This window comes from Gossypium arboreum, chromosome 1 (genome assembly GCF_025698485.1).
Source record: "Gossypium arboreum isolate Shixiya-1 chromosome 1, ASM2569848v2, whole genome shotgun sequence".
In the NCBI taxonomy this organism is placed as follows: Eukaryota; Viridiplantae; Streptophyta; class Magnoliopsida; order Malvales; family Malvaceae; genus Gossypium; species Gossypium arboreum.
Window position 1 is genome coordinate 12887115 of NC_069070.1, and position 72089 is coordinate 12959203.

Genomic DNA, 72089 nt, shown 5'->3' on the forward strand with positions numbered 1-72089 from the left:
TGGTCTTGGTATATTGGAGCATTTTCTTAGATAATCCCCAAACCATTCATCCATCATATCAAATAAGGCAGCTCGGGCCTCTTCTCGGCCTTCTGACATCAGCCTTCTACTACTACAAGATACAACTCGCTGTACGAAAGCTGGAGCATGGCTCTCGGCTCCCTCGGACTCATCTTGTGCTTGATTGGAAGACATTTACTATATTCAAAACAATTTAAACAATTAGGAGACGTCACACTATCAACATTCAAATAATGGCATGTATAGTGAACTTTAACATCCTCTATGGTAGTCCTAGAACCGACTAAACCAGAGTTTTGATACCAATAAATGTAACATCCCTCACCCGTATCCGGGGCCGGGATAGGGTTTGAGGCATTACCGAAACTTTTCATTTAAAACATGCTGACTCGACTCACCAGTTTAGCTCAGAACTGAAACTTACAAGCATCTCGCCCTTTAAATGGGCCTCCAAGGCCTTAAATATACATAGAGATGATTCGAGATAGGACCGGGAATGTTCCATAACTTTAGAAAATTTCCTTATTTAGAAGTGTCACACGCCCGTGTATGAGCAACCGTGTGATCACCCACGTCGGTGTGGTCTAGAGCATGTCTATGCCTTTAACCCGTGGGCAACACTGACTTTTAGACACGGCCAAGGCACACGCCCGTGGGCTCACCCCGTGTCCAAAACTTGAGTATTCTGTTAAATTAACACGGCCCAGACACACGTCTGTGTGTCCTACCCGTGTACTAATTTGACTTAAAGTTTTACGTGCAGGGGACACACGACCATACCACACGCCCATGGGGATGGGCCGTGTGTCACACATGGCCTAGACACATGCTCGTATGTCTAACCATGTGGACTTTAATAAGCTATTTTCCAAGCCTTTAGTCACCTATTTTACTTCTTTTTCTTAAAAGATACCAAATTCAAAGTAAAACATGATTATACACTTGTAAATGATCTTGATGAAAATAGTTGTATGGAAACCTCATATCATTGGTTTCATAAAAAAGGTTATTTCTCATCTAGTATTTATGGGTTCTTATGTTATTGTAGCACATTTAAAATTTGGCTCTTTTTTGAACTCATTGGCACTTGTAGCAACCCATCATAATGGAGCATAAATATGCATATAAAGGCAGATCATAACCTACTTTCAAATATGCCAATTTCCATGGCCTTATACAAAAAGATGAATGCATCTTTACATGCCTTTATTTGGCAATTCAAATGACACATATGACAAAATACTCAAAGCCCTATACATGCCATTAACAAAATAGAAGTGTCTTTATACTAAAGCTTGACTAGTTGATAGTGTGTTGCTTCTCCAACCGTTTTCCAATCCTTATGAGTCCTCGAGCTTTGTAAAACAGGGAAAAGAGAGGAGGTAAGAATTTTCATGCTTAGTAAGCTGGAATAACCGGAAAGTAAACTTATCGAGTAATTAGCATACATCCATACTTAATTCATGAAATCATCCATTATGAAACGATTTCCTATCACATGTATTCAATCACTGAGTTAGTCACGTAATCGTGTATCATGTAATTTAATTAGATGAGCTCATCATTCAATATTTCATTCATATATGTATATCTCATGTTAATGTCGTTGAGTTTCTAGGAAATCTCGATGGAATACCCATTATCTGTCAATTCATACGAATGATCATTCCATATATGCACTTCTGTAAACTTCACATCATATGGCGGGATTACCAGTCCAGGCTAAATCTCTAATTATATGAACTTGTAAGGTGATGTCGGGATTACCAGTCCAGGCTAAATCCTTTATAGTGACAAAAAACCTTAATGAGCTCGGATCTGAATTACCAGTCCAGGCTAAATTTCAGACCCAATTCAGATTACCCGTCCGGGCTAAATCTGTAATGCACATATATTCTTCGAGAGGCTCGATCATTTAAGGAACACTCGTCCGGGCTAAATTTCTTTCCAAACTTGAGATCATGGATTACCCGTCTGGGCTAAATCCTTACTACAACACATGCAGGATCTCAATTCATATGTAAAGCATGGTTTATCCATCGAATCCCCTTTTTAACCTCAACCGAGATAGTTATCAACAAGTCATTACCAAAGGTGCATTTCATGCATTTTCATACCATCAATAAATGCAAATATCATGCATTCATAAATCATACAATTATGCATATTAGGAGTTTACTTTATGTTATCCGAACTTACCTGGAATTCTTTTCGGGATTGTGTTTCTGTTATTCCGAAACCTTACGTTTACCACGATCGACCTCCGGAATTTGTTCCTTAGGGCCTATAACAGTAAAATCAATTCATTAATACCCCACATTATATATTTTAAGCTTAATATCTACCCCCAGTTCAAATGACCGTTTTGCCCCTTACCTTCGACCTTTTTTTACAATTTAGTCCCTAGGCTCGTATAATGAAACACATGCAATTTCTATCTTACCCAAGCCTAACTGAACATTTTTCTCTCTTATGGCAACCCACATTTTTCATTATTTTCCTCATTTCTACCACACATTTACATCTTTTGCAAAATAGTCCCTATAAGGGTTTCTCATGAAAACCAACTTGGAAAAGATGTTTAACACACATTTATCTTTCATATTCCTCCATAATCCATCAAAATACCAATAACTCATGCATGGGTAAATTTTTGAACATAAACCCTAGCATGAAATATGGGTAGAAATGGAAAGAGCAAGTTACTGGGATTTCAAAAATACAGAGAACATGAAAAACGGGCTTAAGAGCACTTACTATTGAGCTTGAAAATTGAAGAAACCCTAGCTATGGTGTCCTCCAAATTTCGGCAGCTATGGGAAGAAGGTGAGCATATTGTTGCTCCATTTTTCCCTTTTTATTTAATTAAAATGCCTAATGACCAAAATGCCCTCATGCCATTTCTTTAAAATTTCATCCATGCAAGCCCATTTTTGTCCAAAAATTTAGAATTTGGGAAAATTACTCTCTAAGACCTTCTAATTCATAATCTAAAGCAATTTCATACAAATTGCTTCTAGAATCCAAGTTTTGCAATTTATTCAATTTAGTCCTTAATTTCCAATTGGAAACCTTATTCTTAGAATTTCTTCGTAAAACTTTAACACATGTATATATTCATATTCTAGGCCTCATAATAATTATAAAATAAATATTTTGATGTCGGATTTGTTGTCCCAAAACTACTATTTCGACTAGGCCCTATTTTGGGATGTTACAGCTGAGATGGGTAGGGATTTATCGTTATGATCCCAATCTAGAAGAGCTATGGCAATAAATAACGTATGGCTTAGAGAGGAATAAACAAGGGAGAAAAGAGGTGATTATTTTAGGAGGCATAATTCTAGAAGGTGGAATTGGGGTGAAGGAGATGAGGGAATTTCTACCACTAGTATTGATCCTATATTGGGTTTGAATTTGGAAGGCAATCTATGTTCTGTAATGGTTTCTATAAGGGAATACATAAAATCTCAGGGTTAAATAGCCATAGATCATGACTTAGAGGAATTTACTATTGAAGGGGGTGAGGGAAAGAAAAGGGCTAGAAGAGAAAGTGATGTTTGTAAAAATGAGATGATTGTAGGGTCATTAGTGGTTAGGAAATAGAGGGGGACGAGGTAAAACTACCTTTTATCAGCTGCTGCCAAGGGGTAAGCTGACCGATCACAATGAAAACTTTAAGTTGGAACGTTCGTGATTTGGGGAGTCCATGAGTCATTAGAAGACTTCAACATGTGTTGAAGATGTATAGTCCGCAAGCAGTCTTCTTTATGGAAACTAAACTGAGTACGATACAAATGGAGAAGGTTTGGAGGAGGTGTGGCTTTTTGAATGGTATTGAGGTGTCAACAGTGGGTTCGAGAGGAGGGCTTTGTTTAGCATGAAGCTATTCTAGTAATCATATTGATGTTATGGAAGAGAAGTATGGCAAAAGCTTAAGGTGGAGGTTAACCGGGTTTTATGGGTCACCATACGTGCGAAACAGAGGAGTCGTAGAGTTTGTTGCGTAGCCTAAGGCACATTCAAGAACTTCCCTGGTTGGTGTGTGGGGATTTTAATGAGGTTTCTTATGCTTTTGAAGTATTGAAGGACTGTCAGTTGATGGATGTTGGATATTCTGGGGTGTGGTTCACATGGGAAAGGGGAAATTTACCTGAGAGTAACATTAGAGAGAGAATGGATAGAGGTGTGACAAATGCTAAATGGATGGAGATGTTTCTTACCACAATGATACAACATCTTCCACATTATTTCTTTGACCATTGTCCACTCCTTATTCACATTGAATAGGAAACAAACAGACTGGTTAGAAGAAAGTTTCTGTTTAAAGCTTGGTGTGTTATGGAGGATTCTTTTGAAGAAGAAGTGAAAGTCCTATGGGATTCTACACCCGATGAGCTATTAAGTAGGCTTGAAAAATTGAAAATTAGGTTGATCAAATGGGCTGGTTTGATAAAATCTAAAAGGAACGGTCTCAAAAAAGAGTTGATGAAAAAACTTAAAGAGCTGGTTCAAGAGAAGTTAGATGATGAGAATCTCACTCAAATTATTGATGCAAAGATCCAGTTAAATTTGGAGATTGACAAAGACAAAATGTATTAAGAATAAAAAGCAAGGACAAATTGGTTAAAAGTAGGGGACAAAAACACAACTTTCTTTCACAATTATGCTTCTTATCGTAAGTGAGAATGAAAATGGGAGGGAAACAAAAGATAAGGGTGAAATGGAGGAAATTGCTCGAAGGTATTTTCAAAAAAAATTTTCTCGGGTGGTGTTAGAAATTTTACTCATATTCTTTCAAGGGTTAAGCCATCGATCTCAAATGACTTGAATCAAAGGTCATTATCTTGTTACTCGGTGATGAGGTTCTTATGACTTTAAAGGAAATGGGGCTATCTAAGGCTTCTGGGAACGATGAGTTTTCAACTTTGTTCTTTCAAAGGTTTTGGCATATTCTGGGAAGTAATGTCTTACACTTTTGTTTAGAAATCCTAAATGAAGGTATGAGTCTTGAACCACTGAAAGTAACTAATATTGTGTTGATCCTTAAATGTCCTAATCCAACAAATCGAGGAAACTTTAGGCCTATTAGCTTATGTAATGTTTTATACAAGTTTGTAATAAAGATGATTGTGAATCGGTTCAATGATGTGTTAGAGTTGTGTATAGATAATGCTCAAAGTGCTTTTTTTCCTGGGAGGTTAATTTTAGATAATGTGCTTTTAGCCTATGAGATCTTATATACTCTTTGTCAAAAGAGAGTGGGGAAAAAGAGTTTAAGACTTTTAAATTAGATATGAGTAAAGCTTGTGACAGAGTTGAATGACAATTTTTGAGGAAGATAATGACACATATGGGTTTTGATGTGAGACGGATTGATACTATTATGAGGTTTATATCTTTGGTTTCATACTCGGTCGTTGTGAATGGAAAACCTGGTCAAAGATTTAGACCTAGTCGAGGGTTTCGGTAGGGAGATCCTTTAAGCCCTTTCCTCTTCTTGATTTCTAGTGAGGGTCTATCAATTCTTATGAGGTTAGCTTTGGTTGATGGGTTGCTAAGAGGTGCTAAGGCAAGTAAGAGTGGACCTTAAATTTTGTATTTTCTATTTGCAAATGATTGTATTCTTTCTGGAGAAGCTACTGCTAAGGGAGCACATACATTAAAGGGCGTGCTAAAGGAGTAGTAAATATGCTCAAGACAATGTGTAAATTTTGATAAATCTACCATCTTTTACAATTTAAATACGACTGAGGGTAATAAATGAATTGTGTCTGGTATTCTAGGTATGAGATAATCTAACAACCCTGAAAGATATTTAGGGTTGCCAAATATGGTATTAGATGCAAAAAGGCCTCTTTTTAGTTTCTTAAATATCAATTTAAGTAGAGGATAGAAAATTGGAGTACTAGATTTCTATCCCAAGGAGGTAAGTTTTCATAAAATCAGTTTAAATTATTCGATGGCATTATTATTATTATTATTATTATTATTATTATTATTATTATTATTATTATTATTATTTTACTTCTTAAGTCGTTTTCTGGTGAGTTGGAGAATATCATGGCAAAATATTGGTGGCAACAAGATGATAGTACTGATTTCTACAAGAAATTATGGAAATTATAGATCGCATCTAAAATTAAAATTATGCTATGGAAAACTTCTTGGTACTTTCTTCCTACTTTAGCTAATTTATTTTCCAGAAGGTTGGTGGTGAATGCGTTTTGTCCCAGATGTAAGGGTGTAATGGAATACCTTGTCCAAATTTTTTGAGACTTCCTATAACAATGGAGGTATGGGTTCATTTAAATCTTACTTGGAATTTATCAAATTGAGTTACAAATTATTGGAAGTGGATTACCTGGATTTTTAGAAGAGGTACGAAAAAGCAGTGTAGGACGTTCTGATGCTCCATACGGGCTATCTGGACAAACATGAATCAATTAGTGCATGAAAGGAAACAGTCTACTGGGAAGGAAATAGGCGACCGGGTAGTTCGTTATATCTGAGAACTAGAAGGGATTGAAGAAAGAAAGTGTAACACCCCCTAACCTATATCCGTCGCCGGAATAACGTTACAGAGCATTACCGGATATTTCAGATCAAATATGAACATTACGTAATTATCTAACAAACATATTATTTCTCATATAATATCCCAATCAATTCAATTACTTCATTCAAATCAAATCTAGTTTTCATACCAAAACATACTATTTATAATCATAATATAGTACATAAAATTATATATATGTATTCAATAACATTTTATAACAAATCTTGCAACACTTTTCAAAATGACAAATACAAATGTCCTAGGTACATGCCATTACCAAAAAGATATGTACTTCACCACAATGAGTTCAGGATTGGCCTTGGATGCTAATTCAGCAATTAGACTTTAACCTAACCTGCGCACGGAAACAAACCGTACGCTGAGTATAAAACTCAGAGATATTTCTATAATCTGAATACTTTAGAGAAAATAATATTATAAAGCATACACATTTTATCATACGGTAGACATAGTTTTACAAATAAACATTTCATAGATAAAGCATTTGTACTCATTCTATTCAATCAATTTGATATCCCAAATAGCTTTCACTATATGACACAATCATGTGTCTCAAATCACATTTCAATTCATTCTTCGTTTTCAATCATAACACTGTCTCATTCAATAACCATTCCATGAACACATGGTTCATACATTTCATTTTCATGTTTCAATTCAATTCATTTATTTACCCCTATTAACATGACTCGGACTTGGACGGATACACGGATCCAACCAAAACACACTAATATGGCACCCAGTGCCTTATCGGATAATTCAAAGTAATAGAGTGACACCTAGTGTCTCATCGGCCATGCCGAAGTAAGTTGGTACTCAGTACCTCATCGAATTTATCTGAAGTAATAATATGACACCTACTGTCTCATCGACTCGTGGTCGAAGTATCCCTGAACTCTTCCAATCCTATGGCATGCCAACTATATCCGACTTAGCCCAATACAGTTAATAGGATTTTCAATTCACTTTTCAATTTCCAATCAATACAAATAAACTCATAGTTCAACTCGATTAAACTTTCATATTTCAATATAATCAACATCCAATATCCACATTCACATTAATCACAAATTCACTTTCATTCAATTCAATATCAACAATACCAATACTCACCTTAGTTTCACTTATTATGCATATTAAATAATAAATATTACAAATAATTATTAGATTCAGATTATAGAAATACAAACCAGAAATTTCGAGCTATTATTCGTCAACTTTATCTTTCCCCTTTTTAGTCAAGGACTCCAGTAAGACGTTAGCTACGAAACTAAAACAATTAAAATTTATCAATTCAACATAATTTAATTTCATATTGAAAATTTCAATTTTTACTCAATATTTGCCTAAGTTTTAATTTAGTCCCTAAACCGAGATTAACTTTTCTCACATTTAATTCTTTATTTTCATGAAAATTCCACTTTAGACTAAATTCAACTCCCTATTTTCACATAAATTCCTAAATTTTGAATTTTTCACAATTTAGTCCCTATTACACAAAATTTACAATTTATTCTACAAGTCAATCCTTTTTCATTTCTAACTTGAAAATTTATCAATTTAATCCCTAATACTCTAATTATTCAACATTAACAACATTTAAAAACTTAATAATTTCTAAAATTTTGACATGGGTTGAGAAGTATTTAATACCGGGATTCCAAAAATATAAAAATTACAATAAAAGAGACCAAATTAACTTAGCAGTTGAGCTTGGAACCCTTGAAAGTCCTAGCTTTTTCTCCTTTCTTTCTCTTTTCTTTTCTTCTCTGTTTTGTTTCGCTTTGGCTTTCTTTTTCTTTTTCTATTTATTTATTCTTTCTTTATTTGTTTTATTATATATAATATAATATAATATATATTTATACTTATATGTTAAGTAAAAGATATTTTAATATAATATATATTAAATTCAAAAAAAATCTTCCTTATGTCGCCTCATTTATGAGCAATGGTATAATTACTTATTTAGCCCCTTTAATTTTTCTTTAATCTATAATTCAGCTTTCACCCTATATGCAATTTAGTCCTTATACCTAATTACTTTTAATTCAAGCAAATTCACTTAACTGAAACCTAATTAACTACACAACTAGCTTCGTAAATATTTTTAATAAATATTTATGAATCTGATTTACGAGAACTGAGTCTTGGGAATGTATTTTTTAATTTGATCCCTTTTAATTAATTAACTCTCAAAACGTTAAAATTTCCTAACAAAACTTTAATACTAACTCAATGACACTCTGTAAATATTTATAAAATATTTATGGCTCGGTTTATGAAATCGAGGTCTCGATACCTCAGTTTCAAAACTAATTAATTTGATAAATATTTCTAAAGCACAAATCACTAATTCATAAGCCTTCCTAAATTCACGATTGGATCATAAATACTAAATAACAATTTATAAGCTCACTTGTCAGATTTTAGTGGTCTCGAACCACTTTTTCTGACATCACTGAAAATTAGGCTGTTATAACTCTCCTCCCTTAAAAATTTTCGTCCTCGAAAATTATAGCAGTAAATAGGTAGCTTTTTTTATATCATATCATTGTCAGAAAACTTTTATTAAAGCTACCTTTTATTTCTCAATTCTTTTACTTCACGTGCCAGAATTCTGATCTATTCTTCACTATAACTCATGTCAAGTTGGATTTCGATATCCATCGAAGGAATAACTGATAATGTATCTGATTAATACCATCATATCATAATCACAAGAAAACTTTATGAATTCAGTTAAACTCTAGCAGTAACACCATCCGATAAGTAGCACTTCCAACTCTTTCAACAAATTTCATGTAATTCAATAGATTAAGAACTTAATTTGCCTTTACAGTCAAACCGAAAAACTTTCTCCCATGGCAAAATTTTCAGAAACACTTTGTCGCCATCTTGAAACTCTATTTTTTTTCATTTAAAACTCATATATAATCTCTGATAATCAGAAGGTGCTTTAAACCTATTTCAGATCTCATCCATATTTTCTTCTGTGTCACGGATCATATCAACTCTACGTATCTTTTCTTACTAAGCTCAGTCCAATAATTTGCTACTACACAGAGTCTTGTATAGTGTAGTTTCAATACTTGACTAAAAACTGTTATGATTTTTAATTTAACTAACATCAATTACTTCTTTTTCGTTTGCCTTTGAATTCTAAAATATAGCACCAAAGCATTCCTTTAAAAATTTGAATAACACATTCGGACTGACCATTAATCTGAAAACAAAATACAGTATCAAAAATTTGTAACTGCTTACCCAAAGCTTCTTATAATTTATTCCATAATCAGGAAGTGAACTGTGGAACCCTATCAAACATATTGGAGACTGACACTCTATAAAATCTGACAATCTTAGAAACATATATCTTATTCAATCTATCAAGTGAGCCATCCACTTATGCTAGGGTAAAATGTATAGAACTTGTCAAATAATTAGTGATTACCCAAATAACATTTTTCTTTTTCTAAGATAGAGGTATTCCCAATATAAAATTTATAATAATTTTATCTTATTCCCGTTCCAATATCATCACTAGCTGTAACAATTCTGAAAGTATCAGTACCTGATATTCGACTTTAACTTGCTAACATATCAACATTTAAATATAATTTTAGAAACATCACATCTCATTCTGGTTTACCAATATACCTTTTTCAAATTAGTATACTTCCCAGATGATAGACATATTACCATTGTAAGCTCCATATAAAGTTTTTTGTACAGGCTCTGAATTCTTCAGTACACAGACTCTATTTCGAAATACCAGACAATCATCAGATCCCATCTGGTATCCTGAATTAGAATTTGTTTTACTCTGTACGCATTTAACTTATAACTCTTTATCACTTTTTTGGGCTTCACTGATTTGTTGTAGGAACATCAGTTTAGCTTTTCTCAACTAAAATTAATCTTTCATCAAATAATAACAATCGGATATTTATTGCTTATAAAACAAGCAGAGATTTTCTATTCAGAATATCATCAACTATATATTCTTTTCCCAAATAATACTCAGTTACCAAATCAGAGTCTTTTAATAGTTCAAGCCATCTATGCTATATCAGATTCAAATCTTTCTATACCATCAGATACTGTAAAGTTTTATATATATATATATATATATATATATATATAGTATTTTCACCATACAGATATTATTGCCAAATTCTCAGTACAAACACAATAATTGCCAATTCAAGGTCATATATCGAGTAATTCTTTTCTATAGTTTTAACTGTCTAAAAGTATAGCCCATTACTTTTCCTTCCTCCATCAAAATACAATCTAACTCATTTAATGATGTATCACTGTAATAATGAATTTCTTACCTGATTCAAGCTGAACCAAAACTGATGCTTTGGTCAACAGAGCTTCCAACTAATCAAAACCTTGCTATCATTTGTCAGTCCATTCAAACCTCAAATCTTTATATAATAGCCATGTCCTTAATACAACTGTCATAGAAAACCCTTTCACGATAACTAGAAAAGAATCACATAATAAATCTATTTCCATTATCAACACTGAAGTTTTGAATTATTTCGAAGTCACAATCATCAGATAAATCTTAAACCATGGTGCTATAATAAATCTGATGCTTCAACAATATATATATAGAGCAATACCTTAACTTCAATAATGTTTCCCAAATAGAAGAAGAAAACCGAAAGTAGTCCCAATAACAACCAGTGCAGTAATACAACTTCTGTAATCTAAGATCCATATCACGGAGCTCCCATGATCAAACCAGGATTTATAATAGTAATAGATATAATTACCTCTGGCCAATGAATACCTTTTATAGATGAACCATGTTTGATAAATTAAATAATAAGAATGATAAGAAAATCGAGATAAAGAAAACTGAGATAATGAAATCCAAGATGCGAAGCTATATTGAATTTTCGAGAGCAAAAATCACATTGAATGATAATGAGTTTGATATTATCCTAAAGAAAATTCCAGAAGAAAAATATCACTCATACGCACTAGAAACAGTTGTGATAAAGACATTGTAAATTGCATATATGTAACTTAGAACATCAACCAGTAGAAGTAGAAAATAGCTTCTATCTAACATAATATAAATCTAATTATCAAGTCTTCTATCTAACATAATAGATTAGAAAACCAAAGAAAGATAGAGCAATGCCGATCATGAATCAACCAAACTAACAATACTTCTATCTAACATTTTGATTAACCAAACTTTCTATATGATAAGAATCACATTTGAAAATGAACAGTTGCATATACCTCTGAGGATAAAGAACATATAGAATACCCAGAATAGATCGCTGTAAGATAGTCGACTATAACGGCTGCATTCAGATTTTTTGCAATTTCAACACTATCTCACTGACTACTAAAATCATCAATAATCTCACATTATCCCAATCATTAAAGAAATCAACTCAGAAGAAATTCCGATTAACCCATTCTTTAAATACCATACTTGAATAAATAGATTACTCGTGAATAACTTCTTCCTTAATAGCAACATTGCGTATCCTGAATAATCTTCAGAATAATCTGATATCTCTTTTAGAACTTTCTTTAATTGTTAACCCATTCTCAGTTCTAACCACACTATTAATTACATAGCCACTGAACTCTTCAATTTCCCACTTGTGAATTTAATCAATATAAATCTTGTAAATTCTATTGTATAAGACATACAGGTGAGGGGGTAGAGGTCGTAAAGCCTCAAAACTTGATTCTCCTATATTCAAACGTATAATATAAAATTTATCATCAACATAATCATCATAATCATTTGAAATTTTCAACCATAAAACAAAAACAAATATATCAGCATCCAAATCCCGACTCAATTTACCTCAATTACGGCATGTACCTCCAGACTCAATTCCGAGCTCGATTTAGTCCGAGAATCGTCTAAACCTGAATAGCTCTGATACCACTAATTGTAACACCCCTTAACCCATATCCTTCGTCGAAACAGGGTTATGGAGCATTACTGAATATTTAAGATCAAATATGAACATTACATAATTATCTAACAAACATATTATTTCTCATATAATATCCCAATCAATTCAATTACTTCATTCAAATCAAATCTAATTTTCATACCAAAACATACTATTTATAATCTTAATATAGTACAAAAAATTATATATATATATATGTATTCAATAACATTTTATAACATATTTTGCAACACTTTTCAAAGTGACAAATACAAATGTCCTAGGTACATGCCATTCCTAAAAAGATATGTACTTCACCACAATGAGTTCGGGATTAGCCTTGGATGCTAATTAAGCAATTGGACTTTAAACTAACCTGCGCACGGAAACAAACCGTATGCTAGGGGTGTGCAAAATTCGGGTAAAACCGAAAAAATTCAGTTAACCGACTGAATTCGGTTAATCGATCGGTTAACTGAATTAATTCGGTTGGAGATCGGTTAAATTTTTTTTAAGTTTTCGGTTAACAGTTCATTACGTTCGAAACCGGTCGGTTAAACGAAAAAATTAATAAAAAAATTATAATATATAAATAACCCACTATTCACTCAAACCCAATCCAACATAAACCCAAATACCCAATCTAATATATATTAACTCAAGTACCCAACCCAACCCAACCCAATTACCCAACCCAACCCAATTACCCAACCCAATCATAAAAATTACAAATAATTTAATAAATAAAAATAAAAATTTAAAACTGAAAATAAAAATAAAAAACATATAATTTTATACAAATAATTCGATTTATTTGGTTAATTCGGTTAATTTAGGTAATTCGGGTAATTCGGGTAATTCGGTTAATTCGGTTAATTTTATACTTATTTTAACCAAAAATTAAAAAACATATAATTTTCGGTTAATTCGGTTAACTGACCGAATTAACCGAAAAATTTTCAGTTCGGTTAATTTTTTTGAAAAAAATTCAGTTCGGTTAACAGTTAAAAACTTTGAAAGGTCGGTTAATTCGGTTAATGTTATTTCGGGTCGGTTAACCGATCGATTAACCGATTGAACACCCCTACCGTACGCTGAGCATAAAACTCAGAGATATTTCTATAATCTGAATACTTTAGAGAAAATAATATTATAAAGCATATACATTTTATCATTCGGTAGACATAGTTTTACAAATAATCATTTCATAGATAAAGCATTTGTATTCATTTTATTCAATCAATTTGATATCCCATGTAGCTTTCACTATATGGCACAATCACGTGTCTCAAATCACATTTCAATTCATTCTTCAATTTCAATCATAACACTGTCTCATTCAATAACCTTTCCATGAACACATGGTTCATACATTTCATTTTCATGTCTCAATTCAATTCATTTATTTACCCCTATTAACATGATTCAGACTCGGACGGATACATGGATCCAACTAAAATACACTAGTATGACACCCAGTGCCTCATCGGATAATTCGAAGTAATAGAGTGACACCCAATGTCTCATTGGCCATGCCGAAGTAAGTTGGTACCTAGTACCTCATCGAATTTATCCGAAGTAATAATATGACACCCAGTGTCTCATTGACTCGTGGTCGAAGTATCCCTGAACTCTTCTAATCCTATGGCACGCCAACTATATCTGACTTAGCCCAATACAATTAATAGGATTTTCAATTCACTTTTCAATTTCCAATCAATACACATAAACTCATAATTCAACTCGATTAATTTTTCATATTTCAATACAATCAACATCCAATATCCAGATTCACATTAATCACAAATTCACTTTCATTCAATTCAATATCAACAATACCAATACTCACCTTAGTTTTACTTATTATGCATATTAAATAATAAATATAACAAATAATTATTAGATTCGGATTATAGAAATACAAACCAGAAATTTCGAGCTATTCTATGTCGACTTTATCTTTCCCCTTTTTAGTTAAGGACTCCAATACGACGTTAGCTACGAACTAAAACAATTAAAATTCATCAATTCAACACAATTTAATTTCATATTGAAAATTTCAATTTTTACTCAATATTTGCCTAAATTTCAATTTAGTCTCTAAATCGAGACTAACTTTATTTCTCACATTTAATTCTTTATTTTCATGCAAATTCCACTTAGACTAAATTCAACCCCTATTTTCACATAAATTCCTAAATTTTGAATTTTTCACAATTTATTCCTATTACACAAAATTTACAATTTATTCTATAATTCAATCCTTTTTATTTCTACCTTGAAAATCTATCAATTTAATCCCTAATACTCTAATTATTCAACATTAACAACATTTAAAAACTCAATAATTTCTAAATTTTGACATGGGTCGGGTAGTATTTAATACCGAAATTCTAAAAACATAAAAATTACAAGAAAATGAACTAAATTAACTTACCAATTGAGCTTATAACCCTTGAAAATCCTAGCTTTTTCTCCTTTCTTTCTTTCTTTTTTTCTTTTCTTTCTTTCCTTCTCTGTTTCGTTTCTGCTTTGGCTTTCTTTTCTATTTCTATTTATTTATTATTTCTTTATTTGTTTTATTATATATAATATAATATAATATAATATAATATAATATAATATAATATAATATATATTTATACTTATATGTTAAGTAAAAGTTATTTTAATATAATATATATTAAATTCAAAAAAAATCTTTATACCGCCTCATTTATAATCAATGGCATAATTGCTTATTTAGCCCTTTTAATTTTTCTTTAATCTATAATTCAACTTTCACCCTATATACAATTTAGTCCTTATACCTAATTACTTTTAGTTCAAGCAAATTCACTTAACCGAAACCTAATTAACTTCACAACTATCTTCGTAAATATTTTTAATAAATATTTACGAATCCGATTTACGAGAACTGAGTCTTGGGAATGCATTTTTTTTTAATTTGATCCTTTTTAATTAATTAACTCTCAAAACGTTAAAATTTTCTAACAAAATTTTAATACTAACTCAATGACACTCCGTAAATATTTATAAAAATATTTATGGCTCGGTTTATGAAATCGAGGTCTCGATACCTCAGTTTTAAAACTAATTAATTTGATAAATATTTCTAAAGCACAAATCACTAATTCATAAGCTTTCTTAAATTCATGATTGGCTCATAAATACTAAATAACAATTTATAAGCTCACTTGTCAAATTTTAGTGGTCTCAAACCACTTTTTCTGACATCATTGAAAATTGGGCTGTTATAGAAAGATAACTAGATTGGAAGGAAATGAGGAATGGAACCCCCCAACAGATTCGTTGATCAAAATCAACTTTGATGTAACAACCCGTTTTTAGTGAAATTGGAACAGTGGTTTCAGGACCACAAATCCGATATTGTAAAAATTATTTTAATATTATTTTGTGGTCTACAGTATGATAGTATTGTGGTATAAAAATTTTGTTAAGAAAATTTACCGTTTGTGTGCTCAATTTGTGAATAAGGACTAAATCGCATAAAGTGTAAAAATTGTGTTCTATTAGCTAAAAGTATTAAATAGCTATATAACTTTAAAGTGGAGGTCCTTATGTGGTAATTAGACCACTAATAAAGTTAGTGGATGTGCATGGCTGGTATTTATGAAAATTTTAAAGTTAGGTAAGGGTAGTTAAGTAATTAGACAATTAAAGGTTAAAATTTAATAAAATAAAAGTGTCATCTTTTTCCCCATTCATGCAATTGAAAATTTCAGCAATGTTTTGGCTATTTGAGAGCTTAAAATTTCAGCAACTTAAACCCCTTGCATGTAAGTGAATTCTTGTCCTGTTTTTGTTGATTTTTATGTTTTCAGGACCGTTGTTGCTTAACATAGCTAACTAGGGGACCAATTGGCAAAATGTTTGAAATTATAGGGTTTTAACATGAGATCATGCTAGTTATTTTTGAAGTTTAATGGAAGAAAATGAATCCTTGTTGTTAAATAAATAACTTTTGTTAAAGGATTTTTAATGAAATTGTCAAATAGGGGCTAAATTGAGAAATGTAAAAACTGTGTGTTAAATGTGTGAATTTTTGGAATGTATGGGCTGCTATGAGCACCTATAAAATTCAGCTAAGCTTGGGTGTAGAGAAAATTTCATGAATTTTATTTTATGAGCCTAGGGACTAAATTGTAAAGAAGTCAAATGTTTAAGGGCAAAATGTTAATTTTGCCATAACATGAAATTAGATTGAATTGAATAGAATAATTATTAAATTATTTAAATTTGATTATGTAGATCAAGAAAAGCCACGTTCGGAATTAGATAGAGGCAAGGATAAAATAGTGGATTGATCGGTCGATTATCTCCGTATAAATAGGAGGTAAGTTCATATGTTGATAAGCATTAAATTAAATGTGTTTTAAATGCTTTATTATTGTAATTGTGATGATACAACTCCACGAAAATATTCGAAGAAGTTTCGACGATGTATGGATCCCGGTTGAACCTTAGGAATAGATAGGATACAAATGACATGTCATTAGGGGTTACTGTGCTTTGGGTGCTGGTCTCGTACGTCCTACCTGTGGCTGATTTTTCAACATGTGTTGTGGTTACTTTAAAAGTTGTGTGAGCAGCACCGTGTAGCTACGTCTTGACTGACAGCTTGTGTGAGTAGACTCAGTGATAGCTTGAGAGTGAGCATCTATATGAGATATGAGATAGATGTGGTTTTCACCACGTAAAATATTTTTCGGAAAATGATTTCTGGATAATGATTTACTTTTCTGGTGTTTGGATGAAACTGTGTAAAATATCTTCTGTTGTTTGGCAGATTTCCTGAAAATATTTTTCGGAAAAGCTGTTTTAAGAAATTTAATCTTTTCATTGCTTAATTGAGTTTATTATGTATATTAATAAATTTATATTTTAAAATATTTTTACATATATTGCAATGATTTATTTATAAATAAATAAATCATTTTAAATATATAATAATGCTCAATTATTAAACTAGAATATTAACCGTCATAAATTGAAAACAACCAAAGTCAAATAAATTATTTGTAATTGTGTTATAAAAATAAAAACAAGGATTGAATAATTATAAATTAACTTTCAAACCATAATTAATACTAGAAATTAATAATATTATCCAAATGCATAATTAGTAGTACACCACATGATAACAACAACATTGTCCAAGTGCATAACTAATATTACACCACATTAAAAGTATTAATATCTTCAACCTTGAGAAAATTTTTGAAGCCAAAATTTTTTATGCTTCTTACTTTTAAATAAAAAAGCTTTTGCCTCAGATTAATGACTCACTAGATAATCAAACACAGAACACGGGAAGTCATCATCAAATCCTTCTACCTCTATCGACACCACTTCTTCGTAAAGATGAGGTGTCTTATTCGCAGTAAATTGTTCCAAAGCATTAGCAATTTTTCCAAGTTGTTCACCCACAAATTTAATTTTTTCATCAACAACACTTTCTTGAGCATTTTTTCTTTTACGTTTGGATGTGCCAGATGAAGATGCTTTTGTTCTTACCTCTTCAGTCTCTTCATTGTCTCAATAGTCTATAGGTATTGAATCTTGGTTATTGATGTGGGTGATAACTTTTACATTTATGATTGATCGTACTTGGAAACTAACTATTATCACGATAAAGGCAAGCGCACGTATCAAACAATAGTATAGCTTATAGCAGGACCAGAATGTCAAACCCACAGGAACTAAAAGTACTAGTATTAACCTTCTTTTCATTATCTAGCTTAAAAATAAGGGGATTTGCTTTATCTAAACTAATTAATTAAGCTAAGAATGCACAGAAAGTAAATTGGGGAAATACTTTTGGGAAAACTGATTGATTTAGACAATACCCAAGGAAGAATCCACCTAGACTTCACTTGTTATTTGACTCTGAACTAGACGATTTATTCACTTGACTCGATCCATAGAAATCCCTAATTTATATTATTATCTCTCTCAATACTAACAACGTCTAACCCTAGGTTGATTAATTGAAATCTCTTTCTAATTAAAACCCTTAGTGTTGCATTAACTCGATCTATGGATTCCCTTATTAGGTTTGACCCTAATTCGGCATATTTATGTTGCCCTATGTCTAGAAGTGCAATCAACTCCGCTTAATTATGCTAGATCCACTCTTAGACAGGGACTTTTGCTCCTCTGAATAAGCACATCAATACTTGAATCAATATCCTGAAATATTAAAGCAAGAATTAAGAACACATAATTAAGAACAAATCAAGTGTTTATCATATAATTCAGAAAATAGTAACAAGATCTGTCTTAGGTTTCATCCCCCTTAGTTATTTAGGGGATTTAGTTCATATGTGTAAAGGACAACATCACAGAAGAATAATAATAACAAAACATAAAGAAACCTAAAAACCCCTGAAGGAAATTAAAGGGAGATCTTCAGTCTTGAAGGAGAATCCAGCTTCTGAGATGGATCAATCGGCTTTCTTCGAGTAATTCCTTGCCTTCCACTCCATGTCTTTCTCTAGGTGACTCCTCGGGTGTTTATATAGGCTTTGGGATGCTTCCAAACCCTTAAAAGTAGTCTTTTTCGAAGTAGAACTAGATTTGGGCTCGACAGGGACACATCCGTGTGCCACGCTCATGTAGAGTGGTTTAGGTCATGCTAAAGTCTGCTAAATAGACATGGGCGTGTGGTCTACCCGTGTGAGGAAGTTCAGGCCGTGTTGATTTCCCATGTTGACCCATTTTCTCCGTTTTTGGCCCGTTTCTCGCTCTTTTTACTCTCCTATTCTCACCTAAGTATAAAACACAAAATTAAAGGAATAGAAGCATCAAATTCGATAAATCTAATGATAATTTATCCAAAAATGTGCTAAGCATGGGATAAAACTATGTATAAATTACGACTTATCAAATACCCCCACACTTAAGCATTTGTTTGTCCTCAAGCAAAATCCTCAATTCACAATTAAGAATTCATTTTTTTCTCAACTTATAATTCCTATAAAAAATATCTCAAAATAATCCATAAGTAATCATACATTGAGAATTTAACTAGAAGAACATCAAAGTTTCAAACATTCCAAGTTGAGCATTTTATCACGAAAACATAGGTGTCTCTCCTTATTTAAGTAATCACCTTTAATTCAAAATATTACAGGGTTTAACATCCTCACTAAAGATTCACTCAAATCACTCGAGGTGTTTAAGGACAAATTTAGCACTCAACAGTCAATATGAAAAGTTATTACCATAGGCTTGCGTGAAAATAAAATCTCCACCACTATATATTGAGATGATATATCAATCAAAAGGTAATTAAAGGGTTGTAACGTGGCTTTGGTTAGGGGGTGTGGTCACAAGCTGAAAGAGAAGGTTAGAGTCGAGATTGAATTGAAAAATTACTTAACTAGAAAAATACTAAAACTGAAAAATTACATTCCTAATTAGATGATCCTAGAATTGAGCTTTTCTTCATGGATAACATCGTTTTAATCTAAGCATTACATAATTTCGTAATATGCTAGATGACAAATCTCAATTGTAGCAACTTCGTTTTTTTTTAAGAATAAATCAAGTAATATAGAACTTTGCTAACTATCAAAAATAAAACATAGCTAAGCAGTTTATTCAAATAAAATCTCGACAAAAATAGGGATCAAATTAATTGAGGGAATTCTAACAAAAATTGGTTATGGGTTAATATTGAGGGTAAATCAATGAATGGCTTGTTAGGCTCAAGAGGGTTCACTAAGGGTTAATTATGAAGGTAGACTTTTATCGAGCGAGTGGGTTAAACCTAAGTGCCTTTATCGTCTCGACATATCAAATCAATGGTGTGGTCTTGACATGCATAACCGAAGCAAGTTCTAGAATAACAAATCAATATTGACGCACTCATAGTGATAAATGCCAAATTATACATATTTTTACCCCAAATACTTAGCATATTTATGGATGTTTATCACTAGATTTGTGGATTTTGGTGCTCTTAATCCGGTTATTTCATTTTTTGTACTCAGGAGAGCACCAAGAGTCAAAAGGAGCCAAAAAAGACAAAACAGACCAAATCGAGAAGATGACACGGCCTAAGCCTTGCCACTCGGGCTGCTCACATGCCCGTGTCTTTCGAGGGTGTCGACCAAGGCTTTCACGATTCACACGGCCTGGCCATTGACCCATACGGCCGTGTGCAATTTAACGGATCGAACACGGCCTGGCAAACACGTTACACGGTCGTGGCACACGGGCGTGTCCTTTTTTCAAAGAGTTTTATTTTACACAGAAAATGATACTTAGGGAAGAAGAAAGCCAATCCAATGCCTATATAAACACCCTAAGTATGACTTAGAAAGCCCCCTCTTCCCTCTAGAACTTTTTTGGATTACAGAACCACACGCCGAAAATTACTTGAAGGAAGCCAGACGATCCATCCCAAAAGTCGGAGCTGCTCCAAGACTGAAGATCTCTCTCAGAATTCCTTTAGTGGTTTTAGAGTCTTCTTTATGTTTTGTTATTTTCATACTTTTGAGATGTACACTTATTTTATTATGAGCTAAACCCCTTAGATACGTAAGGGGGTTGAAACCTATGATGGATCTTGTTATTATTATCTGAATTGTATGATAAATACTTGATTTGTTCTTAATTATGTGTTCTTAATGCTTGAGTTAATATTCCGGGTATTAATTCATGATTTGATGTGCTTATGCAGAGGAGCAAAAGTCCATGTCTAAGAATAGATTTGGCATAATTAAGCGGAGTTGATCGAATGCCTAGAAATAGGGTTACAAAATTTTTCCAGATTAGGGTGAAACCTAATATGGGAGTCCATAGATCGATTTACTGCTTCCCTAGGGGTTTTAAATAAGAAAGAGATTTCGATTAATTCAACTGAGGGTTAGACGTTATTAATCTCGAAAGAGATAATAATATAGGTTAGGGAGTCTCATGAATCAAGTCAAGTGAATAAATCGTTTGGTTCAAAGTCAGATAACAAGTGAAATATAGGTGGATTCCTCATTGGGTGTCGTCTTTATCAATTACTTTTCTTCAAGTCTTTTTCCAAATTTTCTCTTTGCTTTAGTTTAATTAGTTAATTAGTTTAATAAACAACCCCTCTTTATTTCTAGGTTAAATAATAAAAAGATAGTTATTACTAGTACTTTTGGTTCCCTTGGGTACGATATCCCGGTCTTGCCATTACTATACTATTGTTTGATAGGTGCACTTGCCTTTTCGTCGTGATAATAGTTAGTCTAGGTTTGATCTTCATTATAAATATTTATTACTTGTTACGAATCACGCGATCAAGTTTTTGGCGCCATTGCCGGGGAACTAAGATATTAAGAACGCTCAATTTTTATTACTTTAGCCATTTATTTTTCTTGCAATTTAATTTAATTTAATTTTTATTATTTATTAATTTACTTATTCTTTCTCTTGGTAAGTTTTTATAGTTTATGACTAGAAGAAACCCGTCGGGACCATTACTTTTTGACGAAGAATCGATCGTACAGTTCGTAGAAATCAAAGAGAGATAAGGCGTAGCTTACGATACACAGAGAACGAGCAAGAAGACAATATTCAACCCCCAACCGAAGAGATGGCTGAAAACCAAGGCAATCAGCTACCTCCTACAATTGCGGCTAATCAAAATCCTGCTCCACATACTATGTATGACTATACTAAACCTTCTCTAACAGGAATTGAATCTAGCATAGTTAGACCGGCTGTAGTTGCAAATACTTTTGAACTGAAACCTAACACAATTCAAATGATACAATAGTTTGTTCAGTTTGATGGTTTGCAGGATGAAGATCCCAATGCTCACTTAGCAAACTTCCTGGAATTTTGCGATACATTTAAAATCAATGGTGTTTTTTATGATGCCATTCGTCTTCGGTTATTTCCTTTTTCATTGAGGAAAAAAGCTAAACAGTGGTTGAACTCGTTGCCACGAGGGTCAATTATTACTTAGGAACAAATGACCGAAAAATTTTTACTAAAATACTTTTCGCTGGCTAAAATGGCTAAATTACGTAATGATATCTCTTCTTTTGTGCAGATGGATTTAGAAACACTTTACGATACATGGGAGAGATACAAAGACTTACTGAGAAGGTGCCCTCACCATGGGTTACCACTTTGGCTGCAAGTACAAACATTCTACAATGGTTTGAATCCCTCGACTCGGCAAATGGTTGACGCAGCTACTGGCGGAACCATCAACAACAAAACACCTGAAGAGGCTTATGAATTTATTGAAGACATGTCACTGAATAGCTATCAGTGACAAGTCATGAGGACTAAGCCAACAAAAATAGCCGGCGTTTATAACGTCGACTCAGTTACTATGTTGTCAAATCAGGTAGAACTTCTCAATAAAAAGATTGATGGTTTTCTTCGTTCTACGCAGGTACATCCAGTAATGAGGTGTGACTCAAGTAGAGGAGGTGTGCATACAGAATATCAATCCTTCAATCCTACAACCGAAGAGGAACAAGTCAACTATATGGGTAACAATAACTTTAGATCTCAAAATAACCCATACAGTAATACTTATAATACAGATTGGAGGAACCACCCAAATTTCTCCTAGAGTGGTTAAGGAAATCAAAAGCCACAAAATCCTCAGGGTTTTCAACAGCCACCTTATCAACAAGAGAAGAAATCGAACCTTGAGGAGATGCTCTCAAAATTCATATTAATGTTAGAAACCCATTTCCAAAATACAGAGACAGCGCTTAAAAATCAACAAGCATCGATCCAAGGACTCGAAACTCAGATAGGTCAGCTATCCAAACTAATCTCTGAACGACCACAAGGTAGTTTACTAAGTAATACTGAACCTAACCCAAGGGAACACCTCAACGCAATTAGTACTCAAGATAAGGAAGGATTCATTGCGCCTGAGCCAGAATTGATGCAAGAAACTGTGGTGAGCAAAGGTAAAAGTGAGGTAAGTCATAACAAAACGGTGAATGAAGAATATAGACCTCATGTCCCATACCCTAACGCGACAAGGAAAGACCGCTTAGACAAAAAATTTGGTAAATTCCTCAAACTTTTAAAAATATTACATATTAACCTACCGTTTATTGAAGCTTTGTCCCAGATGTCAAATGCAATGAAATTTTTAAAAGGCCTTTTAGTAAATAAGCGGAAGTTGGACGAAGTGTCGTATGTGAGCTAAACACAGTCTGTTCAGCTATTCTACGAATAAGCTACCCACAAATTAAAAGATCCAGGGAGTTTTACAATTCCTTGTTTAATTGGTAGTTTAGATATAAGTCATGCATTAGCTGATTTAGGGGCTAGTATTAACGTAATGCCTTACAAAATGTTTAAGCAACTAGGTCTTGGGAAACCTAAACAAACTGGGATGAGCATTCAATTGGCAGATAAAACTATAAGATTCCCTAAGGGTATTATTGAAGATGTACTCGTGAAAGTAGATAAGTTCATATTTCCCGCTGATTTCGTTGTTCTAGACATAGAGGAGGATAATAACACCCCTTTGATTTTAGGAAGGCCCTTTTTAGCAACTGCTAAAACAATTATTGATGTTGGCACAGGTGAGCTTACACTTCGTATGCGAGACGAAACGATCACCCTTCAAGCTCGTAATTCTGGCATCACATCGAACATTGAAGGTAATAGTCAACACCAATCTACTAAAACTGACAATATGATTTTGCAGAAATTAAGCTTTAAAGAAGTTCACGAGCCATGTTCCAAGAATGATAGAGGACACATTCATGAAGAACGAAGGCTACGGATAGAGGAGCTAGACGAATGGCGAGTACACAAACTGAGAACACATGATAAACCGAAACTACGTCAAAACAAGGTCGATACCTCTCCGAATCAACTTAAGGTTGGCGATAAAGTTTTACTAGATGTCGCAGATCCTCACATTGTCACAACCACACCAAATGAGGAAATCCCTCTTATGGTACTCAGTATTTTTCCATTCGGTACGATGGAGGTGAGTCACCCCAAGTTTGACACTTTTAAGGTAAACAACACCCGATTAAAACCCTATTTTGATGAGATTGATAGCAGGAATGAGGAGTATAAACTCCTCAAACCACCCTGACCATTCACTAGAGAGGTAAGTCGAGCTTAGACTATAAATAAGCGCTTCTTGGGAGGCAACCCGAGCACTAACATATTTTTATTTCTTTATTTTTAATTTCTAACACTTTGAATCATTAACTTTATCTTTGAATTGCAAAGTTTTTCAACACACACGGCCAGACACACGGGTGTGCCTAATGCAATGGCCAAACAGGGGAAGAGAAATGGCCGTGCGATACGATCGTGTGGAACCAAGACATGATTTCCCCAAAACACTGGATGCGATAAATCCCCATGGCCGTGCAACATAGCCGTAGGGGAACTTGATAGGTTAACACGGGCATGGGAATGGAAAAATACGGGCGTGCCAGAGGTAAGGCTCGATTCTGTTTGTTTGACACTGGTGTAAGATACGCCCGTGCCGTTAAGCCGTGGACAACAATACACGGGCATGGGAGAAGCGAACAAAGTTGGGTACGACCTAAATTGCAAAATTTGAAAAACATGGGCTCACCTTCAAAGTACACGGGCATGGCCCGAGGCTGTGTGCACCTCCCCTACATAAGCAAATCACTGTTCATTTTCTTTTTCCTTTCAAAACCCTAGCCGAAATCTCCCCTTCTCCACTCCTTAATCCCTATTCCGGCCACCATTCCCCAGATTCTCACTTCCCCAACCCCCAAACCACCCTCAAATCCACTCCCCCTGCATCAATCCTCACTTTCCCCTCTCTTTTCCCTCCATTTTTCCTTCACACGGTTGTACACTCACACCCCACGCCCGTGCTCTCCACCAACACGCCCGTGCGCCACCCTACAACAGCTTTTGGTTCACTTTCTCAACCTTGTTTTTCCAATTTGCATTACTACATTAGTATTTTATATGCCTTAAAAAGATATTGTTACTGTTACCAATTTGTTCTGAATAAGTTAGGAATTTGCTATAGTATTTTCTATATTTGAATTGTTTAATCTACTAAATAGCATATACTAGTTTTAGGATTCTTGCTTAACTGATGATGCATCTTTGATTCCAGTAAATGTTTCTGAATAATCATATAAATTTTTCACCTTTCGCTTGATATCGTTAAATGTTAACACATCTTGGACCTATTATATCAATGCTCATACATTTTCAGGTACATTATGTTATCATCGAGAGGCAAGAAGGCCGTGGTCCCATCCTTAAAGAGACGTAGGGGACTGGGTTCTTCCTCGGTACGTGCTACAGCTGAAGTTTGACACCCATTCCTTGAGTTTCCACAAGCTTCGCAGAAGGAGCTATTTCAGATACTACGGGCGTGACCCCTCACTACAAGTCACTGCATCGACTGGGCTGCAGTAGAGCAAGTCCACCTAGCTGATGCCATCCGCGCTCTCCTGTCCACAGACCCATGGGAATGGTTCTTCGCTATTACCGAACCCACTTATTTAGAGCTAACTTTAGAATTATGCTTTACTTTTCATTTACAGGTGGTGATGACGAACAATGACGACCCAGGCACCATTCACTTTCGGTTAGGCGGTCTAGTTAGCGTGATGAGTGTCCCAGAGTTTGAAGTCGCTCTGGGACTTTACACCGATGAGTTTATGAAGGAGGAGGACATGAATGCACTACCACACAATATCTACATTTCTCCCTCCTTGTACTAGAAGGCTTTGGCACCACTCTCTTCCACCTATGACCCCAGCCACTCGAATGCCTCAGCTCTCGCCCCTTCCCTACGATATCTCCATGCCATATTAGCACATACCTTGACCGGAAGGAGAGAGAGCACGGGTGTCGTCAACACCTACGACGCCTACTATTTATGGTACATGGTGAATGCACACGTGACTGACTTGGCATATTTCATCACTTTTTCCATTCGCCATTAGACCGAGCAGCATCGGAAGGGAGTAATCTCTATCGGCCCCTATGTGTCGCATCTTGCCAGACACTTCAGCCTCCTCAACAGCATGGCCCAGTCATCAGTGCTTACACTGATAGGTTAAATGTCCTCACAAGGCATCATGAATATGTTACACATGAGGATGATCGAGCACCGATATGGGATCGATCCTCCTCAGTACCGTCTCACTCATGCCATTGACGAGGAGGATCTTGAGGACATTCTTGATGATGTTCCCCTACAGTACGAGGAGCCTTCTACCACGCCACCTAGGGAACGACCAGTTCATGCGGCTGCTTCATTGGCACACCTTTTCGACCGACTCGCTCACTTCGAGCAGTATTGCACTACACAGTTTGAGATGATTCACGAGCAAGATCGGCGACATGATGACGGATGGATCGACATGCGGTAGTGATGCAAAGAGACTATACCAAAGACTTTCACATCGCCACTCCAGCGCCACCACCTGAGGGCCCCACTGACGAGGATCATTGAATCCTCCTATCTTTTTATTTTTATTTTTATTTTTATTTTCATTTCAATTGTATTATTTTCTTTTGAAAGACATATCTATATTAGTAAATTTTACTTTCTTCATTTTTTTGGTATTTCTAACAAGTAATCCCACTACGCTCTCTTCTACACCAACTCTTAATGAGCTCTTCATGATTCTACAGACTTCCAAGCAAAGCAGCTAGGAATATTTTACGAAATGAGGAAACAAGTAGGGAACAATACCCAATAAGTGCCATGTTCAACGACCCAATTTCTTCATCTAGCCAAGAACAGTGGCAGCTACCACTTTCCCCAAACACTCCAGCCTCAGAATCAAGCTTTGCATCCATATAATAGGGAGTTTCACCTCCTTCCCTCTTATGATTTTCTTTATTTTGAATAGTCTATCTTTGTACATTGAGGGCAATGTACATCTTAAGCGTGGGGAGGGTGAACATGAACATGAAACCTAACTTTTTGCATTATTCTCAAATATCTGAATTTGGTCTTGTGCTTAAGTGATTTTCTCATAATCTTGATCGAATGAATTCTGATTGATCTATTATTATTGTTGATATGTCATAAATTAGACCATGGGAATTATGCATGATTATTTGGTTATAGGACATTAGAGAATCGAGCATGATAAGTTGATATTTTGAGAACTAACATTCTTTAGATTATTTTCCTAAATTGAGGTATTATCTTGAAATCTTAAGTATACAGGAATGACATAAAAAACCCAAATTTTTGGTGAGATTTTTGAGCCTTTTGAGCATATAGCTTTCTTTCTTGCTCACTTCTTTTGTGGTTTAAGTGTGTCAACATTGAACTGTTATTCTAGAACTTGCTTCGATTATACATGTCGAGATCACACGTATGATTTGATATACTGAGATGATAAAGGCACTTAGGATATAACCCACTTACTCTATAAAAAGCCTTCCCACATAATTAAACCCTTAGTGAACCCCCTTTGAGCCTACTAACCTTTTTTATTGATTAACCCTCATCATTAACCCATTAACCCATTATTGTTGAAATCCTCTTACTTAATTTACCCTTTTTTATCGAGATTAAATTCAATATTGTTACCTCATTATGTTCACCATTTTTTGTTACTGAATCATGAAGTATGATTTCTATATTGTATTGACTTGATTTGTTCTTAAAAAAAAAAACTCAATATTATTATTGTAATCCTCAACAAACTAAAGTTTTCATGAGCTTATGTAATATAGTTCTAAATATTTGTTTGTGATTCAGTAATTAAGTTTTTGATAGTGGGGGTAATATATTGAAATTATCTTGATTCTAAATTGAAATTATCTTGATTCTAACCTTTGTCTCTTCAGCTTGTATCCATACCCGTAACCTAAACCTCGTTACAACCATGCAAAGGCCTTTTGATTTGTGTATCATATCATTTACAAGTGGTGGAGATTTTATTTTCATGCAAGCCTATAGTAATAACTTCTCATGTTAGACAATCGAGTGCTTAATCTTGAACCTTAAGCACTTTGAGTGATTTGAGTGAATCCTTAGTGAGGATGTCATCTCTTGTATATTTAGGACTAAAGTTAATTACTTAGAGGAAAGAGATTACCTATAATTTTATTATCAAAATATTCGATTTAGATTGTTTGATGCTTTTAATGCCCCTATAGTTGAATTCTCACTGTATGATTTTCCGTGGAATAGTTTGTAACATTATCAGTAATGATTATATGATTGAAAGGAATGAATTCTAGTAGTAAATGAGAGTTTTTCTTGAGGACAAGCAAATGCTTAAGTGTGGGGGTATTTGATAAATGCCAAATAATACATATTTTTACCCCAAATACTTAGCATATTTATGGATGTTTATCACTAGATTTGTGGATTTTGGTGCTCTTAATCTGGTTATTTCATGTTTTGTACTCAGGAGAGCACCAAGAGTCAAAAGGAGCCAAAAACGAGCCAAAAAGGGATAAAACAGACCAAATCGAGAAGATGACATGGCCTAAGCCTTGCCACACGGGCTGCTCAAACGCCCGTGTCTTTCGAGGGTGTTGACCAAGGCTTTCACGATTCACACGGCCTAGCTATTGACCCACACAGTAGTGTGTAATTTAACGGATCGAACACGGCCTTGCAAACACGTTACACGGCCGTGGCATACAGCCATGTCCCTTTTTCAAAGAGTTGTATTTTACACGGAAAAGGATATTTAGGGAAGAAGAATACCAATCCAAAGCCTATATATACACCCTAAGTATGACTTAGAAAGCCCCTTATTCCCTCCATAACTTTTTTGGAGTACAAAACCACACACCGAGAATTACTTGAAGGAAGCCAGACGATCCATCCCAAAAGTTGGAGCTATTCCAAGACTGAAGATCTCTCTCAGAATTCCTTCAGGGGCTTTAGAGTTTTCTTTATGTTTTGTTATTTTCATACTTTTGAGATGTACTCTTATTTTATTATGAGCTAAACCCCTTAGATACCTAAGGGGGTTGAAACCTATGATGGATCTTGTTATTATTATCTGAACTGCATGATAAATACTTGATTTGTTCTTAATTATGTGTTCTTAATGCTTGAGTTAATATTCCGGGTATTAATTCATGATTTGATGTACTTATGCAGAGGAGAAAAAGTCCCTGTCTAAGAATAGATTTGGCATAATTAAGCGGGGTTGATCGAACGCCTAGAAATAGGGTTACGAGATTTTGCCAGATTAGGGTGAAACCTAATATGAGAGTCCATAGATCGATTTACTGCTTCCCTAGGGGTTTTAATTAAGAAAGAGATTTTGATTAATTCAACTGAGGGTTAGACGTTATTATTCTCGAAAGAGAAAATAATATAGGTTAGGGAGTCTCACGAATCAAGTCAAGTGAATAAATCGTCTAGTTCAGAGTCAGATAACAAGTGAAATCTTGGTGGATTCCTCCTTGGGTGTCGTCTTTATCAATTACTTTTCTTCAAGTCTTTTTCCAAATTTACTTTTTTCTTTAGTTTAGTTAGTTAATTAGTTTAGTTAATTAGTTTAATAAATAACCCCTCTTTATGTCTAGGTTAAATAATAAAAAGATAGTTATTACTAGTACTTTTGGTTCCCTTGGGTACGATATCCCGGTTTTTCCATTACTATACTATTGTTCAATAGGTGTGCTTGCCTTTTCATCGTGATAATAGTTAGTCTAGGTTTGATCTTCATTATAAATATTTATTACTTGTTACGAATCACGCGATCACATAGCAACAATAAAAGTAAGCATGAAAGAAATAATATATGCTCTAAAGGCTCAAGATATCACAAAAATTATGGCTTTTTGATATTAATCCTATAACTTTCAACTTCAAGATAATACCTAAACTTGGGGAAATAACCTAAAGATTTTTAATTCTCAGAAATCAACTTGTTATGCTTGATTCTCTAATGCCTTACAGTTTAAACAATCAATGCATAAATGCCTATGTTTTAATTCAAGACATATCAATAAAAATCATAAATTAATCAAAATTCATTCTAATAGTGATATGAGTGAGTCACGTGAGAATAAGACAAAATTCAGGGATTTTTCTGATAATGATATAAATAACCCCCCACACTTAAGATGTACATTGTCCTCAATGTACAAAGATAGATTTAGTGAAAAATATAGATATAAGATCATAAGATAGGGAGAGAAGTGAAACTTTCTGAATTTTAAATGGAATCCTTGAATTGGAGTCATGAAAAGTAATTGGCTAAGACAAGGGTGAGATTGGAGGAGGATACTCCGGTAGTGGTAAAGGTTGTTAGTCCACAAGTCCAGCGCCAAAAGAATATTATAACAGTATCCTCCACAAGGTCCTCCACAAGTCCACTACCGGAGTATCCTCCACAAGATGAAATAGTATTAAATTATATAATATAAATTGTAAAACCTAAAGATGAAATAAAAATAGTATTAAAGAGAAATAAAATGAAAAGTAATTTAAAAAGATAAATAAAGATAAAAGTAAAAATAATAAATAATAAAAAAAAGTCTTCAAAAATCCTCATTGCCAGATGGTTCGCGAGGTGGGGGTGGCAATGAGATGTGAAGGTGCTGACAAATCTGATGTAAGGTTGTATCAATGTAATCGAAGCGCTGAAAACATTACTGCTTGAATCGAGTGAGACGCTCAGAGATGTCAGAGAGTGAAGCAGCCACATGAATTGGATGATGAACAGGTGGTGGCTAAGATGGTGGATCCTCGTGAGGTGGAGGGACATCATCAGTAATGTCCTCTGGGTCTTCCTGCTCGGCTAACTGGACGAGGCGGTACTGAGGAGGATCAAATCCACGTCGTCGCTCCATCATCCTCATATGAAGCATACTCGAGATGCCCTGTGAGGACATTTGACTGATGAGAGTGAGAGAGGATGTTTGCACCACTGTGTTGAGAAGACCGAAGTATCGCACCAGGTGAGTCACATAAGGGCCGATGGAAAGGACTCCCTTCCTATGCCGCTCTGTCTGATGGCGAATGGCGGGGGCAATGAAATAAGTGAGGTCGAATATGTGCCCATGCATCATGTTCCATAAAAAATAGGCGTCATTAGTGTTGATGACGCTGGTACTTTCTCGCCATCCTGTCAGGGTGTGGGCTAGGATGGCGTGTAAGTATCTCAGAGATTGGGCGAGAGCCGATGCCTTGGAGCGACTACGGTCATAAGTGGCCGAAGTAAGGACTAGGGCCTTCCAGCAATTTGAAAGAGAATAATGGATGTGGCGATGGAGACTATCGAAGTCTTGGCCGTCCATGAACTCCTCCGTATATAGTCCTAATGAGACACCGAACTTAGGCATGCTCAACTGGCAGACTAAATCGCCGAGACGGAACTGGACCATTTCGGGAACATCGAACTCTGTCGTAACGATTTGAAAGTGAAAGGTCGAACAGAGTTCTAGTGTGAACTCGAGGTATGTCGGCTCGACGATCTCGAAGAAGAGCCTCCATGGGTCAGTAGTCAGGAGAGCCCGGACGGCGTCAACAAGTTGAATCTGCTCTAGAGCGATCCAATTAATACATCATCCTGCGCTAATGGATCTCACATGGAGTATCAGAAAAAGTTCTCCTGGGGTCCCAAGGAAAACTGTAGGAAGGGATGGCGCACTTCGGTAGATGCGCTTGCTGATATGGCTCCGGGTCCCTTCTGCTTTTTTTGAAGCGGGGACTGTTATTTTCTTACCATGTGGATTTGACATGGTATACTTAGAAGAAGAACGAGTATTATGTCTTAATGAACAAAGAAGATAACATATGCTAACAATTTCAAAAAGGAATTAACCATGAATATAATTAAACTAACAAATTCAACCAAAAACTAGTGACACTAACAAGACTCAACCAAAAGCAATCGAACTTGACGATAGAAATTTTATGGCAAATGGCTTAGTAATAGCATGACTAAATTCAACACGAAATAGATAAAAGTAGCTAATAATGGTAAGAAAATGGTACAAAATATGTGAAATAGATCCTAAGAATGAGGATGATATGGTAAGCAATTAATAGAAAAATGTAAGTAATAGGGTAAAATTAAGATCATCATGATAGTAAGCATAAAAAATAAACTAAAAGAGAAGAGAAGACCATTACTGGAGGACCGGTGGTTGGAGGAGCGACGGCGCAATGGTGGGGGTTTGTAGTGTAGAGAAAGAGAGAAAAATAAAGGAATGTCTAGGGAAGGGAGGATAAGAGAGAAGATTTGGATGCATTATGGAAGGAAATGGAAGAGAAAGGATGGATTTTGGGTGCTGGTCGGGGCTTAAGAGGCGACGATAGTGGTGGGAGCGGCGGCTAGGGTTAGGGTATTGGGGAAGGGGATGATGAATAGTGTGGGTTTATATAGATATTGGGGCACACAGTTGTGCTTCAACTTGTGCGTTTCGTGGTTTTCAAATTTGGGCGCCTCTAAAATTCGGCCCACGCCTGTGTTTTTTGGGCGTGTTGGTCCACTCGGTCGTGTTACACGGTCGTGTCCTGCTTCGTTCACTTCTCCTACGCCCGTGTATATATACGCACACCCTTGTTATCTTGACAGTTTCGACCACAGGTGGTAGGCATGGGCGTGTCGCACGCCCGTGTTAATTTCTCTGTTTCTACCACGGCTTATAGACATAGGCGTGTTGCATGCCCATGTTGATTTGGCAGGATTGCCCACGGCCATGTGACATGGTCGTGGCACTGTATCGAATTTCATGTTTTAGGAAAGGTTTTGCTCTGTTTTCACCATGAGTTGAAGAACAGTTTTTAGAGTCACAAGCATCATGTCCACGATGACAATAACTTAGGGCTTTAAGACAAATTGGCTTTAAATTATTATTATTATTATTATTATTATTATTATTATTATTATTATTTTGGCATTGAAATTTTTTTATTTACACTTTAGTATCTGAATTATTATTTTTATCCCAATTTACTTTGGAATAAAAATGCACCAACAAGAACATGACACGCAACATATTCTTATTGGACACTGATAAAATTTGAGGTAAACTAAGACGAAAATAATAGTAATGAAATAAAAAAAAATTAAGCACTAAAGTAGGAAAACAAGTATAGTTCAAAGTATAATTTAAGCCTAATTTCAGAAACAAGCCTGGTATAAGACCAAAACATTTTACCATTTTTATGCAGCTAACTGCTGAAAATATTTTATACATAATAAGACCAAACAAAAATATCTAAAGCACAACAAAAAGGACTTAATCTAACTAATAATGCATTAGTACAATGGCTTTTGCAGCAAATATAAAACCACAAAAGGGAAAAGTGTCTCAGGTTTATGATTTACCCCAAAAAGGAAAAAAAATTGAAGGCATTATTACCACAAAACTCCATTGAATTCCACTATATAATTTCAAGAGGAGTGTCTTATAATCTGATTCAGTACAATATATACATATTAGTATTACAACCAAGTCAGTGCAGTTAAATTGACATTTTTTTATATGAGAAAATGAAAAACTGAAAAAATCGTTTAAATATGAAAGGGATTTTAAGCAATTTAACCTTATAGCGAACTATAAGCAGTAACAGAAGATTCATTCTAAATCAGCTGGCCATGATGTTAACAATAAGCAGTAGACAACCAAAAACCAGGAAAAAATAGCCAAAGCTTTTCGACAAAATACTTTTTGAACCAAACCAAGAAGATGCACTTTGATGGTTTTGCCGTTTGAAAATATGATTTTGAAAAAGAAAAATGCAAAAAAACCTCATTTGTCTCGTCTTTCTTCTAACATCATGTTTTTAAAATTGACATTTTAACTTCTCATAGCAGTAGTTAACAGCAATGCTAAAAGATTAAAATTCCCAAACCATAATTTTTCAAAGCAACATTTTCCAAATGCACTTTTCTTTCAGACCAAACTTTTTATAACTGCAGCCATAATGCTAAACTAAGCAACAATAAAGGTTGGACTAAAATGATAGATATATTACGCAATATTTGATTTTGCAATGACGAAAGTCAAAACTTAAAAAATCAACTAGAATGTTTACAGGTTTAATTTAATTCACTTACTAGTTACTTTTTTTTTCTTATTTTAATAAAACAACACTTTCAAATTCACGAACAAGTCGTTAGACCTGCTTATTTGTAGTTGAAGAACAACCATGAGAAGCAAAATATTCTTTTGGAAGCCTATCAAGCTTGAACCTTTCAAAAAAAGAACAAAAACCATCAGTTTCCTTTATTTTCTTTCACTTTTTCAACAACCAAATAAAAAAACTACTATTTTAAATCAAAAACCAAGAGAAAAGACAATTATAAAATAGATCACAAGCATTCATAACTGAAACAAGCACATTCATCCACAAAAATATCCAGTAATTAAAATCTAGGTTACTTACTTCACTACTCCCTCTCTCTAAATTTCCTCAAAAACTTTGATCTAGGTTTCTTGACGACCATTTCAAGATCCTTTGAGTCCTCTCAAGCCCACCACACTAACTACTCATAATTGACGCGGCTCAGCTATGGCCTCTCAAACCAACATATCTCTCGATTTCAAGATTGGTGTTATTGGTTGGGGCTTCCAAGTATCAAACCAAACCCCTAGAATTTTATTTTTATCATTTTTTTATCAACAACAAAAAGAACAAAGATTAGAGATTTTTGAAACCGATCAGTTTCAATTTCAAGCTTGTTTTCGGTATTTCTCTTTTCTAAAAATTTGAGTTTGGAAATCCCTAAATCATTCAGGTTTCTTCCCTAGCTAAAGAAACAAAGGAAAGCATAAAATTTCAGGCATAAAATCTATGGAGAAGTAAGGAACAAGAAGAAAAAAAAATAGCTTTATGCCATACCTTAAGTCAAGACCCAGAGAAGAGGAATGGTATAATCCCGAAAAAGAGAGAAACAGAGGAAATGAAACAGCAGCCTGAGAAAATGATATATGCTACGGACTAGAAAATGAAGAATAGAAGAAGTAAAAGAAATGAATAAAGGAAGAAGGAGAGACTTTTACCTAGATGGAGGGACTGGAAAATGTCTTACAAAAATGAAATCCGTAAGACAATTTCCCTAAAACGTAAGACATTTTACCCGTGTCTTGGAAATAATTTTCCAAGTGGAAAATGTTTTCAGGAAAACAAACACTGGAAAACAAGGAAAATATTTTTCGTAAAATATTTTCCTGGCAAACAAACGCAACCTTAGTGTGCGAGATACCCGAGTATTCGACAATATTCCAAATGGTTCAATAGGCACAGATGATGATAGAAGGTTATACGAGTTGGTATGAATCAACACAAGTATTCATGTAAAATATGAGAAGTAATTCATAGTTGATGTATACATAACTAACATAATTGTGATTAGGTGTTAGGCTTTGGGCCAAATGGGAATTTACCTATGTTTTAATTATGCTTAACTAAATTGTGGATGATTTGGTAAGTTGTATTTATTAGCTATACGAACTTACTAAGCTTAATTGCTTACTCAGTTTTAATTTCTGTGTTTATAGTGATTCGGAAGCTCGCTCGGTTTGGAAGTCATCGGAGATTTGCTTCACATTATCAAACTCTATTTTGGTACTTTGGACTTTACATTTTGGGTTAAATGGAATATATAGGTATTTTGGATAATGTGGCCTATATGTCTCATGTTGTTTTGGTTATGTATTTAGCCATGTGATTTGACTTATTTTTGTATACTTGGTTATGTAAATATGCATAAATAATTTTTCGGTATGTGTTGTATAGTTGCTTGATGAATGCCTTGGTTGTGTATTGGTAGTTTGAGTACTAAATGATTGAGTTTGAGATGTGGTATGCATGTTGAATTAGGCACAAAGTCTAATAAGTGAGTTTGAACAGTTCTTTGGAGGTATATTTGGTATGTTGTAAAGTGATCATTGGTATGTGCTTATGTATATCAAGTTGTATGTGTCGATAGTACATGATATAGGCTTGATATTGGTTGGTTTTAAGTGCCTATTTATGCTATGGTTGTATGTTCATTATTGAGCTTAGATTGGCATCATTTTGGGTGAGAAAAATAGCTTGAAAAATAGTCTATTTTTGTCCACACGGGCAAAGCGTGTGTGACACATGGTCAGGTGACACAGCCGTGTGTCCCCTGACACTTATTTAGAAACCAAGTCAGTAGCTTCACACAGCCTAGCACACGGGCATGCGGCTTGGGCGTGTAGCACAAGTTAGTATACCCTCCAGTTTTCACACGGCCTAGCACACGGCTTGGCACACGAGTGTGTGAGGCCATTTCAAAGGGTACACAGCCTGGCACACGGGCGTATGGTTTGGTTGTGTGACCCAAGTCAGTGAGTTACACGGGGTCAGATGTGGGCTGGTGTAACACCCCTAACCCGTATCCATCGCCAGATTAGGGTCCGGAGGCATTACTGGACAAAAGCACAACTCTGAATATTCACACAAGTCATATTCATATGTATATATGAATGTCCAAATAAATATTAATCGAAATTTTATCATTACATAATATACAAATACAAGTCAAATTCGGATATCTAATAAACATCAAACATTTTAAGACATATTTCGAAACATGTACAAATTAAATCAAATAAAAGTCTAACACATAACAATTTAATCATCAGCATACACGGCATTCATATCTTCACAAATAGTCAAATATGTTTCATTAAACAAATAAACCTTATATACATTTTAACCATATTAAACATGAACTATAGTTGAACATTAATAACGAAACTTATCAAGTTTAATTCACAAACTAAAATTATACTCAACCATTTATTTATAGTTAACCATTTTATAACACAAGTAACGATTTGAAATGTACTCATTTCACATGCCAAAAATGTAGATACACAACTAACCTATTTATCATCAATTTGGTCATCTAAACTTTTCCTAAGAAGCAAATAATTTTACATATAACCTACCTATTACGTAGTATACCTTTAGATGAGATGCATATCAAGTCAATTCATCATATGCATAAATATTTATAATAGAAAATGCCGAACCACAAGTTAGTCATAACCATCTCATATACCTTTATCTTATATCCGAATTCACAATACATTATTGTATAATTTTCAAACCAACTCATATTACAATTTATACCTCTCAAGAGTAAGCCATTAACTACAAATAGATATATTTATATATACAAAACATGAATCTTCCATACCATATAATGAACATATCAAGACAAACTTATATCATGCTCGGACATAGCCAAACAACCTCCAATGCCAAATCACATATAACACTTTGAACAAATACAACAACCAAAATTTTAAATAGTCTTTTTTCTATGCATACCATAACCGAATCAATCCAATGCACACATCCAAATTTACCAAGCAACTTCAACGCTCAAATAGATATCACAAGTATTATTCATCCTTGACACATTGCATAATAACCAAAATGGACTCAAACCATCATCATCCAAAACCAAATTCAAGCATTTAAATAAGCCATTTTCGCATGGCTTTTATACAAAACCAAGGTTCATCATGTCGAAACACCATTCAGCCTATACATGCCATAAGTTTGAATTTAAAACTTTCAAAAGTACCGAGAATAAATGATAGTGCGATTGACTTTACTAATGATCGCCGAGCATGTAATGATCTCAAAAATCTATAAAACAAAGACAAATATATACACACAAAGTAAGCTAACTTAGCTTAGTAAGCCTTAAGCAAATAAAACAAGTAATGCATAATAACATTTCAATTACTAATCATTTCAATTAAATAAATCAACTTATGCATTTTTTAATCACCTTTATTTTCAAGCTTTTAATTCCACACATATATAACTTATACTTTCATAAGGCAATTTCTCTTTGGCCGAATATACAAGTGTAAATCACCAATATGTTCTCAAATTTTGAAACCACATTGACTTATATAATCGAATATATATATATATATATTAAGACATATATTCATCTCTCAAAGCTTAACATTACATTCATGTATAATTATAAGATGAAATTTATTTCTCATATTAGCACATATACTACATCAAATTCATGTATTCCTTTTCATCACATATCAAGAAATCAATTCATCCTGTTTTCAAATAGGTAGTCCAACTATCACGCTCCTGATCGTTTTAGCTCGTTTAACGTATTCATTTATCACATCAACATAAAGTCTTTTAGGCGTAGACTTATAATATTTCACTGGCATAACACCTGCTAGGCCTAAGCCTGTATCACACATCGGCACAAGGCCTGCTAGACTCAAAGTCTGATTTTATACACCGGCAATAAGCCTGCTAGGCATCAAGCTCGATTAAATTCACCAGCACAAGGCTTTCTAGGCTCAAAGGTCGGATATCATTATTATAAAGCTGTCTTATAAACAATTCATATATCGAACATTTCAGATATTCCATATAGTTCATACTGTAACGCCTCAAATTTCTGTAATTTCAGCTTTTGTGGTTGTTGAGCATGGAAGTATCGAAAATTTTGTTTTGATTTTTTTTTGTATATATATATGTCGTTTAAGAGGTTATATGCTTTGGGGTGTGCTTGGGAGGTCCCAAGTTCGAGCCTTAACTTGGGCTAAAATTTTGGTTTTTATAAGAATTAAGCCTGGGTTTTGGTTAACGGGTTTATAAGGAATTGATGGTGAAAACCTAATAGAATAGGCCTGTTGGTCTAGTGGTTAAGATGTGTGTTGGTGTGATGGAGGTCTGGAGTTTGATTCCCTACGGTAGCGATAGGATTATTTTTGCTGCAAGTTTCAGTAAAGTGTTGGGTTTTATTAAAATTATGAGTTGAGGGTTTTAGGAAAAATTAGGGGTTTTCTTATTTCTTTCTTTTTGGCAAAATATTTTCTCTGTCGTTCTTTCTCTTCCAAACCCTAGCTGCTGAGCTTCTTTTCTTCTTTTTCCCTTCTTCTCCATTTTTCTTCTCCTTTGTTTTTTTCTTTTTTGATTAGTTGTGGCGTGTTGCTAGTGATTTTTTCGATTCAGTAAGTTTGGTTTTTAATAAAAGTTAAGGGATTTCCTTGGAGATTGTTTAAGAGGGACTTTGGTTGCTTTTTAAGGAATATTCTAGAGTCTTTGGATCATTAATCGAGCTCTTAATAGCAAGGAATCATCGTTATTCGGTGAAAATAAGTAGATCTCTCATTTCGGGATTTGCCTATTCTTAATAATTTGACTTAAGAGACTGATTTTAGGCTTGGTATTGTCGATTTTAGGCTTTAGAGTGCTCGTGGTTGGATTAGCAGTAAAAACGAACCAAGTGTGTACCTGATTACCCAGAAAATAAGTTTTGACGAAAGCCAAAAAGTGGCCTGTCGACGCCACACAGGCGTGTGGTCTGCCTGTGTAGTCGCCTGCGTCACGAGACATGGGCATGTCACTGACAAGCCAAGCCGTGCGCACACCACACTGACACGACGGACACGGACATGTGATGGCTTCTAGGTCATGTGTGAGGCATGGGCTCAGGAAAATAGGCTGTGTAGACCACACGGGCGTGTGGGCCCACACGAGTGTGTGAAAATCTGGGCCAGGTCGTGTGATCCACATGTGCAAGGCAATTTGGGCCGTGTGGGCCACACGGGCCTGTGAGCCCCTTTAATCTGAAATGTTCTGTAAGGTTGCACGGGTCGCCCAAGTCGACTGTAACCTGTAGTAGGGTCGATAAGCCTTATCTGAACTCTTAATTCTGTGATGTATGGGTATGCATGATATACTTAGCATAATTATCTGATCTGTGTTGTTCTGTAAATAAAGGTATGATATGTTTGTCTGCGTTATAGCATGCTATGCTTGTATGATGCATTGCATCGGGGTGGGTTTGACAAAATGAAGGAAGTACCTGAAGGGCTTCATAAGCCCGTTATCTGGAAGCTAAGTTGCATACTTATGATATGTGCTACGATGCAGTATTTGATGGTGTGTAGGCTTGGATGGGTCGATTATATCCCCATATACGGTGTGCAGGGATGGGTGGGTCGATTTTATCCCCACATGGTGTGTTGGGTTGGACGGAGATGGTGTGCAGGGTTGGTGGGCATGATATTTCTAATATCTGATCTGTTATGCATGCGATATCTGTATGGCTGAGGCCGAATAACAGTATTCTGTTATCTGTTTGTATGCATGTTGTTTGTGGGGATGTACACACTGAGTTGCGAAAACTCACTCCTTTATTTATTTATTTGTTCAGGTAATCCCCAGCAGTAGATGGATTTGTGTGACGGAGGGCTCGATGGTGACCACTGATAGACATTTACGGATTTTTGAGTAACACTTTATTTTTTTTGCTTTATTTAAATATTTATTTTGGGTTTATTTTGGGAATTATTAAATTATTGATTTATGAATTAATGATGTTTTAGCTTCCGCGTTAATGAAATGTTTTCACTTAATATTTGGAATAGAGATTTCACGACTTAAGTAAAGCTAACAAATTGGACGACTTTTAACTTGCTAAGGTTTTTCTAAAAAGCACTCACATGTGACGCCGCCAGATTCGGCCATGGCATCTAGGCCGAGTTTGGGGGTATTACACATACGGACTTTCAAATGTTATAACTTAATCGAGTTAAACTCAAATACGCTATTTCTATGCTTTATCACATTCGGCTAACTCTACTATAAATCCATGAATTCCAAATCAGCATATTAAACTAAGTTACATTCAAAATTAACGATGTTTAATTGCTTAAAGACTTACCTTGAATATCGACGAACGATGTAAATCGACTATTCGACTATTTTTGCTTTTCCCCAATCCAAGTTCGATTTCTTTTGTTCTTAATCTATGCAAATTTTCAAATTAATCTCATTCAAACACAATTTCATTCAATTTACTCCAACATCACATAAATGGGCAAATTACCATTTTACCCTTGATATTTCATACTTTTACAAATTAGTCCTAATTGCATAAAACACAAAATACACAAAATCTCACAACAACATAGTTAGGCTGAATATTCCTTATACTCATACTAGTCCGTATATTTCATTTATTTCACATTTTAGTCCCTCAAGTTATTGTTTTTGCAATTTAGTCCTAATTACTCAAAATCATCAAAAACTCCAATACAAAACATGTTAATCTAAAACATATCTTTCATAATTCATCATTAAACAACAAAAATCTCAAGCTCTCATCAATGGCATAACTCAAAATATTTATCAAAATCAAAAATTCAAGTATGGGTCGGATAGTACTTGAAGCAACGATCTCAAAAACGTAAAAATTATCAAAAACTGAACTAGTTACATACCTTGATTAAGCTATCAACAAATGGCCGAACCTGTAACACCCCTCACCCATATCCAACGCTAGGATAGGGTTCGTGGTGCTACCTGACTTAAACTCAACCAACTATATAAGACTGGCTGAAGTTTCTAACAATTTAAAAGCCTCTCTCTTCACAAGCAACTAACTCATATATGGGCTTACGAAGCCCAATCATAAGTCCAGGGTTGTTTGCAACCCAACCGAGACCTCATGAAAACTTAGAAAATTTTTGTGCATCAAGACTCCACATGCCCGTGTGGGTATAGAACACACGACTGTGTGCCAAGGACACGCCCGTGTCCCGAACCCGTGTCTGAAATCATAAGTATTCTGCCAAAACCACATGGCCCACGAACACACCCGTTCCCTATAACCGTGTCCTTCACACGATCGATACACGTGGCCATGTCTCTTGTCCGTGTGCTACAAGCATGCATACTGACTTTATGACACTACCTGGGCACACGCCCGTGTGGCCCACCCGTGTGCTAAAATGACTTTAAAAATTTAAGTGCAGGAGACACACGGCCATAACACACACCCATGGCTGTGAACCATGTGTCACACACGGCCTAGACACATGCCCTTGTGTCTTACCCGTGTGGACAAACTAGGCTATTTCCCAAGCCCTTTTGTCACCCATTTTGCATAACCTACACAAGATCATTTCAATATATAAATCCCATCACAAAGGGCACTAATTCATCCATAGAAAGAACATTATATACATTCATCAAAATGAATAATAGCCATTATTCCAGACTTGATTACAAAATGAAGGGCCTTTGACTTAAGCCAAAATACATGAACCATTCTCTTAATACAACATCCTAGTCTAGCCCTATACATGCCACATTCAAAAATATAAATCAAACTATACAAAGTATTGCGGCTGATAGTGTAATCGATATCTCTGACTTTAAGGAATCCTTAAGCTAGCTTGATAACACTGAAAGAATAGGGAAAGGAAAGAGGGTAAGCATAAAGCTTAGTAAGTTACATATAAATAAATATACAACAGCAATCTCACCATTAGTCATCATACTTATAGCTCAAAGGTAAACATAATTTAACTTACTCATTATCATCTACTCGAGTCACATTCTCTAAATTAAGCTCATTACTCATGCTTACCATATAGGTACATGTACCACTCATAACATGATTATTCTTTCTTTATCAAAATTGATCTACAACTCTCATCATTGAAATGTTTGGAATACTACTGGATATTCTATGAACTTTCAACATGAGATATATTGTCGATTCCATGTCCCAGACATGGTCTTACACGGGCTCTCATACACGCGTGCTGATGCATGTCCCAAACATGTCTTACACTAGCACAACTCTTAGGCAATGCGTGTCCCAGACACGTCTTACACTAGCACAACTCTTAGGCAATACCTGTCCCAGACACGTCTTACACTGGCTATCTCTGTTGAGGCCGACGCATGTCCCAAACATGTCTTACACTGGCACTCATCTCTGTGTCGATGCCATGTCCTAGACATGGTCTTACACTAGCTATTATAGTATGGCTGATGCATGTCCCAGACATGTCTTACACTAGCCCTCGTCTGGATGCAGATGCCATGTTCCAGACATGGTCTTACACTGGCTCTCATAATATGGCCGAAGGATGTCCCAGACATGTCTTACACTGGCGTACAAATCACCCAATGCCTTGGCACGAATATCCAGTTCGTATTCTAATGTTTCAACGGGATATTTCTATTGTCTCAAATATTACTAGACATTCTCAATTCATAACTTGACAACTCATACAACATCAATTCAATGGTGATATGAATACAAGTATTAACAGTGTAGTTGTATCATTTACATACAACTTACCTCGGTTTACAAAAAAGTAATTAGCTATTCGGTTTAGTCGGTTTGCTTGGCCTTCCCCCGATCTAGGTTCAGATTTGGTAAATCTTGATCTATAATAGAAATATACACTCATTTAGTCACTAATTACAATTAGGCAATTATAAATTCACATATTTGGTAAAATGACCATTTTGTCCCTATGCTCGAAAATCGATTTTCATCGAATTTATTTGTATCTTAGGCCTAAATAAACTATTTTTACTCTTGTACAAACTTCAAATTCTCACTATTTCACATGCTTACTAACTATTTTACAACTTATGCAAAATAGTCCCTTTAGGTGTTTTCCATGAAAACTCCTTCACCAAAGTTGTTCATGACACAACTAGGACTCATATTCATCCATAAAAACTCAATAAACATCACAAATACATCCATGGAAAAACCCTAAACTCTTGACCATTTTGTAAGATATCACCCTCATTTGAAAGCTCATGCTTCAAGGGTCTCAAAAATGCAAAAATCATCAACAAATGGTGTGGGGATCACCTACTTGTGAGGGCTTTAAGTTGCTGAAAGTTTTCAGCCTTCAAAACTCCATTTTTTCTGATATTTTCGGTGGAGAAAATAGATGGAGAGGAAAGAAATGATAGCTAGGCTTTTAGGCATTATTTTATCACCAAATCATGACATCATCCACCTAATACTTTGACCATTTGTTTAAAATTATCCACATGGCCGGCCAACACTAATAAAAAGGATGAAATTTCCCTTTAAAATCCCTCAATTTAAGTTCTTTAGCTATTTAACTCATTTGGGTACTAAAATGCAACTTTTGCCTTTTATGCGATTTAGCCTTTTTTCGAAATTGGGGTAGAAAACATTAAAATTAGCTCACTAAATTTATCATGCACCAATAAAATCATACTATAACCTCATAAAAATATTAAAATAATAATATTTTTTTTCTAACTTCGGATTTGTGGTCCCGAGACCACTGTTCCAACTAGGCCCTAAATCGAGCTGTTACAGAACCTATGGAAGCTTTATTTCTTTTCCTTTTTCTTTATATTCGGTCATGCAAAGCGTATGAACACTTTTGTTTTATTTTTATGTTTTATTATTACATGTTATTATACATTTTACAAATATAACCTTTATTTATTAATAGAAAACCATTATAACTTAAGGCTTTTACCGTCCATTACTTATTATCATGGACAAATTGCATATTAAATACCTCAAATTACAAAGACAAACACAATTCGGCCCTCACACGTTAAACCACTAAATTTTCATTTTACGCGATTAAGCCATTTTATTTAATCGGACACTAAAACGATAAAAGTAGATCATGAAAATTTCACGAATATAAATTCACCCAAAATAAACAAAGAAAATAATTTTTAAATATTTTTCTGACTCAAATTCGTGGTCCCGAAACCACCATTCTGATTAGGGTCTAAATCGAGTTGTTACAGTTGGGACACGGCCATGTGATCCCATTTCGAATGCCTACACAGCCTGAGACACGGGCGTGTCCCTTGGCTGTGTGAGACACACGGCCTGGCAACACGGACGTGTATCTCCTGTGCTTTGAAAATTTTCCATGTTTTTTTAAAAATTCTTTAAGTACTCGGTTTAGTCTCGAACCACTTTTAATGTCTGTTTTGGGCCTTGAGGGCTCGTATTAGGGACCATATGAATGTTTATGAATGGTTTTTGATTTGAATGATAATTGATTATGAAATATTTGATGGTATAAGTTATAAGTCCAATAACGCTCTGTAACCCTGTTTTGGCGTCGAATACAGCTTAGGGGTGTTACATTTGATGCTTCCTTACATTTGATGCTTCCTTCAATCAAACACAAGCTAGACTGGGTTTGGGGGTTGTTGCTAGAAACGCATTGGGTGAGATTGTTGCTTCCAAAATGATTATCCACCCGGCGGTTGCGTCCCCTTTTACAATGGAGGTTTATGCATGTCTTCAAGCGTTGTTATTAGGACTACAGTTAAGGCTCCAAGCAGTGATAGTAAAGGGTGATGCAAGGACAATAAAAAAAATGTTAGATAGATCTTCAAGACAAATCAGAAATAGGAGCTATCATTCGAAACATTCAACAAATAAAAAGAGGATTTCAAAGGATTTGGTTCAAGCATGTACCTAGATCTGTGAATGCTCTTGCACATTGTTCAACCACTGAATGTGAAGAGGGATAGGGAAGACTACCTGGATTGAGGAGTACCAGATTTTGTCGTTGAAGTCGTAGGAAGAAGAAGATTAAAGGAGCCTAATTGGGGGTAGATGCTGTGAGCATGTTCTAGAAGGGATAATGACAATTGATCGGGTTTTATTTTGAAAAGTTGCTAGTTTTTGGAAACTGGACCGTTTTAGGCGATAAGGTTGAGAATATCTCGGGAGTGTGTGTTAGTTGGTGTATTTGACTGGAAATTATTTTTTGGGGGGCTTTCGTTTCGTAATAGTTGGCCAAGATGCGTTTGTTTGCATTTTGGGCTGGTTTAGGATCTGCTCAAGTTTGAACTTGGTCTCTTTATTTTGATTGTGTTACTTTTATTTTGAATAAATTCCAGTCGGGTATTTCTCAAAAAAAATTTCACTTTTTAAGATAAGTGGAATTTAAAACTTTTAAGATAGATTTTTAATTATTATACTGTTTGAACAAGGGCACAAATGTGCATACAAGGGCACCATAGTGCAAACAGGGGCACCAAAGTGCAAACAGAATAAGCGTGCAACTAACCCTATTAGCATACCAATCATATCCTAATCATTTACTACGTTCAAATTGGTATTTATACAAGATTCAAAACATATACAATACAGGAGCACTTCCACGTTTTTAGAACACATATCAAAACGAGGTCATTATCATTCAGTATCTCACATGAATCATATTCTTCAAGAATACAAGGCTTAATATTAGATCCTTAATTCTTTCTCACCTTATTAAGTTTAAAATATCAATTCCATATACCTTATAACACTCAAATTCATGCATAAGACCTATTAATTTTATTTTAAAGAATTTCCCTAAACTTTTACATTTTCTTCAATTTATTCTTTAAAATCGAAACCTTTATAACTTTCACATTTAAACCCACAACTTCAATCCGATTACATACTCATCCCTATAAATTTCTCAATCATTTAAAATTACAAAAATTTCATGCTAAAGTCGACATACTTTCATTTTAGTCCCTAAATTCAAAACTAACAAAAATCACTTTACAAATTAATCTTATTTAACAACCAAGTTTACAAATCTACCAGTAAACATCAAGAACTTCCATAACTCACTAATGGAAACATTTAAAACCTTTAACAATTTTATGAAATAGTCCTTGAGCTAGCTAGATTAAGCTATAACGATCTCAAAAATATAAAAATTACAAAAAAAAAAAACATAAAAATTAGCTTACATTCAAGGAAACAAGTTGGCAGAACCTTAAAGCTTCAACAATGGTGTTCTAATGTTTCTCTTTTCGGTGGAAAGTCTAAAGACGATGATGTTTATCTTTTATTATTTTAACCATTATTAATGTTATTATAACATGATTTAATATAAAATAATTAAGTGAAAATAAGAACTAACTGCACAAAACATTTAAAAGGTGGTAAATTGTCACAATAGACCTTAAATAATTATTAATTAAATCTTTTAGTTTTCAAAATTCAATATATATAAACTCTTACGATTTTTACGATTTAGTCCTTATACCTTAATTAAATAACAGATCACTAAAATTTTTGGACCAAACTTTATTTCTTCTATATAATATCTTCGTAAATATTCAATGGAAATGTTTAATGACTCAATATATAGAAACGAAGTCCCAATACCTCATTTTCTAAAATAACTGACTTAAAGGTCAAACCACTTGTCATTTGACCACTTGTCCAATTAACAAAATTTAACAAATCAAATTCAATATACATTATATTTTACTTATAAATATTAAAATTTAATATTTACTGACTCGATTGTCAAAATACAGAGTTCTAAAACCACCATTTTCGGTTCCATTGAAAAATGAGTTGTTACACAAATAGAATTTATTCTAGATCCGTTTATGAATTTATTCACTTGTGATGTTCATAGTGTTCCTTACCTAAATCATGAGTGACTAGCCATGTGTACTTAAATGCTTTGGTATATTGAGTATATGACCTATGTATAAAACAACTTCACTTACAATAGTAGAATTCATAACTCGGTTAAAGAGTAAATGCTATGTTTTCAATACCATTGCATGAATTATGAAAAAAGAATGTTACCATGGGTCATTCTTTAGAGACAAATACTTATCATTACTATTTGTTAGCAATGATATTTTTCATCGTGGACGTTAAAATAGTGACCATGAATAAAAACAGATCAAATTGGGTGAACAGATTGAACCCAAAGTGATTAAGGATATCCTATGAGGGTAGCACACAAATGACAAGGTCATTGGATAAAAGCATAGATTTAAGTTGCTTCCATAATTGTATATAATGGGAAGATTAGTCATGATATTTTAAGTGTATTGACTCCATAACTTGGCAATTTGTGACTAATAGATAAAAAGTCGAAACTTAATTACAAATTATTTAAGCATGACTTGTACATGTTTGATCGGCCTATTTGCTAGATCAACACAACTTTGTTTGCATTGCTAATAAGAACCATTATGATGAATGAATGAAAATGATGTATGAGAAATAGATTGCATGAATTACTATCTATATCCAATGCATTTTCTCAAAGGAGTAAGAAATGACCTAGAAATTAATTTAATTTCTTTGAATTATTATTTAATTAAATGTAATTAAATAATCGAGTCTAACGTGAAAAATAAAATTCGCTAGTCATCGCATTTTTACTGAATAAGAAAAATAAATTTATTTTCTTATAGATTTTAATATGGTAAAATCCCAATACATAAAAGACTGAAGTAACTTAGTATATGGGAAAGGGGGAGGCACACTAGCAAGGATTCTCAATGTGTTTTCCGCCCACCTCTTTTGAGTTCTAGTAGAACTTTTAGCGGCACTTTTTTTAGCCTTTAGCGGCGTTTTTAAGCACCACTAAAACTTTTTGCGGCGCTTTTTAAAATGCTGCAAAAAACGCCGCTATAAGTACCGCCACAAAATTTTGTGGCGTTTATTTAAAAAAACGCCACTAAAAGCCATGACTTTTAACGGCGCTTTTCCCACAAACGCCGCTAATTTTGACAGATTTGCAATATATTTTTTCACCAATATCCAAATTTCCCGCATTAAAATCCAACCAAATACAACAAATATAGTAAAAATGCACCAAAAACAAAGAAATTTAGCATAAAAATACAACCAAAAACATTAATTCTAAATGATACTTCAAATTTAACGAAAGATATATGATATAATTAATAAATAAAGTATAATTTAAAATATTCTTACAATAATGTTAAACGTGACAAAGTTAAAACATTCTTACAATGAGAAAACTAATGTCTAAGATGGCGGCTTTTGCGATTGTCAAACATCTCGCATCATTTGTCAAGTCAGAGTGGAGGTCATCGTACTTTTTGCTCGCTTTCTGCTGCCATCGCCGCTGCCTCTCCGCCTCCCTCGCTCGTGCCTCTCGCCTCCCTCATTCTGCCTGCCTCCTCATTCTTCTTCTTCTGCGTCCCTCTTTGTCTGATCTGCTCTAAGTTGTTGCTAGAGTTCTTCATATTTTCGTTGAACCTCGAAAATTTGTTCAACCGTGTTCTCTTGCATCTGAGCTATCTGGTCTCTTAACCTCTGAACTTCACTTGAGCTTGACTTCCGAAGGCATGTATTATCGAGCCGGATCCAAAATATTGGGTCGGGTAACACCGGATCCTTGAAATCGAACCCGATGTACCTTTCAGACCCAAAACTTCAAAGGATAATTATGTTATCAATGTTCTCAAGATTAAAAACTATCATCAAGCAATCGCTTCATATTCTGCCTTCTTCTCCTTTAGTTTCTCCTAAAAAAGCAATTGAATAGTTAGAAACGAAATATATAATAAAAATGAATGCAACATAACTTAACATTATTTAAAACTAGTAACGATGAATTGAATTAAACAATTATAATTAAAGATTATAAATATTTAGAATAAATCAAATATTATTAAGTAAATATACCATAATTTCTCCAACCGGATGTCATAGGAGATCCATCTTTCTTCCTATTCGTAATCTCAAAAAGTCAAGGCGTCTAACTTTTGTCCAGATTTGACTTCTTACAATATAGTAGTAAAAATATTATTTAATAGTAGAAAGTTATTAATATTTGAAAGAACTAATAAATTCATAATACCTCGGCCTCATTGTAAGCAAAACTTCTCGACCTTCTTGTAATGCGTGTATTTTTGTTTTTGCTCTTTGCTTGTTCCAACTCGCCACGGTCCTACATAATGAAATTATTATTACGTATATAGTAAACACTATATATAAGAGTTTGGAAATACGCAATACCTCTCCTTTCTTTGAATTCGAAATCGAACCGCATCTTCCCATTGGTACCTCAAAGATTCCGTGAGACATTTCTTAATTTTTCCTCGAGGCTTATGTCTTTCTTAAAATATTGTTTTTTTAAAGTGCTTTTATTGTCTCTCCATTTTTTACCCAATGCCTTCTTGATATAATCATCGGAGACCTCAAAAGCAAATCTCTCCTAAAAAAACACAAGTTTAGAATGTAAAAATAAATAAAACTTAAACCAAAGTATTATAAATTACATTAACATTTTGTTACCTTAATATTAACGAGAGCCTGCTTTTTGTTGCTATCAGGCATGTGATGCCATGATTCATAGTTGATGGGAAACATATTGGCATTTCTTGCTAAAATGCCCAAATAGCCTGTTAAAAGTCGAGCTTCAGATCCAACAGGCTGACCATAAGTATTTCTACTTACTTTGACACACTCGACAGGATCTAAGTCGTATAGATCTCTAAGCAGCGTACGTCCTCAAACTCTGCGCGTCCCACCACTTTCAGCTGAAAAATGATATACTATTATTATATTAAAATTGACAAATTAATCAATAATAAAAGTCAATACATGTAAAATGAACTTAACATTACTTTGAAATTATTCAGCTCGTCAAGTGTCTCCTAAGACATTCAAGGTCCAACAACCGCCTCATTGTTCACTATTTCCTTCTTCCGAATTTGGAGTATTCGGACAATACTTAAATCTCGTAATCTTCTTCTACGCATTTTTCCTACAATACACATAAAATAGTTAAAGTTTTAGTAACAAATTATAACAATAATAGTACATATAAAATAGTTAAATTATATAACTTGACCAAGATTAAAATTATAATATTACATATAATTAAAAATCGTAAAATCTTACTACATCATTATTCAGAATATCTTCATCCACATCATGTCGAACCCATTGATGTTGTGTACTAGTACTAGGGATATTTTCATCTAAGTTTTGTTCTGAAAAAGGTAATATTTCTGATCTTTCGACAATGTCATCTCTATTTCCATTACCCATGTCAAACAAGTCTCTAGGAGTGTTCTGGAGTACAACATACCAACCCTCATCAGTTGGATCTTTCGAATAAAAAACTTGTTTCACTTGAGAGGAAAATACAATGGCTCGTCCATCAATTGTTGTCCAGTGTGAATCAAGCGAGAGAAATTCACCATTGTAAAACCAAATTGATCTTTTTTAATTCCTCGAGCAGTATTAACATTAACCCAATCACACCGAAATAAGACAACTTTCCATCTGCCATAGTAATCCAACTCAATAATGTCAGTAAGAAGTCCGTAATACTCCACATTACCCTCAACCGGATTACTGTCCCTAACACTATTATAACTTGTAATTGAAGAATTAACAACAACTCCACAATTTTGAGTTCTCCTCATTCTCTCGCGATACTTTGTATGAAATCTGTATCCATTGATAAAGAAGGCACTATATCTTTTTATTACTCTGTTCGGACCTTGGGAAAGCCATTTAACTTCGCTATTGACGTCTTTCCCACTCCAAACCTATTGAATCGAAAGTAAATTGAATAATTACAAATGTATTATGTAAAAACATTCTTATTTGATTAACTAAATTTTGCGAATATATGTAACTTATTAACTTTAGTTACATACCGTTTGGCTTAACCATTCATGAAAAGATTCTGTGAATAACTTATTAATCTCTCGATGTTGTAATCTTCGAGAGCGTGCACGAGATCTTAAAATTTGTTTGTACTCACTATGTTAAAAACAAGTTTAATTGGTTAGAAGATAAACAAATCAAAACGACGAATATGTGATGAAATTTTAGAACTTACTTGCGTAACGGTTCAACTAAATCGTGGTGAAAAAGTACGTATCGATGTGCTTGTATCCACGATATATCATCTAATTCTGCAATTTCAACCTTGCCGATTGATTCTCCATAACTTTGGAATAAATAAGTTTCGGCCAAGTTATGATCATTGAGCCCAGCGTTTCTAGTTGGTCTATTCAATGGTGTTTCAACATCTTCTAAATATCTAGAACAGAAGGTCAAGCACTCCTCTGCCAAGTAGCCTTCAGCAATTGATCCTTCTGGATAACGCTTATTGCGACAATAAGATTTCAATTTGCTTAGGAACCTAAACACGATATACAATATTTATTAAAAGTTGTAACTAAATGTATAGAGTCGAATGAATAAATACTTGAGAAATAAATTAGCATCTTTCTATAGGATACATCCATCGATAAAAAACCGGTCCACCAAGTATTGCTTCGTGAGGGAGATGGATTACCAAGTGCACCATAATAGTGAAGAAAGGAGGTGGAAAGATCTTCTCCAAATTGCTTAAAGTCAAAGTAGCTCGATCATGTACTTTCTTAAGTTCTTCAACATCTAAAACTTTGCCACAAATAGCTTTCATTATATTGGATAGTTCAATTATACAGGACGTCACATTTTTTGACATGCAGGACCGTAAAGCAACTGGGAGTAAATCCTGCATCAAGATGTGGTAATCATGTGATTTTAATGAATATAATCTTCGATCTTTAAGACTCACACATCGAGATATATTTGATGCATACGCATCTAGGACCTTTATATCCTTCAACACCATGCAAAACACCTCTTTCTCTTTCTTTGACATTGAAAAAATAGAAGGGGGCAACCGATACTTCCCATTCGGAAGTACTTGAGGATGAAGATCACGCTGAATTCTCATGTCAACTAAATCAAGTCGACTGTGAAGATTGTCTTTTGATTTTCCATCGACATTTAAAATTTTCCCAATTATGTTCTCACAGACATTCTTCTCAATATGCATGACATCAAGATTGTGGCGTAAAATGTTGTGCTCCCAATAAGGCAACTCAAAAAAATACTCCTTTTTTTCCACAAGTCCGCCTCATTAGGATCATCCTCTTCGTCAGATTCATCATCAGATTCATCACTTGATCTTCTCCTTGTTTGCGTGATAGGTGGTTGATTCATCTTCCCTTAACTAAAGTTGATATCTTTTAACATAAACAAGATTTCAGATCTACCGGTCTACTCAAGAGCTCCTCTGTACTCTTCAGTACCGTCAAATAAAGTCCTCTGAAATCTAAATTTATGATTTCCATCTAACCACCGATGATGGCCCATGTAAGAGAACTTCTTCCCATTATACAACCACTTTGAACAAGTTTCCGTAGCACAACAAGGACAGGCATAACGTCCTTTAGTACTCCAACCCGATAAATTAGCATAAGCCGGGAAATCATTAATTGTCCACAATAAAGCTGCACATAAATTAAAGTTCTCCTTTCTTAATACATCATATGTCTCAACACCCGACCATAACTGTTTTAACTCTTCAATAAGTGGCTGCAAATAGATGTCAATATCATTTCCGGGACCTTCCTCTCCAGGGATAATCATTGATAAAATAAATGAAGATTGCTTCATGCAAATCCATGGAGGAAAATTGTAAGGAACAAGCACTACAGGCCAAGTACTGTATGAAGTACTCATGATTTTAAAAGGATTAAAGCCATCAGCTGCTAGCCCAAGCCTCACATTCCGAGGATCACTTGCAAAGCTGGGAAATTTACTATCAAACAATTTCCAAGCTAAAGAATCAGTAGGATGCCTTAATAATCCATCATCGGTTCGTTGATCTTTATGCCACCTCATAGAATCAGTCATCTTTGACGACATGAAAAGCCTTTGAAGTCTTGGTATTATGGGAAAATATCGCATAACCTTGACTGGCTTCTTTCTTAAATGTGCCCCACCTTCATCCCTATTCACATCTTCTGTATTCCCATTCGTCCAACGAGACTTACCGCAAACATGACAAGACTGTTGGTTCTTCTGATCACCCCAGTACAACATGCAGTCATTTGGGCAACTATTAATTTTATCGTACCCAAGGCCCAAATCTTTTATTAGTCTCTTTATATCTTGACAAGACTAGGGGATTTTTGCAAACGGAAACATCTCTCTCAGAAACTCTAGCAGCATTGTAAAAGAGTTTCCGGTCCACCCTCCCAAACATTTTAAGTGAAAGAGACGAATACAGAAGGACAATTTCGAATATTTTGATCCCTTGTAAAGTTCTTCATTCATTTCGTTAAGTAAATTGTAGAACTTCGCCGCTTCTTCATTTGTCTCCTCATCAGGTGCACTTGTTCCCGTTTCGCAAAAAACATTTCCACCAATATTACAATCGTCGGATGCAATAAAGTTAGGTGGAAACGATTGCTCACCATGATTGTGCATATTAAATGCATCCCGCAACATACCTTCCATGTCATCTTGTCTAACATACTGATAGTAAGAATTATCAGAATAAGTCGAATTAATAGTTGAAGAAGTTCCACTAGATGTACACTCTCCATGGAAAATCCATTTTTTATACCCCCGAATAAAGCTGTCAACAATTAGATGTTCGTAGACAACTTCACGAAAATGCCAATTAATGTTGCCACACTTCTTACACGGGCAAAGAATCATATTCTCTTGGCTTGCATTTTGAAATGCAAAATTTAGAAAAGTTTGTACTCCATTTCGATAGGCATTGTTTACCCTTGACAATTTCATCCAACTCCTATCCATTTCGTAGTTCTTAAAATCTAAAGTTAACAATAAATTGCGTTTACTAAAATAGATAATATGTATCAAGTATAAATTATCTAAAAGGTGTAAACTAATTCAGGCAGGGGGATTTTCAAGTGTATATTTATATATTACGTAAGTTAAGTAAGCTTTGTAAGTTATGTAAGGTATGTTATGATATACATTTATGTAAGGCATGTAAGTTATGATATGATATATATTTATGTATTATGTAAGTTGTGTAAGTTATGATAAGATATATATTTATGATATATATTTGGAGTATTATGTAAGTTGTGTAAGTTATGATATGATACATATTTATGAAATATATTTATGTATTATGTTAGTTGTGTAACTTATGATATGATATATATTTATGTATTATGTAAATTTTGTAAGTTATGTAAGTTTTGTAAGTTATGTAAGTTATTATATGATATATAATAAACATTAAGATAAATATTATTTCTCTTTAAAAATTTATTTTAATTAATCCAAAATATGTAATTTAAAAATTGTGTCGTGATTAAATTGCAAAATATGTGTCGTAATTTAAAAAATTGTGTCCTGATTAATCCAAAATAAATTAATCCAAAAATATGTAATTTAAAATTTAAATAAATTTATCCAAAATATATATGTCGTGATTAAATTAAAGTGAAATAAAATAAAATATTTAAAATAAAACTTTAAATACAATTTAATTTAATTCAAGTCGCTATCGCACTGCAATTAACTTAAAGTGGAATAAAATAAAATATTTAAAATTTTGGATCAATATAATAGAAAATTTTAAATTTATTTAAAATTACATGATAAATGAAATTATATTAATTGATAAATATTAAAATATTTAAATATATTTAAAATGTTCATAAATGAAATATAAGCAAATCATTTTAAAATTGATAAATATTGAAAACATTAAAGAAAAAAATAAAAATAAAACATTTTAAATCGATAATATTTAATTACACTTTTTTTATAATTGAAACTATTAAAATTTATAAGTAAACAAATAGCATATTATAAAATACCTTAATTGTTTTATATTACATGAATAAAAATAACTAATTGTATATCTTTGAATAATAATTATTTTTATTAATAAAAATAAAATTTTAGAATCAAAACTAAAATAAATAATAAAAATGAATTAAATAGTCAAAACTTCTAACTAGAGTTCGAGAAAACCCGAACTCAGAATAAAGGGAGTCGAAAAAATCAAACTTCAAAAATATGAATCCGACAAAACGTGAGCACGAGAAGGTCAAGATCGTAATGATCGTAGTCCGAGATCAATTTGACTCGAGCCCAAGATAAATTCAATCATGTAACAAGAAAAAACTAGATTTATAACTCAACAGCTATAATAGACATTAAAAAAATAAGACTTCAACAAGAACTGTCTACCTGTGTTTCAACAATCAACTTCATTGCAACTTTTGTCAATAGATAATGCACCTAAAGATCAAAGCATATGGCATTCAACAGTCAAAATTCAGCAATAATAACCCAAAACACGGAATGAAATTTAGCACAACCTTATAAAATTTAGCAAATTATTTTTTAATGAAATAATAGACTAAAAATATTAGTAGTTTATTTTGAAAAAAAATAAAAACTGACCCCTTATTTTAAAATGTACTTGTTTTGATTGTACACTCAACAACATCAAATTGCATTGGTACACTCAACAACATCAAATTGCAGATCATTCTAAACAAGCAACTAACAAAATGCACATAGCTCCCTTCCGTATTGCAGGAGAATCATTTTGTGTTCTACCATTTTATGATTACTCCTTATTCTAACCACCTAACTACAATTCCTCCTGTGCCAATGCTATTATTAAAAAGGAATAAGCCTTTATGTAGCACCCCAAATCCGGCCCAGACGTTATGACCGGATCCGACATGCCACATCGAAGCGTTCAAAACATTTTATATTGTTGATCCAGAAAAAAAAACTTACTTAGTGTTTTAAAAGATAATTTCATTATGGGTTAAAGTGAATGGAAGCTGTGCACCAGGTAGGAAACCAGAAAAGAGGTGGTGAGTCCATCGAACTGCTTAAGTACCAAGCTCCCTTCGGATCCAATCCTAGACATGCATACCGCCATTGCCACACCTTAACGTCATGGATATTTCTAGGAAACCGATTTGATTAAGTCATTTTTAGGAAAAGTGATTAATTTTGGAAGACACTTTCATTGCGGAAGCTTTGCTTGTTGTCGTGTTATTTTGAAATCAACTGTTGTTTTTGAAAACGCGCCCTAAAGCTATCCAATTTCAACAGTTAAAATAAGTAATACCTATCTTAGTAATACATATTAAAACCATCAAAAATAATTAAGCGGCCTTATTACATTTAAAAGCCCAAAACTTCAAACGTAAATAAAAGGATGTCCAGTTCACCAGAAGAAAATCAAACTTTTAGAACGGGTGGCCACTCAATTCCCTCACGACTCCAAGCCCACTATGGTTGGGGATTTCTGTGTGGATGAAAATAAAAGGGTGAGTTTGGGGAAAACTCAGTGTAAGGAAAACCCATTCAAAGACCAAGTCAGCTCAAGCCTATTGGGCCTAAGCCCATTCAGTAATAGTGGTCTTGGCCGAGCCCTTTTCAGACACAATAAACCGGGCCTTAGCCCTTATTCAGATAATGATATGGCCCATAGGCCCATTTCAAAATACATGCAACATCAAGAATTATGCAAGCCCATCTGGGAGACTACTCAACCCACCAACCACTACATTCCACCCATTACCACCATACACTCCATGTGGGCAATAGCTCAAGCCACCCAAATTTAACACTCCACACATTCTTGACCTTGCTTTGCTCGATTATCAATAAATTGAGGCAAAGCCTCCAAGACGTGGACAAGCCACTTTAGTACTTCCTCCGTCAATATCCCAATCCCATGCATCGATAATAACAACATGCCATGCAAGAAATAACAACATCAAACATGCATTTAGGTTAATTTAACCCTAGGGGTATTTCGGTAATTTATCTACTAGGGGTAAAACTGTAAATTTTCCACTTTTAAAGGTATTTCAGTAATTTATCTATTTTAGGGTTTTTCATGCATATTCCTACTTTTCACGTACTAACAGAATCACATACCGAGGGTTCTTACCGAATTGGGCTCGTTGGCCCATCATTCCAATTTCGGCCCATTAAGCCCAAAAATATCGAAGGCACAGAAATCGTGCACTTTGCAGTCCAAATTTTGCAGCTTACCAAAAACATTAATCGATTTACCTCACGAGCATTCGCACACTCGCAAATCTACAAAATACCGGTTTTTGGCATTTCGGCTTTTCGACTTTTGCCGATCCAGACTAAGAAAGAGGGTGTTAGTTACACACTGCTTTGCGACGATATCTTGATTTAGATCCACACACGAACTGCCTACAATTGGATTACTAACACATTAATCTAACTATTCAAATACGAACTACGTATTAACCCCTTACAATATTCGGCCAACCACACCTACAGATCATAGTAAGCTTATAAGAAATCAATAAGCAACTCATTAACAAATTTTTGTCAATGTTTACCACATAACCATAATTTCACTGCAAGCTGTCTTCCTGAGCAATAGTCACTAAATCATTTATAACTGGAGCTACGAAACTCCAAATCAAGTACCGTTAATTTTCCCTGAAAATAGACTCATATATCTTATATCCATAAAATTTTCAGAATTTTTGGTTTGGCCAATCAATACCAGATTTTTCTCAAAGTTTCGCATGTTTCACTGTTTGACTAATCTGACCACTCTTCATTACGAATCAAATTTCTCATTGTACAGAATTCAAAATATGTTCTCGTTTATTTTATTTGAAACTAGACTCAACAAGATTTAATTACATAATTTATTCAGCTTCTAATTCATCTCCCACAATTTATGGTGATTTTCCAAAGTCACGTTACTGCTGCTGTCCCAAGCAGATTTATTACCAAATTCACTCTTTCACACATAACTTGCATGCATGTTATTTAAACATGTATATCACCAATCAATCATCATATCTATGATTTTACTTAAGTATAATCTCCATTTCATCATTTTAAAGCGCAACATGTTAGTCAATTTTTCCCCTTAGCATCTAAGGCACATGCATGCTCATTTGTTTGGCTCAACTTCACCTATCTTCCATTTTTCATCAAAAGAACATGAAACAACAACCATTTCCTTCATTTTAATTCATGACTAAATGCTCACAACACAACTAAAAACCAAAATATGCTTCAAGAGTTAAGGTAGAATCAAGAAGAACTCATGAACCTCAAAATAGAAGTAAGGTACCATGAACTTACCTTCAATTTTCTTCCCTAAGTGACCGAACATTCAAGAGCTTTCTCCTCTCCTTTCTCTTCTCTAACTTTAGGCTATGATGAACAAAGATGGACAAAACTTTGTTATTTTCACCCCTTTTTTTTTTAATAAAATTTCATATTTTATCCATTTAATTCTTTAATACAAAAGACATAAAATGCCCATCATGGAACATTTACCTAACCCATTATAATGAAACATTTACCTAACCCATTATCATGGAATATTTACCTAATCCATTATCATGGAACATTTACCTAACCCATTATCAATTTGTACCATGAATTATGGATATCAAGTGCTCATATTGTCTACAACAACATGATGGCTGGCCACTTCATGTAAAATGGGAGGTTTGTCATGCAAACCCTCCTATTTTGCACTCCTATTTATTTGGCCACTTCAATTTATCCTATAGCATTTTCAAACATTTTCATATAGGTTCTATTTCATAATTTCACCCCCTTTTTCTTATGGAACAAAAATTAACTAAAATTGTCGGGTTCTATCTTAAGCTTGGGCCTTCTAGAGGCCCACTAACATAATTAAACCTATGCCAACATTCACGAATTCACGAAAATTGGGCGTTATAACTCTACCCTCCTTAAAGAAATTTCGTCCTCGAAATTTACCTGATCTAACTAGTTGAGGGTATTTTTGACGCATAGTCTCTTCTGATTCCCAAGTAGCTTCTTCCCTTTCATGATTACGCCAAAGTACTTTCACTAACGGGACAGATTTCCTTCTGAGAACCTTAACATCTCGAGCCAATATTTGCACAGGCTCCTCCTCAAAGGTCAAATCAGTCTGAACTTCAATTTCTGCAACTGGCAGGACATGAGCAGGGTCAGCACAATAACGCCTTAACATGGAGACGTGAAAAACATCGTGAATCCTGTCTAACTCTTGAGGCAATTCCAACTGATAAGCCACTGGGCCTACTTGCTTCAAAACCCAATAAGGCCCAATAAACCGCGGACTCAACTTGCCCTTCTTACCGAACCTTGATATCTTCTTCCAAGGAGAAACCTTTAAGAAGACAATATCACCTACTGAGTACTCAATCTCCTTACGCTTCAAATTTGCATACGACTTTTGCGATGCTTCTTTTAACCGGTTCCTAATTATTCTGACCTTATCCTCAGTATCAGCTACCAACTCTGGTCCAAGAACTTGTCGCTCTCCTAGTTCGGTCCAACAACTAGGTGTACGACACCTTTGTCCATACAGTGCTTCATACGGTGCCATTCGAATACTCACCTGTTAACTGTTATTGTATGCAAATTCTGCCAACGACAAGTAATCCTCCCAACTACCTCGAAAATCAATCACGCATCCCCTCAACATGTCCTCCAGAATCTGAATAACCCTTTCCGATTGACCATCAGTTTGGGGATGCAAAGCCGTACTAAAATTCGATCGCGTCCCCAACGCCTCATGCAACCTTTGCCAAAACCGAGATGTAAATCTGGGATCCCGATCAGAAATAATTGAAACTGGGACTCCATGAAGTCGTACAATCTTCGCCACATACAGCTTGGCTAACTTTTGAAGTGAAAAGTCAGTACGAACAGGTATGAAATGGGCCGATTTGGTCAACCTATCCACAATCACCCACACCGAGTCTTTCTTCGATGGTGTCAAGGCAGCCCACTCACAAAGTCCATGGTTACCCTCTCCCACTTCCAAAGTGGTATCTTCACTGACTGTAACAGTCCAGAGGGTAATTGATGCTCAGTTTTCACTTGCTGGCATGTCAAACATTTCCCTACAAACTCCGTTACTTCTCGTTTAAGTCCAGGCCACTAGTACAATCCTCGTAAGTCGTGATACAACTTGTTCCCTCCAGGATGCATGGCACAAAGTCCTCCATGAGCTTCCTTCAATATTGTCTGCCTCAAGTCAGAGTCCTTCGGAACATAAATTCTTCCTCGGAAACACAGAACTCCTTCGCCATTTAACCCAAACTCAGAAGTTTCCCCTTCCTTAACTTGTTGGAAACGAGCAACCAAAGACTCATCTTCCAACTGCTTTTCCTTGATCTGGTCCACCCAGGTTGGCCTCACTTGCAACTCAGCCAACAAACTTCTATCATCATACAGACTCAGACGAGCAAACATTGCTCTCAGATTAGATACAGTTCTATGACTTAGAGCATCAGCTACCACATTAGCCTTGCCTGGTGATACTCGATCGAATAGTCATAATCCTTAAGCAACTCAATCCATCTCCTTTGCCTAAGGTTCAGCTCCTTCTGAGTCAACAAATACTTAAGAATCTTGTGGTCTGTGTATATAATACACCTTTCTCCGTACAAGTAATGTCTCCAAATCTTAAGTGCAAATATCACTGCTGCCAACTCTAAATCATGAGTCGGATAGTTCCCTTCGTGAGGTTTAAGCTGTCGTGATGCATATGCAACCACCTTACCCTCCTGCATTAACACGCAGCCCAAACCCACGTGTGATGCATCACTGTACACAGTAAAATCCTTCTCAGACTCATTTGAATCAACACAGTGCTTCATCGTAACTTTCTTCAACTTCTCAAAAGCTTCTGCTTCTCAGTCCATACAAACGGTACTCCTTTCCTTATGAGTTTTGTCAGAGGTGCTGCCATCACAGAAAAACCTTCCACAAACCTTCTGTAGTATCCTGCCAACCCTAGGAAACTTCAAATTTCCGACACCGTCCTAGGTGCCTTCCACTCCAAAATTGCTTCAATCTTTCGAGGGTCCACCTTAATCCCTTCAGCAGAGACCACATGTCCTAAGAAGGTTACCTCCCTCAACCAAAATTCACACTTGCTGAACTTCGCAAAGAGTTCCTTCTCCCTTAACACTCGCAGCACTATACGGAGATGCTCATCATGTTTCGCTTCAGTTTCAGAATATACCAGGATATCGTCAATAAAGACGACTACGAACTGATCTAAAAATGGTTGGAACACACGATTCATCAGATCCATAAACACCGCAGAGCGTTAAATCACCCAAATGGCATAACCAAAAACTCGTAATGACCATACCGAGTCCTCGAATCTCGTCTTATGGATATCGCCTCCTTGACCCTTAATCGATGATATCCGGATCGAAGGTCGATCTTGGAAAATCTGAAGCTCCTCTAAGTGGTCGAACAGATCGTCAATCCTTGGCAGTGGATACTTATTTTTAATCGTCAGTTTGTTCAACTGGCAATAATCAATGCACATCCGCATCGTACCATCCTTCTTTTTCACGAATAGCACTGGTGCTCCCCATGGAGACACGCTTGGCCTAATGAAGCCCCTATCCAACAACTCTTGAATTTGAGCCTTTAACTCCACTAACTCCTTCGGTGCCATCCTATATGGTGCGATGGACACAGGCACCGTTCTAGGCAACAAATCTTGGAAGCTCCTCCAGAAAAACATCTTGGAACTCCTTTACGGTCCTAACCTTATCCACTGTCAGTCCCTCCTCTTTCGACTGACTTACAAATGCCAAATAGGCCTCACAACCTTTTCGAATCCACTTCTCGGCTCTTAATGCCGATACCATATTAGATAAATAATCCCTTCGCTCACCTATCACCATAACCTCCTCATCCTTTGTGGTCCTTAACACCATTCGTTTAACAACACAATCCAGAGTCACTTTATGCTTAACAAGCCAGTCCATTCCCAAAATGAGATCAAACTCTCCGAACGGTAACTCCATCAGATCTCCAGGGAAAATCTTCCTTGAGTTTCTAAGGGTACATCCCTATACAGTTTGTCTACCCTAACGAGTGACTCAAATGACTTGGTACAGATACCCCACTCACAATCTCCTCAGAGCAGTCCAAGTTGTCCATAATCCGTTCTGTGGACTCCAACCAATATTCCGCCACATTCGGGGCTATACCAGACGCACCCCTAAAGATCTCCGCTCCGTTGGCTCGGAGTCGTTCAGAAATCGATCCTCGAATTTCGTTGCCCGAACTTGTCCCGGCAACCCTTTCTAGAACACGAAGCATTGCCTGTGACACGGCATCACCCTTGGCACCGCGGTCATGAAACTCTACCTCTGTTGCCAGTGGTACCGGTGCATCCACCACCGGCATATGTCTCGAAGACGAAGATCTCGCTCGAGCACTTCCTCGGCTCCGTCCACGGCCTCTTGTACTCATATCGTATTATCTTGATTACGAATTTTTATGCATCAATTAATATTCCAGTGTTTATTACAGATGTTTTATGAATCGACAAAGAGTTCGAGTTTGTTTTCGCAGAATCAAGTCTAGCTACGCTTCATCTCTTATCGATTTTCCTATGGTTTCAGATCATTCTATCTAGAGTATCCTAGCGAGATTTCATGATGCAGATAAGTCGGAAAAATATTCGAAGAGTTCAGAGTAATACTTACAGACTTAAGCCGGAGATTCGGAATGCCAGCTTCTAAAGATCTAAATTTTGAAAATCGAGTTTTTCGCATTCTTTATAAAATTTTTGCTTTCGAAAATCTTTGTTTTTGTAAACACATTCCACAGCCGAGTTGTTGCAACCTAGGCTCTGATACCACTAAATATAGCACCCCAAACCGGGCCCAGACGTTATGACCAGATCCGACATGCCACATCGAAGCGTTCAAAACATTTTATATTGTTGATCTAAAAAAAAAACTTACTTAGTGTTTTAAAAGATAATTTCATTATAGGTTAAAGTGAATGGAAGCTGTGCACAAGGTAAGAAACCGGAAAAGAGGTGGTGAGTCCATCGATCGCTAAGTACCAAGCTCCTTCGGATCCAATCCTAGACATGCATACCGCCATTGCCACACCTTAACGTCATGGATATTTCTAGGAAACCGATTTGATTAAATCATTTTTAAGAAAAGTGATTAATTTTGGAAAATACTTTTATTGCGGAACCTTTGCTTGTTGTCGTGTTATTTTGAAATCAACTATTGTTTTTGAAAACGCGCCCTAAAGCTATCCAATTTCAACAGTTAAAATAAGTAATACCTATCTTAGTAATACATATTAAAACCATCAAAATAATTAAGCGGCCTTATTACATTTAAAAGCCCAAAACTTCAAACGTAAATAAAAGGATGTCCAGTTCACCGAAGAAAATCAAACTTTCGAATCGGTGGCCACTCAATTCCCTCACGACTCCAAGCCCACTATGGTTGGGGATTTCTGCGTGGATGAAAATAAAAGGGTGAGTTTGGGAAAACTCAGTGTGTAAGGAAAACTCATTCAAAGCCCAAGTCACTCAAGCCTATTGGGCCTAAGCCCATTCAGTAATAATGGGTACTGGGCCTTAGCCCTTATTCAGATAATGTATGGCCCATAGGCCCATTTCAAAATACATGCAACATCAAGAAACATATGCAAGCCCATTTGGGAGACTACTCAACCCTCCAACCACTACACTCCACCGTGCATTCAGCCATACACTCCATGTGGGGAATAGCTCAACCCACCCATTTAACACTCCACGATTCTTGACCTTGCTTTGCTCGATTATCGATAAATTGAGGCAAAGCCTCCAAGATCGTGGACAAGCCACTTTCAGACTTCCTTCGTCAATATCCCAATCCCATGCATTAGATAATAACAACATGGCATGCAATAAACAACAACATCAAACATGCATTTAGGTCAATTTAACCCTAGGGTATTTCTTAATTTATCTACTAGGGAAAATTGTAAATTTTCCACTTTTAAAGGTATTTCAGTAATTTATCTATTTTAGGGTTTTTCATTCATATTCTTACTTTTCACGTACTAATGAAATCACATACCAAGGGTTCTTACCAATTGGGCCGTTGGCCCATCATTCCAATTTTGGCCCATTAAGCCCAAAAATATCGAGGCACGTAAATCGTGCACTTTGCAGTCCAAATTTTGCAGCTTACCAAAACATTAATCGATTTACCTCACGAGCATTCGCACACTCGCAAATCTACAAAATACCGATTTTCGGCATTTCGGCTTTTCGACTTTTGCCGATCCAGACTAAGAAAGAGGGTGTTAGTTACACACCTGTTTGCGACGATATGCTGACGAGATCCACACACGAACTGCCTACAATTGGATTACTAACACATTAATCTAACTATTAAATTACGAACTACATATTAACCCCTTACAATATTCGGCCAACCACACCTACAGATCATAGTAAGCTTATAAGAAATCAATAAGCAACTCATTAACAAATTTTTGTCAATGTTTACCACATAATCATAATTTCACTGCAAGCTGTCTTCCTGAGCAACAGTCACTAAATCATTTATAACTGGAGCTACGAAACTCCAAATCAAGTGTTGTTAATTTTCCCTGAAAATAGACTCATATATCTTATATCCATAAAATTTTCAGAATTTTTGGTTTGACCAATCAATACCAGATTTTTCTCAAAGTTTCTCATGTTTCATTGTTTGACTAATCTGACCACTCTTCATTACGAATCAAATTTCTCATTGTACAGAATTCAAAATATGTTCTCGTTTATTTTATTTGAAACTAGACTCAACAAGCTTTAATTACATAATTTATTCAGCTTCTAATTCATCTCCCACAATTTATGGTGATTTTCCAAAGTCACGTTACTGCTGCTGTCCCAAGCAGATTTATTACCAAATTCACTCTTTCACGCATAACTCGCATGCATGTTATTTAAACATGTATATCACCAATCAATCATCATATCTATGATTTTACTTAAGTATAATCTCCATTTCATCATTTTAAAGCGCAACATGTTAGTCAATTTTTCCCCTTAGCATCTAAGGCACATGCATGCTCATTTGTTTGGCTCAACTTCACCTATCTTCCATTTTTCATCAAAAGAACATGAAACAACAACCATTTCCTTCATTTTAATTCATGACTAAATGCTCACAACACAACTAAAAACCAAAATATGCTTCAAGAGTTAAGGTAGAATCAAGAAGAACTCATGAACCTCAAAATAGAAGCAAGGTACCATGAACTTACCTTCAATTTTCTTCCCCAAGTGACCGAACATTCAAGAGCTTTCTCCTCTCCTTTGTCTTCTCTAACTTTAGGCTATGATGAACAAATATGGACAAAACTTTGTTCTTTTCAACCCTTTTTTTTTAATAAAATTTCATATTTCATCCATTTAATTCTTTAATACAAAAGACATGAAATGCCCATCATGAAACATTTACCTAACCCATTATCATGAAACATTTACCTAAACCATTATCATGGAATATTTACCTAATCCATTATCATGGAACATTTACCTAACCCGTTATCAATTTATACCATGAATTATGGATATCAAGTGCTCATATTGTCTACAACAACATGATGGCTGGCCACTTCATGTAAAATGGGAGGTTTGTCATGCAAATCCTCCTATTTTGCACTCCTATTTATTTGGCCACTTCAATTTATCCTATAGCATTTTCAAACATTTTCATATAGGTTCTATTTCATAATTTCACCCCCTTTTTCTTATGGAACAAAAATTAACTAAAATTGCCGGGTTCTATCTTAAGCTTGGGCCTTCTAGAGGCCCACTAACATAATTAAACCTATGCCAACATTCACAGAATTCCTGAAAATTGGGGCGTTACACTTTATACAATGAGTAACAAATTCATTACATGCTATTCAATCTATCCATCGAAACAACTAAAAACGTTTGAGGAAATAACAAAAATGTTCCTTGGATTAATGAGTTGACATTGTTACCACATTCAACACAACAACTGTCGAGCCGGAATAGTATCAATCTAATAACAGGATTAGAGATATCAACTGATCAATATAAATCCTAGCAAACATTTCATTGAGTTAACTAATTGCAACATACAGAGCACAACTAATAAACCATTCAGACAATATATATATATATATATATATGTAAAGAAGCTTACCTTAGAGAGTTTAGTTCTGATTCATGGACGTTAATAGAGATTGATGCACTTTTTGGCCTGCTGATCAAAAATGAAAATGAGAAGGAACAACTAACTCATATAAACACGAGCAATAGCTTGAGTATTAGAACATAAAAGAATCATAGACATGATGAAACCTTTTATGAAATATACTCCTAATTCAAATATATAAGACTTAGTTACATAAAAGCATATCTAATATCCATAATTTACAAACTTATCCTTGAAGAGAAAACACAAAGATCTTTGGGAAATCATTGTAGAGCCTAAAGTCACTTATGATGAGCAACAAAAAGGATAAATTGAGCTGAGAACAAAGAAAAGCAAAGTGATTATCTCTTCTAACACTGATTTTTAATAATTTTATATAATTTAAAAAGTCATATTGAGTAAATTTGTATAAATGATTTTTCAAATTCATTTTGAGTTTAAACTGATTTTTAATAATTTTATTTTTTAAACTTTTTGAATTTTATTTAACATTTTATAAAATTTATAAAGTTTTAATAAAATTAATTTTTATAATTAAAAAAGTTTGAAATGAACATAAACAAAGTGTTGTCTAGGTTCAAATGGTTCAAATGATTCTGGGCAATAAATTGTCTAGGTTCATTTCAAACAAAAAAATTCAAATAATTATTTTTTTAAAATTTTGAATTTTTTTATTTTGCTGACCAGCCATGTGAACACCGTTAATGACCATGTTAACAACATAATGATCAAGACAAAAATAACGGGCAAAGGGCCAAAATTTAATATATAATACACTACTATTATACATGAATAAAATTCTCTTCATTTATTTAAAATATTTTATTTATTAAAATTATTTTTATTATTATAAATTTTAATTGATTTTGATAAAATTAACTCCATTTATTTAGATTTACATATTTTATTTCTTGAAGCCCAAATTTATTGATTAGTTTATGTTTCAGCCATTTTTCAAGCCCAGACTATTAAATGAAATTCCATAATATCAATATAAATACAAGTATCCTAACGGTATATTCACAAAAGAGTCATGACCGTTTATGTCTATATCGGAAGAGCAACTATTCCGTCCAAAATTCTTCAGCTCCCAACCTTAATCCCCCTTAAGCCAGTCCATGGGCCACCTAATTTGTTGTGCTCTTGACATACATCAACCTAAAAATCCTAAACCTTGCTTCACATGTTCTAATCTCAAGGCGTTGTGATCATCCTCAAAATCTGTAATTAGGGTATAACTCAAAACATTCCAAGTCCAAACGTAGCTACTTCCAGATGATTTCCTAATGTACAAAATCCAACCAGTCAGCTATCGTTATCATTTTAGGGTTTAAGTTATGAGTGAGAGTAGCACCTGAAGATTTATGAGCATTACGATGCATGAGATGATTGTGGGAGTGGGTGAGCACCGATCAGGATCTTCAATATTGCTTGGGTTCATAAAGATCTATATTTCAGAAATTTCGAAATTAATTTTGCATTTTAGAATTCAACCAAATAAAAGAGACGATTCCAATATTAGTCTCCCAATGTTTTTCATCCACATCCGACATTTGCCACATAATTTCATGAACTGAGATGCATTTCTCTGACAATGGCCACAACTTTTACACATGCCAATAAATTAAACCAAAATAAAAATAGCAAGAATGAAGTTTGTGCGCCCTCTTTAGCCGCTTTAGTGCACATTTGTGTATGTCTTTGGACAAACAAGGGTTGTTTGATTAGACAGACTAACAACTTTGCAATGTGGGAAGACAATTAAAAGATATTTCATGTTGGATTTATAATTTATAGAAAGAGAGATTTTTTGAAGAAGGTAATTCCAAGTATATGTTTGTAAATGATCCCTAATAAGAAGGGTCAAGTCAAAGCATGGCTCATAAAAGTCCAATTTCGCAAATAAAAATCAGAATTACAGTGTTCCTTATCCCTCCCCAAAAGCCATCATTAAGGCAACCAACCCATGAAGAACAAAATATGCGCCTTTGGTGCCCTTCCCACCTACTCCCTCCTCTACCCGCCAAGATTTGCCCCTTCCCTCGCTCCACCACCATCAAATGCCACCTCCCTTCCCCAAACCCTAAACCCCAAAACCCCATTCCCTTCCTCCCCTAAAACTTACCAGAATCCAACCAGTCTAATTTAATGGATGCATGAAAATAACAAAAACAATCCAAAAGAGAACTTACCAGAATTTCTTTCAAACCGTTCCTAGCTTCAAATGTGCTCCTTCACCTTTCTTACTACCGTTTCCTTTAACTGAAAATTTACTGGGGATTTTGGATTTCGAATTGAGGAAAAGGGGGTAATTATTTTAGGGTTTTGAATTAGGGAAAATGAGGGGAAATAAACTAGGGAGAAGGGGGTGATTATTTTAGGGATTCGAAGAAGGGAAAATAGGGGAAATAAACCAGGGAGAAGGGGGAAAATGAATAACTCGGTGTGGGTAAAAAAGAAGAGAGCAAAACGACACGGTTTAGCAGAAAATAAATTAACATTTGCGGCCTTTTTCCCTAGCGCCGCTAAAGGCAAACCAATTGCCGCGTTTTAACATAAACGCCACTAAAAAACAAACAAAACGACACCGTTTTGATATAAACAGAATAAACTTTAGTGGCGTTTTCCCATAGCGCCGCTAAAGGCAAATCAATTGCAGCGTTTCACCCTAAAACGCCACTAAAAATCCAAAAAAACGACGTCGTTTTCATATGAGCAGAATAACATTTAGTGGCGTTTTATCTCCAAGCGCCGCTAAAGGCGAAATTATTGCGGCATTTTACCCTAAAACGCCACTAAGAATCGATCAAAACTACATCGTTTTGATATAAACAAAATAACCATTAGTGGCGTTTATACTCTAGCGCTGCTAAATCAAACCTATTGTGGCGTTTAAACCAAAAACGCCACTAAAAATCCATAAAAACTACACCGTTTTGATCTAAACAAAATAACCCTTAGTGGCGTTTATTCCCTTGCGCCGCTAAATCAACCCTATTGTGGCGTTTTAACCTAAAACGCCACTAAAAATCCAAAGAAAATGGTGTCGTCTTGTATAATAGAAAACCCTTTAGCGGCGTTTATTCCTAGCGCCACTAAATCCAATTTTTTAAATCTAATATTTAAATATATTAAATAGTTTAGATTAAATATTTTTAAATATAAAAGCACTAATTGATTGTATAAAATTTATCTATTATCTCTTACATAATTTAAACTATAATCATAATTTTAATATATTAAAATTAAGATTATCTCTTTTACAATTATATAAAAAATTATTTAATATATAAATTACAAAACACTAATTACTCTAAACCTTAAACCCCTAACCATATCCCCTAAACCATGAATCATAAAATATAATCAATCTCTAAACCCTAAACCCCTAACACTTAACCCCTATCCTCTAAACCTTATAATCTCCAACCTTTAAACCATACAGTACCATAAACCCTAAACTATCATTTAAAACTATTATATAATAAAATTTAAAGGTAAACTTATCATTTAAAACATTTTCCACAAAATATCCCTTCAATACATTAAACAATATAACACCTTATTAATATATAAAAAATATTTTTATCAAAATCAAGATATCTATTATCGATAACAATAATTAATTATAGGGTTTAGGATTAATTTAATTATTGAATATGATTCACTTGAGATTAATATACTATATACCCATGACCATTAAACTTAAACCATAAAACCCTAAACCATAGATCTTAAACCTTAAATATTAAACCTCAACCCAAAAATAAATTTAATCAATATTAAGTATTGCTTGCATAATTTATTTTGAACATAACCTTTACATTAATATCTATGTATATATACACATCAACATCCATATGATGTTTTTTGGGGTTTAATTAAGGTTTTAAAGGTTATAGTTTAGTGTTTAGGGTTTAGGGGGTTTAGTGTTTTAGGGGTTATAGATTAGTGTTTATGTTTTTTAGGGTTTAGGGTTTTAGGGGTTATATGACTTTTAGCTGCGTTTTACCGAAAGTGCCGCTAATGCTCTAGTTTCTAGCGGCGTTTTACATAAAGCGCCGCTAATTCTTTGGTTTTTAGTGGCGTTTTACCAAAAACGCCACAAATGCTCTGGCTTTTAGCGGCGTTTTTGGTAAAACGCCGCTATTGCTCTGGGTTTTACAATTTTTGTGGCGTTTTTTGATAAAACGCCGCTAAAAGCGCCGCTAAAGCCTTATTTTCTTGTAGTGCCTTCCTATTCTAGTAGATCTATCGTAGTTTTTCTCTATAAATCTGGATTACGGGTTTTGAAATACACAAACATATATATGAGGATACTTTGCAGAATTTTGGTGAAAAATTATTTAGGTTATTTTGTTGAACTCAAATAAAATTTATTTTTTGTGAGTTTAAATTTGTGAGATTATAATTGACAAGGAGAGTTGGTAATTATAATTCAAGTTGTCAGATTGAATTTTTTGATTTTAGATTTCCCTAGAGAAAGTCAATTTTTCACCTAGAAAGTTTCCATTTTTATCTTGTGTCTAATTTTTAAATATAGCTTATTTTCTAAGCATTCAAATATTCAAGAATAGTAAAAAGATTATCTGTCTAAAAGTTAGAAAGATTTAAACACTAAATTCAATTTTTTTTTTGTAAATTTCCGAAAACACATATATTAAATTTAGTTAAATTTATTTTATGAATAATTTTAAGATTCAACTACGCAAAATATTTATTTTTCATTACTTATTTTTCCGACACATCACTATCAATAAATTGGGTGTGGACCAACTCCAAAAGGACAAGTTGTTGGCAATCAAATCACCTCCCTTATATATTTATATATATATATTATATGAAGTAAAAGAAAAGAATGTTCAGGAAAGAATAGGTACTATATTATTTTGTTTAAATCGTTAAATTTAAATTTAATTAATTTTTGTTTGGTTAAATGATAGAAAGCAAAAGAAATAAGGGTAAATTTCAAAATAGTCATTTTTGTTTACTCTAAGTTACATTTTAGTCATATATATTTGAAATGTCACGTTTTAATCACTTATGTTATCGAATTATAACATTTTAGTCACTGAGCCATTAATTGCCATTAACGGTATAACGGTAAGTTGACGTGGCACGT

The 72089-nt window shown here is 34.6% G+C and overlaps 1 non-coding gene across 1 annotated transcript; it reads right to left on the reverse strand.

The window, feature by feature from the left end:
- Positions 1–22576: 22576 nt before the first annotated feature.
- Positions 22577–22683, reverse strand: LOC128282496 (small nucleolar RNA R71). The gene has a single exon (XR_008272779.1). It is a non-coding gene; the product is annotated as a small nucleolar RNA R71 (small nucleolar RNA).
- Between the last annotated feature and the right edge of the window lie 49406 nt (positions 22684–72089).